Source organism: Centruroides sculpturatus, unplaced genomic scaffold (assembly GCF_000671375.1).
Source record: "Centruroides sculpturatus isolate CEXI.00-Female unplaced genomic scaffold, Cexi_2.0 scaffold977, whole genome shotgun sequence".
Classification (NCBI taxonomy): Eukaryota; Metazoa; Arthropoda; class Arachnida; order Scorpiones; family Buthidae; genus Centruroides; species Centruroides sculpturatus.
The window spans coordinates 270,692-333,438 of record NW_019385249.1 but is presented as its reverse complement, the minus strand read 5'-3'; the positions used below and the strand labels follow the sequence as shown (position 1 = coordinate 333,438).

At 29.9% G+C, this 62,747-nt stretch overlaps 3 protein-coding genes across 3 annotated transcripts in view; 1 reads left to right on the top strand and 2 right to left on the bottom strand.

Annotated features, from left to right (window-relative positions):
- The first annotated feature begins 2,420 nt into the window (after positions 1–2,420).
- LOC111636716 (protein timeless homolog) lies at positions 2,421–8,026 on the top strand. The gene is made up of 4 exons (XM_023382019.1): positions 2,421–2,686; positions 2,768–2,886; positions 4,997–5,160; positions 7,822–8,026. Exons 1-4 carry the CDS (start codon positions 2,621–2,623, stop codon positions 7,893–7,895), a joined length of 423 nt encoding a protein of 140 aa, XP_023237787.1. The 5' UTR covers positions 2,421–2,620; the 3' UTR covers positions 7,896–8,026.
- Positions 8,027–17,633: 9,607 nt separating this feature from the next.
- LOC111636714 (single-strand selective monofunctional uracil DNA glycosylase-like) lies at positions 17,634–31,765 on the bottom strand. The gene is made up of 3 exons (XM_023382018.1): positions 31,157–31,765; positions 24,668–24,787; positions 17,634–22,363 (listed from the first exon to the last, which is right to left on the bottom strand). Exons 1-3 carry the CDS (start codon positions 31,433–31,435, stop codon positions 21,959–21,961), a joined length of 804 nt encoding a protein of 267 aa, XP_023237786.1. The 5' UTR covers positions 31,436–31,765; the 3' UTR covers positions 17,634–21,958.
- A 4,005-nt stretch (positions 31,766–35,770) lies between these two features.
- LOC111636713 (T-complex protein 1 subunit epsilon-like) overlaps positions 35,771–62,747 on the bottom strand; it is a 48,999-nt gene continuing 22,022 nt past the window's right edge. The window contains exons 2-11 of the mRNA XM_023382017.1: positions 62,534–62,594; positions 59,536–59,700; positions 56,660–56,858; positions 54,030–54,222; positions 48,151–48,300; positions 44,906–45,025; positions 43,921–44,106; positions 41,514–41,651; positions 38,300–38,480; positions 35,771–36,232 (exon numbers count right to left, since the gene is read on the bottom strand). Coding sequence (XP_023237785.1) covers positions 36,105–36,232; positions 38,300–38,480; positions 41,514–41,651; positions 43,921–44,106; positions 44,906–45,025; positions 48,151–48,300; positions 54,030–54,222; positions 56,660–56,858; positions 59,536–59,700; positions 62,534–62,594 — 1,521 coding nt within the window. The 3' untranslated portion in view covers positions 35,771–36,104. The remainder of the gene's footprint in view (positions 36,233–38,299; positions 38,481–41,513; positions 41,652–43,920; positions 44,107–44,905; positions 45,026–48,150; positions 48,301–54,029; positions 54,223–56,659; positions 56,859–59,535; positions 59,701–62,533; positions 62,595–62,747) is intronic.

Below are 62,747 nucleotides of genomic sequence, written 5' to 3'. Positions count from 1 at the left end.
AATGACTGAATCTATGAGTAACTGTTCTTTGCATCCCCTGTGATTTCTACGGCAACCTTTTTGTTGTTCTGTAAGAATGTCGTGTTCTTCAACATGTTTGTATATTTTGTTTGTGATACATGATGTCAATAATTTGTATAGTGTTGGAAGACATGTAATTGGTCTGTATTGTGTGGGGTCTTTGGTGTTGTTGTTTATAGGTTTCATGGAGGTGATGCCCTGAGTAAGAAATTTTGGCATGTCTTGTGGATTGATGATGATGTGTGTTTGGCTAGTTCCTGGTGCAGTGATGTAAACTTTTTGTACCAGAAATTGTGAATGTTGTCTACACCACGTGTCTTCCAGTTGTATGTTCTGTTAACAGCGTAGCGAATGTCGCGTATGTTTATTTCAGCACAGGGCATAGTTGGTATGTTGTGCAAGTTTCTGTTCTCCTCCTCGATCCAGCCTGCATCAGCATTGTGTGTAACAGCATTGGACCAAAGAGAAGACCAATAAGTTGTGAGTTCTTCTTCTGTTGGTGTGCCACTGTGCTGTGTATCAGTGTTTGTTTTGGTACTGATTTGTCTGTAGAAAAGTTTTTCATTGTTTGTGAATAATTTATTTTGTTGTTTTCGTAGTGTACATGTTTTGTATCGTTTGAGTCTACGTGCTTTGGCTGCGAGTTTTTGTTTTAGTGTATCGATGTATTCTGTAATGTGTGTGTTGTGATGTTCGTGTTTTGTGTGTGTTTTGATTTTCTTGAAAATGTTTTTGAGTTGTTTCTTTAATTTGGGTGTTATGTTGTTTTTAGTGTATTGTGTCAGCCTGCCTAATTGCTGTCTAATGTCATTTATTTGTGTTTCTATTCTTCTCTGCCAGGCAGGCTTGTGATAGGATTGTGTTTTGTGTGTGTCTGTCTGTGAGTGTATTTTCAGTCCATGGTGTGTTACTACTGTGACTGCCCCAGCATAAACTAATGTATGAATGTCTGAGAGTGTAGAAATTGAATGAATGTAGTTTGGTAGTAAGTGAGTGTTTACATAATGTAATGTTTTTCCTACTGCCCTTGACGTGTTGATTTTCGGTATTCGTGGTCTTTGTGTGGGATCTGTACCTGTATATTTAGTGAGTGTTTCCTGAAATATAAGTGATAGTGTATTAACTAAATCTATATCTATGTTATCAGTGATGGATGAGGAAGTGTCTGTAGTATCATTAATGGTAATTGTTGTATGTGTACTATTATCAATGCTTGTTGCTGGATTATCCTGACAGGTTATGTGATCTTCATTAATAATGTTAAATGTTTCTGTCTGTTGATATATTTGATCAGCAACCTGTTGTTTGATAAGTTCAAGTGTTTTTTGTGGGATAAGGTTGTTGTGTATAATTGTTCTTTTTTGATCAACAACCTTTTGTTCGGTGACAGTGAGGTGAGGATATTGTTGTGTGAATCTATGGTGTAGTTGTTGTCTGTATGCTTTATTATTATTATTATTATTATTAAATCTATTATTTAAAGATAGTGTAATATTGCCAACAGGGTGCAAAAATGTCAAGAGGGGTCAAATAGTTGCAAAGGGTCGTATGTGGGCGATCGACACTGAAATAGACTCTGTGGTTTCAAGAAACCATTTATTTGACACGAAAGAAGCTTACAAGATTTCTGCAATTTTGGAAGTTCAATGTCGTCAGTGGCCTCTGGGTCTTCCTCTCCTTTCCAAGATAGTCCCATTTCGAAGGAGTGTCCCTGGTTCGTGAATGACCAATTCCATTTACAACTCCAGGACGATGGGTCAACTTCCATTGATGGAAAGATGTCAATCCGAGGTCGGGAGATGGAGACGAAGATGGGCACGAGACACACACACAATAATAGATCTGCCATTTGGAACTTTTGGGAGAAGCCGTCACGTCCTTGAATTCTCAGATTTTATCCATTTTCCTCTGATTCCATTTTCTGATTGATCTCTCCTCGTCACCTGGTGACAATTTGAAACCTTTCGGGGGCACGGGAGAGGTCAAAATCGTAGTTTAATTTGATTCCCATCCAGAGATAGTCAACCTTCATTTTTCCGTGGTTCTATTGTTTAAAAGTTTGCGTCGTTTTCATTAAAAAAAAAACTATTTCTAACTTCTATTTTTTTCTCAAAAAAAAAAAATTAATAATAATTTTGTCCTTAAAAATAAATGATTTTAATATGAATTTCAGTGAGGTTCGGACCTGTCCAGAGCCTCGCAATAGAAAATATTGATCTTTTTCCAAAATTAAATTTGTAAACTTAAATTTTTATTAATAACTTTTTAAAGTTTTATAGATTGAGTGTCTAATTTGTTTTTAAATTTTTTTAATTTTGTAGTTTAGAATTTTTAGATTAAATATGTTTATGAAAAGTTATCTGTTTACTTATTATTATTATTCTTGTCAATAAAAATGTTTAAACAAGTAAACTTTGTTTTTTATTACTTTCATTTAAAAATATTCTTAACTATGTTTTAAGATTTATAATCTGTTGTGTTCTGACGAAGAACCAACTTGCTTTGAAAACATTTCAATTTTTTTACTTATGGACTGTGTTTTCTAGGTGATATTGAATCCGTACCCATTGTTCCTATTAATAATAATCATTATACAGCTATGGAAAATAATGAGTTTTTGCAGTTATTAAAGACATTTGGTTTTGTACCTCCTGCATCAGAACAAGTAATTATTATAGCTTTTTCTTTCATTGATGATGATAAAATTGACATTAATCTATTTATATTTATAATTTTCTATGATTAGGAATCATTCTGGCGTATTCCATCAAATTTGGCAACTAGGCAGTTAGAAATTAATTTAGAACTACTTAACAAAGAATTACAAGATGGAGATGATGATAATATTTCATATCAAAACAATGAGTAAGTTTTTATTTTCATTTCTACATACTATCAGTACACACAAAACAAAAACTATTATTTTTATTTAGAAAAATCCAAAGAATAATTTTCAGAATTTTCTAAATTATCAAATTGAATTTCAAATTTAATTCTAATTACTAATCAAGACGAATCTAACCACTTATTTTTAGGACAAATTATACTCTTTAATTAAATCTTGAAATTTTGCAACTAGAGATGATGCGGTTGGAAATCTGAGTTGTAATCATATCAAATTTGATATGATTTCAATATTTTCCTTTCCTGGCTTGTTATGTATATAAATGTTATCAGAAATAGAAAATTTATTAATAGTTAAAATAAATGCACTTTAGATAACTTAATTTGTGAGAATATCAGGATGATAAAAATATTAGTAATGAATAAGATATAATGCCAAAAACAGGGCTGTAAATAATAAATTCCAGAGATAACTCTAATATGATATATACTGGATGAAGGAGATAAAATGATAATGATATGGCTTTTTTAGCTAAAATTAGGATGATAGTAGATGAAAACATTAAAAAATGAAATAATGATGCTAAAAAAGAAATGAATAAATGAATTTATCAAAAGGCAATGATTTGAGTGAAAGAAACAGAATGTGGAAATCAAAGTATTGAGCATTGAGAATCAACTAATAAAATCCAGGATATTTTATAAATTTAATATATGATAGAGAGCTTTTAATAAATTGTCACTTGGAAATAATAAAACTATAATCAAATAATTTTTTTTTTGCTGTAGAAGACTGCAGTTTTGAATGTTAAAATTTATTTCCATTTTCAAGAAATCAAATTTTCATTGATAAAACCAAATAATTTTATACTTTGTGGTAGACTCACCACTTTTGAAATTTTAAGTTCTGAATGTTTATTTTGTTTAATATCTCAGGATGGGGTAATGATCAAGAAACAAAAGTTGGCAATGTAACTAAGGAACATTGATACTATTAAGTTTTGGTGGATGGGGAGATATAGTAGAGAGGTCATGTGTCATATCTTGAGAGGTGTTGAACTTAATGAAGATTTTACTTGTTGTTAGCATTTACAATTTTTTATATCCTCAAAATAAACTTTTTGCCTCTTTATAATAATTATAAATAATATAAGTTATTTTTAACGAAATCTCATAACATCTCTGATCATTAAAATTGTCTACAGTGCAATATGTCTTAGTGTTTTTTGCCAGAAAAGTTATGAAACTTGTTGCTGGATTTTTTGTGACATACAATAATTCATTCTTAAATCACCATTTTCCAAGTATTTCCCTTTTTGTTAAATGTTATTTTGATCAGAGGATTCTTTTTAAAACAGCTGGGAAATTTGTATTCAGAGATATGAAATTTTTGAATCTCAACTCTACTTTCTTCCATCTTTTCCAAGAACTATTTCCTGTATATCTCTCAATTCTGTATTTTCTTCCTCTCCCACTTCCTTACCTTATTGATGTTCATTAATAATTCTAAAGCTATATTCTTTATTGATTTTTTTTCAGGATACCACATTTATTAAAAATGATATTTTCATCTTTTTTAATATGAGTTCATATGTAGTTATCATCATTACTATTATTATTAAATTGTAGTAGTAATTGCATTTGATNCTTATTTTTAATCAGAAAAAGCCAGGTTTAACTGCTTTCCCTATGACTTTTCTTCAAAAAAAAAACTTTTCTAAATCATTTATTTTATCATTAGGTATTATTATAATAATAGACAGATGTCATTGTCTATCAAAATACAATATCTTTTTTATTTCGCTGGCAGTGGCACAACACGTATTCCGCAGCCATCTTGTATTTTCTCGCGCGCGTGGGATTGTGGGACCTTTTGTACGACTGGACTGGTTTCAAGAACTCTCTTGAGTCGATCGAGATTGAAACGGTTGATGGAGGTTGCACCAAGGCGAACGGGGTATAAGACTCTAGTTTAGTAGTGTTACAGAGTATAATACGTATATTTTAATATATATTTTTTTTAAATCAGAAAAAATGAAGCTAGAGAAATAAATTCTCCAGAAAGCAAGCATAATGATGATGATACCCAAGAAGTAGTAATTGCATTTAATATATATTTTTTTTAATTCAGAAAAAATGAAGCTAGAGAAATAAATTCTCCAGAAAGCAAGCATAATGATGATGATACCCAAGAAGAAGCAGAAGATGAAATTAGTCAAGTAGATGAAGTGATGTGGAAAGAAGATTCAAAAAGTCAACTAGCAAATGAATTCAGAAGATACTTGGATTCAGTTGGTAATTAGATTACATAGAGGTTGATGATCTCTGTTTTAAACTATCTATTACATATTATTTAAAGGATAAGAAAAATATCACTATAGTTGAGTCAGAAAAATGAAATACAGTACAATGATTACTAGTTTCTATGAAAGTGCTTAAATTTTTCCATTGGTGGACCGTTCATTTTTGGCCTATTGTGTTGTGTTAAGCCTTTTAAATTTTTTTTATAACTTGAGCTCAGATAATTAATACCATATTTCTTGTTAATAATCAAATTACAGTAGAGCATCGATTATCCGACTCAATTGGGGACTAAAAATCGGATAACTGAAAAAAATACATTATTAGTATAGTGTATTACTATATCCCATGTAATTATTATATTAGTATATTGCTATTAACCAACTTTGCATTGAATTTTCATCGATGTTAAGCCTAACAAATTTTTTTTTTTAAAATAATAATCGTTGCTATCATATTGTTAAAAATTATTTTTAAATTATTTTATTGCTCACAAAACAAACAGCCCCTCATAATTAGAAAATTAAGTCTCGTTTGAATACTGGCTGCCCTTTAATGGTCGAGCCATGTTGCCAGCTAAAACACGCAAAAATTTAACAAAAATAATATTAAAGTAGCCAAGACATAGCGAAATATTGTAGTGCACATCACTAGCGGACATTTGAAATTTGCCAACTAGAACGGTTGGTTAACCAATGTGACGGTTAATCGATGCTCTACTGTATTTCAGAAATTCCTGTAATATCAGCTGTTTGATTTGTAGATTATATCTTAGTAACACTTTTAAGACATAGTTTTTTTTCTATCTATATAGAATATTAATCTGATTAAAGTAAAAACTAAGTTGTTTATTATTTAAATTTTGGTAATATCTGTTGATTTGTGTAGTTTATTTAATAAAAAAGAGCCTGTTTTCATTTTTTGTAACACTTATGGCACTAATTGTATTTATGTTCATGAGTACTAAAGAAGTTTGACAATCCAAGAAAATGATAAAGTAAAAAGAATTAGTCTTTTCTATGGGCAGCTGAGTAAACATTATTTTTATCATAACACTACCATATTAAATAGGTATACTAGGTTCCTCTATTCATAGCCATTTTCTAATAGGTCCAGTTGTGGTTCCAGGACTTATTAGAAAACAGCTAGGGAAAGAGGAACTTTAGTGAACACCTATTTAATATGGTAGTATTACGATAAAAATAATACCAAGAAAGAATCCTGTATTATCTACAGCAGAATTATTTTCAAAAATTGAATCTTGTTTGCTTAGTGAATTTTTTTTTATTTATGAAGGTCAGTTAGAAAGTAATTCTCCTGTTTTGTTTCTCTTTTATTTTACAAGAAAACTAACTGAAATTTACACAGCATGTAGCCACAACTTTTCCACATGATAAAAATCACTGTCCTTCCTCAGCCATTGGAACATGGAATGCTTATTTTATTAGCATAAATATTTTATAATTAAAAAAAATGTTAAATTTATATTCTGGGGAAGTATAAATTAACATTTTAAAAATTTATAATGTTCCAAATATTATGCTTTTAAAGATGGTCTTCCCATATACTAAATGAAATGTTTATAAAATGCATGTTTTTTTTTCTTGCTTTGTTCAGATTTCCAATATTGTAAAATGAAAACAATTCAACATATAGGGAAAAGACCTGTTATGTGTAATTTAAAAAAATTAAGTAATTATTTAAATTATTTTATTTTTAAAATTTAGTTGTCATTTTTCTATCTTTGTAAAAGACACTAACTAGGTTGTAAAGGTGAAACTTAGATATTTCAATTTTTTTCTAGAAATGACTGGAAAAAATTGTTCTAGAACATTCGATTTGGGTATATAAGTAGAGTAACAAAAAGGTATTTCATCACATATTTCATTTGAAATAGATGCATCAACAATGTCTGACAATATGAAACTTTTGAAAGAATGCACTCATGTGCTGTTCCTCTACATTTCAAAAGTGGCCACAAAGTCTTGAAGGCTCATGATCTCTTTTGCAAAGCATTTGTTAAAGTGCTCTTGGGTGAACAAAGGCCAATCAGCAATGATCTATGTTTGGTGTCATCAAAATGGAGCTGTTTCCAACCAACATCATTGTCACAATAGAATTCTACTGTGAACAACTAGATTGTTGAATACCAAAATCAAAGAATTTTGTCCAAAAATTGACAGTTTGATACTGCTACAACGTGCCAGCACAGAGCAAAGATGGCCTTAGAGAAGCTTGCCAGTCTGGGTTGGGAGGTTCTGCCTCGTCCACCTTATAGTCCAGATTTGGTGCCAACTGACTACAGTCTATTTTGTGCCCTGCAGAACCATTTTTCCAATATACTTTCTTTGATGACAATATCTGACACTCAAGACTTTCTTCAAAGAAAACCCCAGTCATTCTATGCTGGTGGGATTGAAAGTTTGCAGCAAATGTGGCAAGATGATATTGCTGGTGATTACCTATCAGGCTGAACTGTAATTGTCAAGTTAATTGTCAATTAAGATTTTTTTCAAATTGTCTAAATTTCACTTTTACAACCTTGTAATACTCGCCCTATATTAAATGGATTAATGTAGAATGCTTGTTCATTTTTGATTTATTGAAGTAAGTAGCACTTGCTTAAATATGTTGAAATGTCCTTTTTTTTAATAGAATCTGATGAAGAACTTGAATTGCCAAGAAAAAAATTTAAAGGAAGAATAATTGAAAGTGATGAAGATGAATAATCACTATGTATTTCTTCTTGGCATACATTTTATATTATTTTTTTTTAATTTAACATATACTGTAATTATTTTTTTAAATTATAAAACAAAAAATTGTAGTCCTTTATAATGGAAAATAAACTATTATTTTATATATAGTTTATGGAATTATTATTATAATGCACATAAAAGAATTTTTCCTAATTCTAAAATTTAAAATCACCAATTTTCTTCGTGTGACCGAAATTTTAAGTTCTTCAATTGAATGATAACTTTCAGTATTTTTCTCACTGGTATATAGAAGTAATAAATGAGAACATATCACAGTATCTAAAATATAGGCCTTTCTAAGATTTTTGGATTTATTGACTATTATTATACACCTGTATCATCAAATTATGATTACAGTAGAACCTCGATTATCCACCCTAATTGGGGACTGGGGTTGGTCGGATAATTGAAAAGTCAGATAACCGAAAAGTATGAAAAAATCCATTATTAGTGTAGTATATTATTATATCGCTATTAACCTACTTTGCGTTGAATTTTCATCAATGTTAAGCCTAACAAAAATTTTTTAAAATAATAATCGTCGCTATTGTATCGTTAAAAATTAGAAAATTAAGCTTCGTTTAAATACTGGCTCCCTTTCATGGTCGAATGAGTGTTGCCAGCTAAAACACGTAAAAATAATATTAAAGTAGCCAAGACATAGCCAAATATTGTAGCGCCACATCAATAGCGGACATTTGAAATTTGCCGACTAGGACGGTCGGTTAACCGAGGGGTCGGATAATCGAGGTTCTACTGTACTTATAATCAGTTTTAGTAGTTAAATATCTAAGTAGCATCTTGGCTAAGCCTGTAGACATTAATTGGGAAAATTTGCTGAAACCATGTTTGGAAAGAAACCAAGAAGTAAACTTGTTTTCTTTGTTTTCAATCAACTCTGTCACTCATTGCATTGCTGCCTACTTACACAGTTATGCAGTTTCAGTAAGGACAAGTCAATCTCAGTTACTGAACCACAGTTTTGATTTTACATAAAGACCAAAACCAAAACAGAACTTAAAAGTAACTTTTTTTGCTTCTTTTTAATTTCAAAACCTTTTTGACACTTTAATGGATGAAATTTCATGTTGGCTTGAGTTAAAATAAAATATTCACTTGTCCCCTACATTAAAAATTTGTGAATTAATTAAAACTTTCTGAATCATCTTGATTAAATTAGCTTGGAATTTTATCATCATATTATAAATTTTTTTCCATATTTTTCAGATTTATTATAAAATAATAATAATAAACTTTAGAGTGTTTGATTGACTTTATCTTTTTGCAAAAAACTGGTGCATTTCTTAAACAATTTTTCAGAAAAAAATTTTGCATATTTGGACTTTAAAGTCAATTTTATGCCATGCTAAAAATAGGTCATTTGTGGCATCAATGATAACTTAAATTTTTATTTCTATTAATCAAAAGTGTTACATCAAGTTTATAATTGTCACAAGAACACTTTAATTTAAGCATGTCATCTTGTCAATTTGCCAGTTTAGTATCATGTGGCAAATTATACAGTGGGCTTTATTTGTATGATTTAATTTCAGTTTTTTAAATTAGGTAGTAATAATTATTGTTTTATTTTGTGCACTAGTGTGCAATAATTTTTGGAAGAATTTTATGTATGTATGAGAGAAATGTTTAGTCCTGAAAAGATAGACTGACAGGGATGAAGAATAATGTTATGATACCATTATTAGTCAACTTACTTTTACAAAAATTAAATAAAAATACAATGAACTGTCATACTGGAGATACAGCTTTAGTTTCATTCAGATCATTCCACCACTGGCTAGAGGTCAACTTTACAAATTTATAAAATAGAAAAAATTTAACCTTTTTTTGAAAAGCTTTTTATGCAGTTACAGGCTAAAATTAATTACGTTTTAATTAAGTATATTTTATGACTATTTTGGTTCACTTTTGCAGTTCATGGATGTCCTTTTGCATTAATCCAGGATTCCAATCAACTATGGTTTGTAGAATCCTGGAGTAAGGCAAAGGGTGTATATTCAGTTTCATAAATTTATACTCTTCTTGAACTGCACTTTCAAAAATAACTACACTTTACTAACCTTTAACATGCAGTCTATTTTATTAATGTAATATAAATAACATTAGATTATGTTAATAAAATAGACTGCATGTTAAAGGTTAGTAAAGTGTAATTATTTTTGAAAGTGGAGTTCAAGAAGAGTATAATAGCAACGCTGGCCAAAAATTATCAAAAATTGGTTATGAAGATTTGTAAGAACAAAGCCAAATTGAACTTCTTAACGGAATGCAAAAATTGCAACGTAGTCCCTATGTCAAAATAGAAAATATGCCTGCCATATGGATGCACTTCGCTTCTCCCAAGATTAAGATTATTATGCTTATGAAAGGCTATTTGCACTACATAGTGCAGAAAATATTATTTGCTGAAAAAACTGGTAGAATTAGAAAACGAGCTGTATGAAATAGATCCAAATTTACTAGGAGAAGTTAATAGCAGAGTAGTAAATTTATTGAATCAAGTGACAGAAAGGATGCATAAAAACTATGAGAAGAAAATGAAGTGGATAAGAGTGCAGCAACAGGGTAGCATAAGACCACAGGCCACCCACTCAATAATATGCTGGGATAACATTAACCACCACTGTGTATCAATGAGGCCTGCAAATTTGGCCCAAAATATGTTGCACAGCCTAAACTCACCTATGAAAAAAGATCATCCCTGATGTAAAACAAGCAATAGAAGGGCTAAGCAAACTCATAAAAAAGACATTCAGATGGAAAACAGCATTCAAAATAAAGAACAAATACGCAAGAGCAACCTGCAGCCCAAAATGGAAAAATATAAGAGAAAGCAGAAAATGGATGAACAAAAATGATATACAGTAGAGCGTCGTTTATCTGAATCAATTGGGGAATGGGGTTGTTCGGATAACTTATTTTTCGGATAACCGATTACATACGAAAAAATATATTAACCTATCCTGTGTTGAAATTTTTCTCCGTTGCATGTTGCTTCGTGTTGAATTTTCGTCGATGTTAAGCCTAACATAAACTTTTTAAAATAATAATCGTGGCTATTGTATCGTTAAAAATTATTTCTTTATTTTGTACAAACAAAATAAATATATTGAAAAATATAAAAACCAAAAAATATATACTTTAGAAGTTGATCTAGTATCAAAAATGTTCCATTCAGCACCACACACAGTCTTCAGAAAAAGTCCCGCTCCGGGCCGATTTTTGCAGCCGGATGACCGAGCGGTCAAGGTGGCAGCCTACCGCTCTGGGGGACCCAGGTTCGAATCCGAACGGGTCGAAAAATCCCCAGGAATCTTTAGGGGGGTGGTCCGTTCGGATATGTCGGGCCCCGTCCTTCACCACTCGGCAGCCCCATTGTGGGCCTGGCTGAACCCATAATGGGCTTGCAAAAAGAGGCCCTCTTAGTGCCCACAGGGCGGAAAGAAAAAAAAAAGTTTTCAGAAAAACACCACACAAAAGTGCCAGTGCTTCCAGCTAAAACACACACACCAACAAAAAAAATATTGGAGTAGCCCAAGATATCGCCAAAGATTGCAGTGCCACAGCACTAGCAAAAATTTAAATTTGCCAACTGGAATTCTTTCAGATAAACGACGCTCTACTGTAGTACTTACAAGAGCAAACAAGTTGAAGGACATGGTATTAATGAAAAGAGTTACATGTAATGAGCTTTTAGTAAGATACATAAAGGAAATGCAATGCAGGATTGCACACCCAAGAGCTCTAGAGCAGTTACAAGCAAGAGTGAACATTTTTCTAATACAACCCTAGCAAAAGAACTAGGAATGAAGAAGATAGTAGTTCCCTCCTCATCAGTCCCAAGACTATTTGGGTTTGCCAAGACACACAAACCGGAAAGAAACATAAGGCCAGTAGTTGATAAATGCTCACCTACGATAATCTTAGAACGGATACCCAAAGGTTTCACTAACACGCACATGCCTCCACATGAATACAGCATAAAACAGCCACTAGAATTGCTCTAGAAAATGAAAAATTTTAAATTAAAAGAAAAAAGTTATATGACAGTACTAGATTTCAAGGCTTTATATCCCTCAATTAAACTTTAGCCATGTTTTTGCCATCTGACAGACTTATTGAACAAAATCGGAAATATGACAAAGATAAGAAAGCAGATACTGAAACTGGCACATCTAGCTACATACTCGTCAGTCTTCAATTTTAACAATATAACATACATTCAACCTAGAGGAGTGGCAATGGGAAGTCTCATATCAGGGGCACGATGTGAGATGGTACAAAAGACATTAGAGAATTCCATCATAAAGAAATACGTAGTGCATATGCTATTATATGCATGATATGTCAACAATGTCTTGATCACATGGAAAGAAAAACCAGACATACAGCAATTTCTCAAAGACATCAACAATAACAAGTATGGCCTAGAGTTTGAGCTAGAACAACAGAACGACCAAAAGATACACTTCCTAGATATATCAATAGAAGTAGAAAAAGAAGTGGAAATCAATACTAAAGTTTACAGAAAGTCGACTTATAATCCATTGCTAATCCATGGACATCCCATGACCCAGCAAATTATAAACTGGCAGCTTTCAGGGCACTTATAAAAAGCAAAGTGCACATTGCAGCAAAGTGCAGGACAGACATAAAGAACAGATCAAAGAGTGTTGGAGTCAATCAGAATAAAATAAAGGCCTTAATAAATAAAACAAGAAAAGACAATAATGAAGATAATGAAAGAGGAAGAGTAGAAGAATATACAGTAATGGAATGAATGGCACCCTTAACCAAAATTTACAAAGAAATAGCAGCAGCTACTAACAAAAAGATAATCTTTAAAAGGAATCCAACAGTATACCAGATGCTATGTATTGTAAGGACGGCACCCTCGGGGAGACACCACAGTGAGGATTGTTCCCGTTTGTAAGGATGCGGTGTACCCGAACCTTAACTCGCATGGAGGTCACCCTTAAAGTGAAAGGTTACAACCCTCGCTTTTCCCGTGATCTGTCAGGATGATATGAGAAAGCCTTCTCCGTATGGGGGTAGTGGTTTGCTGGACACAAAGATGACTCACACAGACCATATTTACCAATTCAATGCATTTATTTGTATGGAAAATCATGCTTACAATGAGTTACACCAACGTCTGATCAAAAGTCCGTCACTGAAGAGGAGCTCGCCGGATAGTTCGTTTTCCGTTGATAATGGTCGGCACAGACCAAAAGGAGGAGGGAGTCCGCTTCTTAAGAGTCGTAAGTAGAGGACTGGAGATTGCAGGGATGGAAAAATTGGCACTGGGAAGTTGAGTCCTAGTCCCTTCCGTCCGCTTCTTGGGAGAACTCTGGGTTATTATGTATCCGTTCTCTGAAACCGTCGTTCTCGATCTCCAGCTTGCAACCTCCTCGTGTCCTTGGGATTTCGGGCTTTTATAACATTTGTCTTCCCGAAATTCTGAGATTTTGGTTGGTCCAAATGTTGGTCCCCTGCGATTCTATTGGTTCCTGGTCTGTTGCCAGGGATGCGATTCTGGAGGGGTCGCCGAATGTCCCCGTCCAGACCGTTCCCCTCCGGAGTCGGGTCAAGCCCTTTCCCAAATGACGGTCCCATAAATTTCACCTAATGTCTGTTTTTCTGTCCCGAAGAGGAGGAAGCTGTCTCAGCCACCGCCCCCTCCACAGGAGTGTCAGCAGGACCTGCTTTGAACTGTCGGTAAGGTGAATGTCCAAAGTTTCCCCGACGGTCGATCCCCCACTCGTTCTCATGATTGACGATCGCGGGTCTGTCAATTAGGCCTGGAATGTGACAATTAAATCATCTCGCACTCCATTCCTTGGTCACACCGGTCCTATTTACGTAATAAGTCACTGATATATTGACTTTAGCTCGACTGCCGGTTTCCGTCCAAGGGGGGTGTGTGGTCCCGGCCTCACAGTATGGACAAGGAACCTATTGACCAGAGCCTTATTCCTGGAGTTTACAGAGTACCCATACAAGACAAGAGGCAGCAAAAAGAACTGTACTACATTGGAGCTACAATGAGGCCATTAAAAGAAAGAATAAAAGAGCACAAAAGGAACATACAGAATGAGCAACCAGTCACTGCTTTAGTGACATATGTTATAGCAGACCCAACAGGTTTCAGTGAAATGGGAAAGAGCAGAAATAATACATAAGGTTCAGGACAGGAGACATATTAAATATGAAGAAATCTGGCCTATTCACAAGAGCAGTCTAGCAGGACAGGCTATAAACTTCAGAGAATCATATAAAGTCTCCACAGCATGAAGAGCAGGTGCATTATGAACATACCAGCAAAAGAAAAAAGCACAGACAGATAAAAGATTGGCATTAATCATTGTCACTTGTTTATTTATCTATTTCTTTATTATTATTAATTTTTATTTTTACTTTTATTTTTGTGTGTATAATTAGTGTATGCATACATTTTCAGTCTGTAGATTTTATTTTTTATCTATTTTCGGACTTGTGCAATAGGCGTTGAGAAAACTTTTAAAGTTAAAAATTGTAATTGGTTTCGTTCATCATAAATTGAAAAATTGTTCGATCTGATGAAGGTCAATTAATTGACCAAAAACGTTAATATGTTAATAAAATAGACTGTATGTTAAAGGTTAGTAAAGTGTAGCCATAAATTTATTTTCTAGATAAGTTGACTTAGTAAAAAATTAATTTTATTTTTATTTGTACAAAATTTAAGCAAAACAATTAATCCAGACTCTATTTTTTGCTTATTATGCAAATATAATTATTCTAATTTTTACTTCCATTTCATTGGTTTACAATTTGTTTATTTTGCCTTTTTCTGAAACAGTGCCTTCTTTTATTTGTTAGTCTTTACCACACAACTAGGTGCACAGGTAGACACTGAGCTTTTTTCAAATCACTCTTTATTCTGCAATATCTTAGACCCCAATATGCATTATGGACATACGTCCCTCATCTGTCGGTTTTATCTTAGACATTTAGCATAGTGGTGTAAACTATTATACACACTTTTAAAACATACATATATACACTGTTAAAATCATCATGATTTTCTACTGCGTGTTTGAGTGCTGTGAAGGAACTGGTAATGCTGGCAAATGTTGAGTGCTATTTAGTGCACTAAGTCATGATGATTTTAACGGCGTATATATGTATGTTTAAAGTGTATAATAGTTTGCACCACTATGCTAAATGTCTGTAAGATAAAGCAGATAGATTAGGGGCATATGTCCGAAACATGTATCGGCATCTAAGATATTGCAGAATAAAGTGAGATGTAAAAAAAGTCTAGTGTCTGTGCACCTAGTTGTGTGGTAAAGACTAACAAATTTATTTGTCATCTCAAGCAAAACTTTGGCCTAAATTGCTGGATTTTTCTCAGCCTATATAATAGATAATTTTAGGACAAACTCAGATATTTAATTAATTAAAAAAGTGATTGTTAACCTTTACAGGAAAATGCAGTTTAGCCATTATAAACTAAATTTAACAAGCAATTATTTATTGTGATATTGTCACAATGCTGGGCTGCAATTTTTAATATATTTTAAATTAAATAAATTAAATTTAAAATATATGCTCTCACCTCAAATCAGTATTGTAGTGGCTTGCCCCTGTATATCACTTTTCCATTAGCAATTGAGTTGTGCCAGTCATGTATCTAACTCCTTTTAAAGGAAAAGTTTTAAATTGAAATAACTTGACTTCCAATTTGCATTGGAAGTTCGTATATAGTTAATCGGGCCCTCCTGTCCCTAAGCTTTCTATATCTGGTCTTGACTTTCATGTATCTAACTCTGTTCTCAAGATTAAGGAAGGAAGGACAGACAGATGACAGTGGCCATTTATAAGTCTACAATTTTTTTCAAATTGTAGCCCAATTAAATTCATTTAGAAAATTCAAGAAGAAAACAACAACATAGAACAATGCCTGTTCCAGATGATATCACAAAAATAATCTGCCAGTTCAGGTAGTATATTTTATATACTTGAAATTTATATAGACCATTCTTGTAACCCTCTATGTAAACATGCCATTATCCTGTCATAACAAAATTTTATCCAGTCACAGCATTTTCATAACAGTATCATATACAGGGTGTCTGAAAAGTTAGTGCAATGGAAAAGGTTGAAGTTTTATATACAATATTGCTGTTTCTTCTACAGCAAATGCCAGGAATGTCTCCACAAGGCCTCAAAATCTGGGGAGTATAGTCCATACATGGATATGAGCCAATTGGACCATAGCTAAGTGAACAATGGTTAATTTGGCAATAGAAAGTTAACAATTTTTTCACACTTAGCAAGCATACAATTTGACTGTTTTATTTTTATAAATATTGGTAAAATATATATAATTATGATAGAGAAAATATATTAAGAATATTTATATGGTATTGCATGTAATTACAATATGAAGTAGTAAATTTAACATTAAAATTTTGTTACATTAAAACAAAAAAGTGTATGAAATTAACAAACATATTTACATGTTACATAATTACAAATTATTAAATGAACTTAAAAACTAGTTTTTCTTTATTTTAATATTGTGCAATTATACCTTTTTATTTTTAAATCATTTTCAGATCACATTTTTAACCATTCTTTCTTAAATGATTCTACAAATTTTGATATGATACAAACGAAACTTAACTAGCTGATTCATTTTTTACATGGGAAATTTCAATATAATTTTTATTCAATTTTATATTCTACACAATAAAAATAAACAATTATAAGCAAGATTTTTCAAATTTTATATTTAGATCTTTCTGTTAACTTGTTTCTCAAAAGATTATTATTTAAATTTATCAGGTTTTAGATCTATAGAAAAGAATGGTGATCTTAATAAAAACAATAAATTTTTGCTTTGTCTATTATTTTGTCACCCAATTGGTGATAGCCTGGTCAATCATGTCTCCTGGAGACCTAGCAGGCCAGATTTCACAAGATTATGCAATCAGAAAAGAAGTCTTCCAAAGACTAGAACATCTGTGAGCAAGCAGTAATGCCATCTACTACAAAGTGTAAATACAGGACATACAATTTACAGGCCTTGTATGCAATGCCATAGACATAATTTTACTGTGCAGTCAGAAATTTGTAATGACATTAACTTCTCAGACACCCTGAATTAACCAGAGAACTGTTAAGTTAGTGAGAATGATAGTTTAATTGTACAAAATAACAGAATTCATGAAAAACGTTTTACTGCAATACAATAAATTTTACATATACAGTATTTTAACATTTGAAAAATTTTTTAAAACTACATAAGGGGAGTAAAATGATATTGTTACATGATAAAGATTAAATTTATAGCAAATAATATTTTGACACTAAAAATGTATTTACTACCAAATATATATACATATAATTTTAATTTTATTTCTCATCAGTAAATCACAGTCTTATTGCATTTTCTTAAAATGCTTAATGAACAAATGAATCAATAAGAGCAGTCTCTGAACTTAAACTTTGATAGTCCGAATTGACTTCTGCTAAATACCCATATAACTTGTCATCATTAGCATTGTAAGTTAGTTTTGAAAATTTTAAAAATATTATATATTATTTAAATGTATGATATAGCACATATCTTAGTAGTAATTAATAATTATTATATAAACACTTTATAAATTTGTATTTTTTTTTTTTTTTTAATTTTTGATTAATTCTATAAAGATAATTTGTACAAAGTACATTATCTTGCTTTATTATAAAAATTTCATTATTATAAAGAATTTAATTATAACTTTTATCTCAAAAATCAGACACGACTTCTGCTTTTAAAGTCAAACATGTAACTAGACAGCTATGAACTTGTTAACAAAATATCAGCATATCAAGGCTATATTGTCTGCCACAATTTTTCCCTTTGTAGACATAGTTTTCTCATGAAGAAGTCAGCATCATGAATGGAAACAATACTCTGACATATACTACCAATGATAAATTTAGAATCTTGACTGGATTTGAATCCAGATCCACAACAACAATGGCTGACATTGCACAACATTGAATTTTTCTAAAAACAAACATGCTTCACAAAGTTGTTAATTGTTTCTTTTTATGTACACAAATCATTAATTTTTATTTCAAGTTTAAATTGTTCACTTTTGCTGATCATTTTCAAATAATTATAAATTGTTTCAACATAACTGAACACTATTACTAAACAAGCTCTCTCCAGATATTAATTAAATCTGATAATACCCAATTCAGTAGGTCTGATAAGTTTCAATACTGATAAAAACAACTTGTTTTGTTTTCTCTTGGTCACTACTAACAAGAAAAAGGAATAAAATGCCTTTTTTTGCATTTGATAGATTTTTTTCCTACTAAATATTGGAGATATTACTGCTCTCTAAGGTGTTCATCAAACTATAAGAAAAATAATATGATTACCACTTTAAGTGGCTTTTGTTCCTGACATTAGTATTAAAAATCTTATTGCCACAACCAACAAGTAAAACTTTTTATACAGTAGAACTTGGTTCCAAAATTTTAATATTCATTACATAATCAGCAAAATCCTTCTTCTTTAAATCCCTAAATTGTCATTAATGTGTTAAAATTTTATACTTCATCAATTGTTCTAGAGATGATTATTATAAACCAATAGAGGAAAAAATCAAAATACGAAATCAAATATTGTATATAATATGCATATAATAATTAATAACATAAGTACAGTAAACTGCTGATTTACAAGCTTTACAGAGGGTTTGTGAACTAGTATTTTGAATTCCATGGTAAATCCACAAATTACTTGAAAATATGCCAGCAATACAGGCACTCTACTCTGTCTGTTTCAATGTCATAAGTAAACTATAGTAAAGTACACAGTATAATATGAAAAATATAGCTCATTACCAATCACAAAGACTACTTGTTTAAAAACTACACAATAGCATAAATAAAAATTATGTAATATAATTAATTACTGTAATTGCAACCATGAAAATTTTAAAAAGTACAGTACATTAGCCTAAAAAATCAACAATACTTTACTAAATTTAACTAGACATTCACTATCACAAATATTATTATGACTTGTGTGTCCTGCTGTCACTGACCACAATAAATTGCCCTGCTAAATCAGGACTTGATTGTAATGAACTCTTAGGTTCTGATGCAAATTATAATAGGTCCATCTGATTATCTCTAAAAGATATTCAGCTTCATATTTTTTTTAAGACAATCCCTAAAAGATGAAGATCAAACATTAAGGTACAGTAATACCACATTGCTCTTGATTGAGTTATCTAACATGTTAACAAGGTTTACATAAAATTTAAGATGTTGCTAATCACAAATCTTTTTCAATATTTATATATTGATAATATTCAAGTGCAGAAAATATAGTGTCTGCTAATGTCTGCTCAATACCATAAATCAATACACACAAATATTCTTTTTGCCAATGAAGTAAAAATGTAAAAAATGACAACTTACAAAAGTCAGTTTATAACCACTATCAATTTTGTAAACAATTTAAAAATTTTAATACTCCCATGGTATTTAAAGAAAACACACTACAAATCAATCGTGTAATTGGATTTACTTCAGTAATTTAGTATGCAATAAAATATTTGCAGTACTATTAAAAAAGCACTAAAAGAAATACTAATGTGTAGGTATAAAATTTATATATAATAACTATTTGAGGGATCATATCCATTGTATGGAATCTTGGAAACAGATCATGATCAAAAGTGATATTAACAAAATAGGTTACTCATTGTTGCTTCTCTTGGCCCCAACTTCATTAATACAGGTTCTATGGCAAAAGCCATTGGCTTAAATGAAAGCTGTTGCCTTGGAACAATGTCCATAGACTATTTAAATCTATCAACAGAGGGACTAGTTGTATTTTTAAACTTACAGAAATGGCACAAAATAATTCTCTTAAAAGACAATGTTGACCAATAAAATGTCCAATAAAAATGAAATGAGAATTAAGACATTTGTAGTTGACAACAACAAAAAGGTTAAAGTTGTTACTTTCCTGAAATCATTTGGTTCACATGCATGTTCATGATTTACAGCTTTTGTATAATTCAGCTTTGATAGGAGGACAAGCTTCCATAATGAATACTCCTAATACAAGCTGCAGAGATGAGATTTCTGAAATCAGTTAAAAGATCCATAAGGCTAGACTATGCAAAATGAAGGTATTAGAAAAGAATTAAACATATTCTCTAAATGAAAAGATACAGAAATATTGGAAGATGGAAGACCAAAATATTCATTAATCATAAATATAATAATAAAAATATTCTATTATGAGACCGTGGTTGATCATTGATGATGATAATGGAGTGATTCATGAAGCCAGAGTAGGCTAATAGTCTAATCCATTGGTTCTTAAAGTATATCCACAGGTGGTTGTGGAAGCATGAACTATATAGATGGTCCATCTTTCCTAAGATACAAATGGAGGGGATAAAACCTCTGAACACTGGTAGTTGGTTGTGGATTCACACCCGACTAACGGACTGGCCACATGATGTTTTTAGTTTTGTTTTTTTGTGTGTAACATCTAAATAGGAGCCAGTTTCTGAGCCAGCCTGACATCTATCCAGCCAAGAGGCACTACCTTGACGGTTCACCCATGTGTTGCGTTGTCTTATCTCATCAATCCAATCTAAAAATACAAATATATACTGTTTAGCCAGTAGAAAGAATGTTTTAGTTGTATGCTTTCCAGATAATTTTTAAGAAAAATTGTGAAAATTTCTTCTGAAAGTAGCAAATTATCATCTGAAAAGTAAACCCAATATTTACAATAACTGGCATAAACAAAAATACATACTTATTAACTATTATTTATACTTATATAACCTACATTGTTTTTTTCTTTGACAACCAATGTGTTGACCAGTATCATTAAATAGGCATAGATGGTCCATCACATCTAATTTGGTTTAAGTGGTCCATAGACCATATTATTTTGAGTACTACTAGACTAATCCATAAATAATAGCATTTACCCTCTGTGCATTACAATTATCTAGTATTGATAGTTAAATTTAAATAAAACAAGACAACTATCTTTTGTTGTTACTTTACTGATCAAAAGAAAAAAAAATCAACAAAATCACTGTAACATTGTCACAATGCCAACCTGCAATTTTTAGTCATATTTTAATTTATTTAAAATATATGCTCTTGATTTGAGTAGTATCTTACCCCTGTACATCATTCTTTTCCTGTTAACAATGAAGTAATGCCAGTCATATGTTTAACTCCATTTTGGAGAAAATGTTTGAATTAAAATATAACTTTCCAGGCTGTAGCTGATTTTGAACTTGGTGCATAAAGTATGTTACATTGTGTTTTTGGGCTGCAATTTGAAAATTGCAGCCCAAAAACACAATGTAACATACTTTACCAGATAATAAAATTAAACATAATAGTATCTTGTATATGTCATTCTTGTCTTGTGATTGTTGATGAATTTTTATATATGAAAATATGTAATAATTGCATTCATAAATGATTTTCTGTCATATTCTGAATGTAATCCTTTGAATTAACTTGGAGAATCCATGCTTTTTTTGTTTAGTCTCTTCCTATCATTTTCTAAATTTATTAAGCACAGTTCACTTTATATACATTTATATTTTACATGGTAAGCTACAAAAAACAAATAGATAAAAGTTTAATAAATAATTTTTAAATTCATGAGATAAATAGATTTTAAAAAACTATCTATTTGAACATAGAGGCAATCATCACTATAGATTGTACTTTAATCTTAGAGACATTGTATTTGACAATAAAATGTTTAAATATTTATTTTCTAAATTAAAAATAAATTTAACACTACACACACAGTTCATATTTTGACATTATAAATTTTACTTATTTGAAAAATTTCACTATCTTACATATTTTTGGGATTAAAATTAAAAAGACAATATATAAATAGGTTAAAATAATTATAAAATTGATTGATTAATAAAGTATGTATAATAAATAGATAATGATTATGGCAAAAAATAATGTAATACATCAAGATCTTGTAGTTGTTTTTTAACTATTTCATTCCAACCTTTATTTGCAGCAGGATTGATGGGACTTGGATGCATTATATTACAAATGGTTATCTCACTTATTCTCCTGAGAGCAATTTTTGCTCTCTCTTCAGCATATTTGCCTACAGCAATTAATATTTTTACATTCAGTAAATTCACCACTTTACGCAATGCTTCATCGCATATTGCATTCAAGTCATTACGAGTGCTGACGTTCAACTGAGGTGGGGTGATATTTTTACCAGTTTTGGATAAGAAAGAAAGTGGGCAATAATTATGAACAAAACTGTACTTGAAGAAAGTGTCTGGAGTGCCAGAAATATCTTTGAAAAATTCCCAGAATCTTTTTCCACTGACCTGGTAAATAAAATATTTTAATTATAATTATAAAATAATTATTTCAAAAATTGTTGTTAAAATTAATGTATATAAATTGATAAAATATTACATTAATATAGAAATATCTGGTAATCATTTGAGATCTGTGTCATCTGTTTATTTGCTCACATGTGGATAAAATATTTTGAAAATTTATAATTTTGGATTTATTTTTAGAGACTAACTTTGAGGTTTTTTCCAGTTATTTTGAAGAATGCCACAATTTTTCATCAGAAAAAAAAATCTGAAATGTCTTCAAAACAAGCATTTTAACTCTTGGTACAAAACCTTGATATTCTTGATAACAAACTTCATACATACAGAAATTAGAGGATATTTTATGAATTTTAGTAGAAAACTTATATGAAACTTATTTTAGTTTAATTATTTACACTTTAATTACAAATTAGTTTATAAAATTAAGCTCTTTCAATCAGAGCTGTAGCTGATTTTGAACTTGGTGCATAAAAGTTATAGGTTACTCTTTCATTAAACAGTAATATACTAATATACTGTTCAAATACTATAACATGTAATTATAAATCATAATTTTTACGTTTATTTATTTATTTCTGAAAATAAAAAGTTAAATCTAATTAAAATAGAGTTAGATCTAATAAAAAGTATTTTATTAGATTTAACTCTATTGGCACTTTTGTGAACTCAGCACCTGATGCAAGGGCATTGTCTGCACCACTATTACTGGGGTGCTGTCTTTCATAAAAATTTTATGGGATAAAATGTTATAATGTTAGCTGTAGCTCTTGTAAAGTGAAAATCAGACACTAATTTCAGACATGTTTTACATGATTACTCTATGTACTATAGAATGATTACTCTATGTATGTCTATAGAATACTATTTTTTCTGAGAAATTTTTCAGAATTTCTATTGCTTGATTTTGTTAAAAATAATATAAAAATAATATTATTATAATATCATATAATTTTTAACAAAATTATTCTATAATTCTATTATTTAATTATTAAATAATAGAATTAAATCAAGATGTTAAATGTCATATTCCAATATATTACCATTATTTTTCAAGTAAGAGCTATCAAATGATTTTATGGAAAGCTGGTGGACAATTCTAATTGTTCATAAAATGTAGGAATTGAGATGATTATTTTTGTAATCATAAAATTTAATTTATGCCATTTATACATTTATGATTATCAGTAACAAATATAAAACAGCTTTTAAGTTGCAAGTAATGGGCAGAGAAGGTATTTGATAATTTTGATTTAATTAATAAGTTTTTTGATTACAGCTTGCTGCTTAAACAATTAAAATATATTAAGATGTTTATTTGCTCTTTTTTAAACTATTTTATTTTCTACAAAATACCAAAAAATTACAAAAGAAAAAAACTATTACAAATGACAACAACAAAAATTTTCAGAACAGTAAAAATTTTTATTAGCATGTAGTCTCACAGAAAAGTATGGTATATCATATGATGGGCTATGAAAGCTACCAAATCATAGATCAAACAGTCAGAATTTTGTCAGAACTGAAGAAAAATGCAACAATTCTAATAGTGCAGTAGTTCAGAAACTACTAATTGAACAAATATAGATCACAAAGATGTTACATACAAGACCCAGGGCATGCTATGTGAGCATGGAAAATGAGTTGCAAGATAAAACTGTCTGTGGTTGTTATATGTAGTTGTATTTTACAGATTTACCTCATACCCTGTTATTACCACAGGGTAGGGGTAAATCAGTCAACTATTATCTTAAAAATTAGTAAAATATTGCAAATAATATACTGAAAATTATTTTAAATGCAATTATGAACTTTTATTTGCAAAAAACTATTTAATCCAAAGTACCAGTATATATGTTATATAGAAATATTTTTAACAAATCATAAAATCAGCCTTTTTTATAATTATTTTATACTTCTTGACCTTACAATTTTGCATTATCTTAATCTATCTATCTACATTTTATGGAATGTAAAAATATACTGTATTTCATAAAAATATAGGGTTTACATCAGATCACAAACATGTTGCTACATCCACTCTTTCATTAACTTAACTGAATATAACTGTAATTTCAAGTTCATTCTTTATCAAAATAATCAGTTTATTGTTACTTAATAAAACAATATTTTTCTTCACAACACTTATAATTTTATCAATTGCACTTTTCAAAAGCTGAAACTTATATCTATGTTCAACCAAGTCAACCTAGGCACTTTTCCAGCAATGAAATAGATGCTTTACAGACATTTTTGACAACATTCACTATTCAAAAATAAATAACTTACTTCACTTCTTTTACAATCAAAACCTTGAATAATTCTCTGTGGATGTTCATGTGCTGGTTTTCCAACTGTTCCACTTATTTTCAGCCAATTTTTCACACAAGATATTTCTCCAAATGGTATCTGTAATAAAATTTAGAAGGAACATTAATTTCTGTTGTTTTTGTTTTAATTTAGTAAAAAGTGGAATTATATTAATTCCATTTTACTGAAAACTGAAATGTCTGAAAAGAAATTTCTTCTAAAGCAGATGCTTTTAAATAAATCAAGCTTTTTTAAAAAATAAAATTTACAAATTAATATATATTTATATATATATATATATATAATTTTGCTATAATATAATTTAAACTACTGAAAACATATTTTAAACAAATACAAATCAAATTTCACATGTTTATTAAATACAGCCAAACCTCAGGTTACAAACAAAATTTCGAACACCATATATTTGCTCTGGGGTTTACATATGATAATTTGGTTTCCGAACAAGCTACTCAGCATGAACCAGCCACTGATGGTCAACTTCCTATACTTCCTATGTTAAAGAAAGTCAATGGCCCAACCAATCATTGACAGGACTATCAATTCAGTAGTGGCATCTAAATTCACCTCACATCATTAGATGTCGCAACACAAACCATCTTTGATGATGTTATTCAAATTAGATTTCAATGTGCATGCAGGTAAGATACTACTACTAGTTTTCGGCATATATCACAATTTAATTTAAATTAAATTAATAAATAAAAACTATGTTGACATTCATGTAATAAAAATGACATCCCATAATTCATATTTAAAGTACTTAACTCAAATTAAATAACAAAAATTTATTAATATATTATATAATATTAGTACTAGGTGGCCAGTTAATTAAAATTAAAAATAATAAAATAATAATTAAAATTCTGGTTTTTACACTGAAACTGAAACTAAAATTAAAAATAAAATCAAAATTAATTTAAATCAAAGCAATTGTAACATAATATTTCAGAAAGTGTGGATAAAGTACTTGTCTGTCTTGGTTGATTTGGTTATATTTCATCCAGGAAGAGTCAAATCTCTATTTATAGCACTTTTTGTACAGTGTTAGGGTGCAACTATGCAGATGTGAGTGAGCGAGAGTATGTGGCAAGATGCAATAAATATCAAACCCTGTCAGATATGTGCAAGAACTAGAAATTCGCTCATGCCAGCGAGCTTTCTCACTTCTCACTTGTGCATGTTTTCTTTGTGAGAACTATATTGCTCACAACCTCTCGCTCGCTACTAAATTTGTGTCTGCATATCACACTCTTAGTTTTGGTTTCGGTTGGCAGCAACAAAGCATTTTGTTTTTAAGAGATATATATAAAATGAATATAGATATAGATAATATTTTATTGCATTTGTAGACATTTTTATGCATAAAATGCTGCTAAAAAAAACTTTGTTTTGTGGGATTGGAAATGGATTAATCCATTTTACATTGTTTCTTATGGAAAAATTTGTTTCAGATTGAGAACAAATCGGTTTCCAAACAACTTTTAAGAACAAATTCAGTTCATAACTGAGATTTGACTGTATATCATTATCAGGAGGAAATATTGTTTTTGGATGTTATTTGAGGGATAGCATATGATGTAAAAATTAATCAACGTAACTACAGCATTCAGTTTATCATGAATACTAACTAGAGTTATTCTAGCATTATGTCAAATTTCATTCCATACTATAATCTCTGGCATTTGTTCTGAATGCCAATGTCCACTACATGACTGTCTTAAAGACTCCTCAGAAGTTGGAATGTTCTTATAGCAAAAAAGAAACAACCTTCCTTACTTCTTTCCAGCAATAATTTTTATTACAACACCAACGATTTTGCCCTCATTTAGGGGCATGCTTCAGACTTTAAACTACAGTAGAGCGTCGATTATCCGAATCAATTGGGGACTGGGGTTGTTCGGAAGATCGATGTTTCGGATAACCGATTATGTACGAAAAAATATATTAATTTATCCTAAGTTGAAATTTTTCTCCGTTGCGTGTCACTTCACGTTGAATTTTCGTCCATGTTAAGCCTAACGAAGACTATTGTATCGTTAAAAATTATTTTTTTTATTTTGTATGAACAAAATAAATATATTGAAAAATATAAAAAATTATACTTCAGAAGTTAATTTAGTATCAAAAACGTAAAATATTTGAGTAGCCCAAGACATAGCTAAAGATTGCAGTGCCACAGCACTGGCAAAAATTTAAATTTGCCGACTGGAATTCTTTCGGATAATTGACGCTCTACTGTATATCAAATAGAATACAGTACTCAGTTTTCTGTTTGATATAGTTTAAAAATAAAAATTGCTGTTGCAAAGATGTAAGGAAGGTTGTGTCTTGTTTGCTATGATTGGCTTTTTCCAAACCCTTGTTCTGCAATCATTACTTCCTAAATTAAGTCTGAATTCTTCATTAACTCTTGTATTACCAACTTTTTTATTGTTACACTGAATACTATTGGGTCAAGACTGACCCCAATATTTTCTAAAAATATATTTTATGTGATTTTTGATTAAATTTCGACTTCCATTGAAAGCATGAAAAAAATGTGTTACTTATTTATTTATTATTATACATAAATAGAAATATATCTATACATAGATATATATATAATCTTTCTTCTTCCTTATCATAATGACTCTTTGATGTACTATTTCCGGAAATGTCTTGTCAAGAAGATACTTTTTGACAGTTTCATTATTGTATTTTTGAACACATTCAATACAAATCAGATGTTCAGATATAGTTTAAAAATAAAAATTAATGTTGCAAAGATGTAAGGAAGGTTGTGTCTTGTTTGCTATGATTGGCTTTTTCCACATAGTCAAATAATGCACAGGCCAAGTTTTCATCCCTTCTCTGGTAGTGCAGCAGGTTTTGGTATTTTTTCCAACTTCCTCACCAGTGATTTTTCCTATTTCCAAGAGATATAACCTTCCCATAAACCTTTTTCCCACTCCAATTTGGGTTCATATGTATCCAAAATATAAGAGTATTTATATCTGTAACAAAGTATTTAGAGTTGATGTTGAAAACGACAACCAGTTTTCATGGTTTCCCTATTTGACCCAGTAAAAGATGTTCCATTTGTCTTATCAGAGATGTTTATTGAAGTCATTCATTTGGTGCAAAATTGGAGAACTCTAATCTTATGGATAGTCAAATTCACAATCTGTTATTTTAAAAAATGAGCGATAGGTATGAAAGTGATAAAAAAGAAAAAAAAAGATACCTTGTACAATAATTATGAAGATTACTCAGATGATGACAATAATGAGATTGCTGTAACAAAAGTGGAAAAGCAGTATAATTCCAGCAGTTTGTGAAATGATGATTCGTCTGAGAGCAATCAGAACATTTCAGGAACAATAAGGAAAAATCATTAATGTATATTTATCAATTCCAAACAAAAGTCACCACATATAATGTAAGAAAGAAACACTGAATCTTATCAAAATAAAAAAATTAACTTTGGAATCACAGTTAAATGCTGTAGAATTCTATTCACAAATGTCTTCTAACTGTAACACTGTGTTGAGTAATAACTGTCCACAAAAAACCTTTGTCAGTGTTATGTTCATTACGGATATTCACTAACGTTTTCGACCTCCACCAAGGTCTTCTTCAGGTGCTGACTAAGCATTGTCGGTGCGAGGTGGAGGTTGAAAACGTTAGTGAATATCCGTAACGAACACAACACTGACAAAGGTTTTTTGTGGACAGTTAGAATTCTATTCATTTCTTCAAAATATCTAGTCCTGTGCCAATTCAATCTCAACTCTCTGGTGTGAACATGATGGACATAAGAGGTCATTGAGCAGATACTTTTTGTGTCAACATCTATCCACAGTAGTAATTGATATTTATCAATGACATTCTGTAGCATCTCTAATTTATTATGCAGCAGCTGTTCTTCTCAATAGAGTATATCTAATGAACAACTGTCATTCTTTAACTCTTTAAACACAAAATCAGCTGATTAAGAAGTTGTTCTACTAGTTTTGCTATACAAGTTCCTCTTGTAGCCTGAGGGGTAAAAACAATTTAGACATTAGCAACAGAGATGGAGTGTGTTTTCAGAGCTTAAAGAGTTAACATACATACAATTCATCTTTGTTTTATCAACACATAATTAAAAAGACTCACTATTTTGATGGGGAAAAAAAAATTCCTAGTGGAAGCATAAGAGTAAAATTGATCAGGTAAATTCTAGATCTAAAAGAATAACAACAACCAAGACCCCCGAAGGTCGACTTGAGCAACATCAAATAAGAATGACTTTATCAAGGGCTGCAGAAACAGCATCAAATCATCAAGCTCAACTTGAAGCTCTTCTCAATTCTTCAATCTCTACTTTCTCATAAAAAATATTCCATCATGCTTGACGGGAGAATTTCTAGTAACATAATAACAGTATTGACTGTATGTAAAAAATTTCAAAATTCAAATTATACATAAAACCAAGCCCAAATTATATCATCAAATGATAATACTGGATTACAAATGATAAGGCTAGATACATTATAGATACAACTTTGTTGTATCTATAATGTATCTAGCCTTATCATTTGATTATTAATAAATAATTTGAGTGTGATTTTCTACATAATTATATATATACAGTAGAACCTCGATTATCCGGATTGTTCAAAATAAACAAAAATTTTACGAATTTGCTGATTTGCACTTGGCGAATTACGACACTGTTTATGTACGTGATGGAATGCATAACATTTTTTGTTTCAACAACGTCTTACCCGGAACAGTGGCCGTAAACTCTTAAATATATTTTGCGTCGTAATAAAAATATAACTTGACATACTCATTTATAAAAAAATTTTATTTTCAAATTACATCATTTCTATGACCAAGGGTGGCGTAAGGCATGGGCAACGTGGGCCACCACCTATGCCTCGCGCCTCGAAGGTTTATGCATTACTTTTTTAAGCCAAGAACGCGACGAAAAAATTTTACTTTTACTCGTCATAAAACGATAAATAGTTTGTCAAATTTTTATTCATAAAAATGCAGTTTCAACTGCTTTTTATTTTATAAAATCCGTCTTCTTGAGCCACCAGAGGGCCTTTTAAACAATAGCTAGTTTGTTAGCGCTGGTCAGTAGTAGTCCAAATTCAATAACACATTTGTTTCTTGAAAATTTGATCACGATTTAAATATAGTATTTATTTTTAATATTACCGATATGTCATCGAAAAGAAAGTGTGTTGTATTATCATTAAAAGACAAATTAAAGTATTTGTTTCGATTATCCGGATTTTTCCTTATCCGGACTACCTTCATCCCCAATTAGTCCGGATAATCGAGGTTATACTGTATTTATACATCATGCTGGAGTAAAAGCCAGCTGAGTACCATAGAGGGCTGTCAGCACATATTTGTCCCCAGTTTGTGTGGTGAATGACCAGAATGATTATATCTTCTAAATTAATTGGCTTGAAGTGAAAATAAGACAGAGGTCAGGTTTGTATATTGACAATTCATCTGCAAGGTAAGCAGGAATTGCATATTCAAGTTCTGCTCCTGATTGATTTTTTCTTCCAGAATGTTCTAAATTAATTAAATTCTAATTATTAAATTTAATAATTAAATGATGACAACTTAATCTTTTCTATCTTAGCTCCAAATGACAATATTTTCATATTTAATTATTCAAGTTCTAACCTAATAATGACATTTAATTATCATCATTATCCAAATTTTTCCATATTTTCTTTTTTTGTATTTATTTATTCTTAATTCACACAGTCAAAATGCAGCTCTGAATGATGTAGTTGATACTTTATGAGAGCTGTAGACTATGCCCACGGGTAAAAAAGTCAAAGGAACCAATGGTCTACATGTTACCCTTTGTAAGATATAGCCTACCTAAATACTAACTGGGCTATTTGTTAAACACACGTTAGGCTTAACAGAGGTGCATCAGGACTGACTGCACCCCAGAAATAATCAGTGCAACAGCATTTCCTGCATTTTACAAGCATTTACAGTCTCTAGTGAAAATGAAAAACATTGGAATTTTAGCATTGTTTTGAAAAACAGTTCTGGATTTTTTCACTTTTAAATTTTACACTATTTTCAAGGGTCTTTGAAATTTCAGATAGGCCAATTTCAGAGGGCTATATATCTTACAAAGGATCACACATAGACCATCAGTTCCTTTGACATTTTTTATTACAGGTACGATCTACAGCTCCAATAAGGTTCCATGATAAATAAACTAATAATTTTAACGTAAGAAGGTAATTACACAAATGCATTATCTTTTTCGATTCAAAAACTCTTTGAGGCATAAAGAAAAAGTAATCATTTTTTTATTAATATAGTATTTAAATATCAATTGAAATCGGATTCTATTTAATGAACTTATTTTCCAGAGCAAATTGAATTTCTTTATATATATATTTCTATGGACGAAAGAAAGATATTTCTTACTCCATTTTGAGCCATTCCAAATGGTCCCGGATTCATCCCGAGTAAAAGAATTCGCTTGGGTCCACAACAATACTTGCTAAGATACATGCGATGCGTTTGCTGCGCGTAGTCCAACGGATTATATATATACTGGACGGACTCACAGAACTGAAGAGACAGTAATTGCCGACATTGTTCCGATTCAATTTCGTGTAATTCGTCCGGAAAAGACTTTCCTTCGATTTTTATTCTCTTTGACAGTAGGGAATATTCGTCCCGTCGAATTATCTCCGACATCATCGATTACCGATATTTTCGTACGCAAACGATTTACTAAAGATTAACAGAGTTTCTTAAAGATTATTCATTTTCCAAGGCCCATTATCTTTCGAATAAAGGTCCTGCGGTGGTCTTACGTCGAGATGTGCTGTACGTACTAATAATCGAAAACACCCTGCTTAATACTTGCAGAACGCAGCCGATACCATTACTGCCAGATACTATACAAAAAACCACCGAAACTTGGTGCTGAAATAGCCAAAAGTCGCCCAAATTCACGTAGAAATTTTCATTTCTGCGCCCAATCTGGCAGCCTCGATCGAAACAAAATTTCTACATGTTTCCAGTTTTAAAAAAGTAAAAAAAAAAAAAATCACAGACGTGTTTGGAAATGCATAGATTCTCGAAGCAACATTAAATTTAAAATAAAGAATATACGTGAACAAATTTAAAAATCGACAAGGATCTTAGGGACTTCGTAGCTACTCTGTAACCCGCGTTTCTTTATGCAGTGAAGGCCGCGTTTCTTTATGCAGCGCTCGAGAAGCGCTTTACAGCGAACCCTCTGAAACCCGTTTCTAAATGCAGCGCTGCAATGTAGCGAACCGTTTCTAAACGTTTGCTGCAAGAGGTTGCTGCAGCGAAGATAAAGCAGCTTTTACGTCCGCTACACGTGTAAAGCAAAATGGACGCTTGGGTGTATAATACGATATTATGCTGTAAAAATAAAAAAGTCGAAGCGACTGTTGATAAAAATATTATGGAAAGATTAAGAAGGATTAAATTTTATGAAATGACTCTGAAAGTTATCTAAAGAATAAGAAAATACTATATTTTAAATATAATTATATATCTTTTATCTCTTTACTTTGTTCACATTTATGGAAAGATAAATGCTNGCTATCGAATATTATCAGGTAGTCGTCAACATACTTAAACGCAATTTAACTCCATTCATATTCGTTATGAAATTATCTGCTTCTATCAGCTTCTATCATTTCTAATTCTCCCAATTTCGGTCCTATTTTTGAAACGAAACTTATTCCATCTTTTTGTCTAAAACGAAGTAGATGAAACCACTGAAAACTGATACTTGATCGTGGACTCGTTCCTCTCCAACAGGCTTGCCACATAAAGTTTTCTGGGTTTTCTTCATGTTTGTAACATCTAAATAAGAACCACTTCCGACTTTTAGAGTTTAAAATATCGTGGCCACGTGATTTAAAATAATTATAGCAAGGATTTTTACGCTAGTGGACTAACTACACTAGCGTAAAAACGGGCTTAAAAACCTTCGCTGTAAAAACTTTTAATTACGTGACGTATTTGCATTTGTTTCTGGATTGCAGTGGAGTTCCGGCTAGCGAAGTTTTTACGGCGACGGTACTGCCCCAAGTGTCGAAAATTAATATTTCTTCGCACGTGAATTAATGGAAACGGAAGACAGTTGTATACATGACGTATCGATATAAAGACAATGATTATATTCTACGAGTTTTTTCTGTACTATAATTACAAATATAGTAAAAATAATATCTTTACTTTCATATATTAACTTTTATTATCGTATTATTAATTAAGATAATATACAGCACTTATTAAGCTTAGCTTTTTTCATTATATACTCCTCTAAATTGAAGGATTTTCCTTTGGCCATCCGTATCGCGTGATTCATCCTTTATTATAATCGGGATACTTCTTGTCGTAGATACACGAATACTTTCGGATGTTTTCGATAAATCTTTCCAGATCTATTCTAGAGTAGCCACGAGGGAACGTACACAAAAGCTCGTTTTTCGCCATTTTCGCACCGCGTCACAATGGCCTAGATTTAACTGACTTCTGATTGGTGGATGGTACCTTTTACGGCCGTATTCGCGTCTAAAGTTGAACACTGCTCAACTCGCTTTTACGACCTGCTCAAGCGTAAGATATCAGGGCCACGTGATTAACAGCTTTTACGGCGAGGGGTTTTTACGCTAGTGGAGTCTTGGCTTAAGCCTGGACTCCACATTACCGGAATCCGCGACGTAATCGTAAAACTGAAAGACAAACTGACGAAACTTTAAGTTTTGTAACGTTCAGTTGGACAGAAACAAGACCGAAAGCAGAGTTAAAAATTATTTAACTTTTCCGTTTTCGTTCCACGCTTGTCGTACTGCAACCAATAAAACGTAAGGATTTGTGACGCGTAGTCACGTGCATCAGTCACGTGCTGTTTGATCATCGTAATGGCGGAAAGTATAGCGAAAACGATGAGGAAACAAATAGATTTAGAATTCTTCATCGAAGTAGTTAGAAAATACAGATGTCTGTATTTTCTAACTAAAAAAATGTAAATAATTCAAAGATTATTTACAATTTCATTGTTAATAAATGCAGAGAAAGCATGGCAAAATCCGTAGCGTCGTCCGTGTTTGACTACAATTACAGAACTGACCAACAGATGGCGCATTTCTAGTGGAGTCAAGTTAAAACGAAAACTCTAATGTTTCAGTTCTGTTTCTGAGTTTCTGTTTTCAGGTAATGTGGAGTCCAGGCTTTAGATATATTCTCCTGCCAACTTAGTTGCGACCTTCGATGCAACTAGGTTGGGGCGAACAAATGCGTTCTATTTATAAAACAAGAGTGGTATTCTCTCAGATAGGAGTGGACTATTTTCGGAAGAAAAAAAAGAACTTTTAAATGGCGTGTCATTTTCTTACAAGAAAAATTGATCTTTTCTTTTAAGACAAGCGGTAATTTAGGGATGGATTTTCTTCTCTTCGACATAAAAACAATGGATTGTTTTTCTAATCACATCACAGTCAAAGCTCTCTGAAATCGTTGTTTCCGGAATGTCCTCCTTTCAACGATGATGTAAAATTTGGTTCATCTTTGTTGCCTGCTTTAAGGCGAATCTTTTTTTTTGTTGTTGACAATCCAGTAATCTGACTTCCACGCTTTGTGCAACAGGAATGATAAAATCTCAATTTTCAACTTCCTTGTAGCAAAATTTTTTAGTTTCGCTGCAAAAGGGTTTGTTACGAGATGTAACCTCTATGTAAAACAAGAAATCAAGCAAAATATGAAACTACTTACTACTACTGTACTAAAAACAAATTATCGCTTCAGTACAGCTTCCTTTCAATCTAACTTGTAAGACGAGTTGAAGTTCATATCTTTTTCTACTTTTTTAATTTTTTCATTACGGATTCTAATTACGTAAAAATTATATTATACTAATTTAATTATAAGGATCCATTATATCGTCTATATTTTTGTGGTTTAACAATCAGAGAAACTTTTAAGGATTATTTATTCCTGTATGTTTTATACTAATAACTGAATACCGCTTGCATTCCTTCGTTGTCTGAAATAAGCGTAACATTACCACAATTCTCGATAAAGGTTCTGATTTATAAATTCTCATCATTAGCTCGATCCGAATTCGCTAGAATTTTTCTGAGAGACAAAGACGGATTTTTGATTGCATCAAGCTCAAAGTTGAAAACTCTTCGCATCTCGAAAGAAAATGATTAGGGGCTGTCTTGCTTGATAACCTACGATTTCAGCAAGCGTGAATGTACAGTATCTTAATTTATGCAGGATTACTTACCCGATTTGTGACCTTAGTCATGCATAAAATGTAACTGTAAAATGTAATTTTAAATTAACGTAATCAGTATCTGAGAAGTACACAACCCATATACTGTAGTAACTGTTGAGTTTTATCTCACATCTGCATTTGAAGGTCTTGTTGTCTATTACTGATAGCAAGAGCCGTAAATAAAAATGGAAACTCCACAATAAAGGTGTCTTGTGTTCTGCAGTTTGCAGAGTATGAATCACTTGCCATTGCACGGCATGAGCCATTTATAGTTGTGAAATTGTGACTGCTCGGGCAGAGTGACAACAGATATGCTTTAGTGAAAACATGAAGTTTGAGTATCCAGGTCAATTCCTGGTTGTTTGGTCTTCCCAGATGCAAAACACAATATTGCTACCCTTATTAATTGAGATTTTGCATGTAATAAATGGTCTGCAGCTGTCCAATCTTTTCCAGGAATGACCTGAGTGTATTGGTTAGATGCATGTGATGTGACATGGTGCACACAATGAAAAATTGTAATGGGCAAACATAAAACTTAGACAGTTTTCCATGTTTTAATGAATATTACAATGTTCTTGGATAATAATTAAAATTGCAAAAATTTTAAATTATTGTAATTTTGTTTTAGAAAGATCCTGTACATTTTTAAAATTATAGTTCATTAATTTCTAATCATCATATTTAAAGATCTGAATATTTTAATCCATTTCACTAATAAGGCAATATTTTCTGAGTTTTTAATAAATGACTTCAAGAAAAATAACTTGTGTTTTGATTCTGTGATACACTTTATTAACTGATTCATTTATATTGCCATTTTCTATTGAAATCCAAGTTAAAAATGGATTATTAACAAATGCTGTTTCACTCACTGAATTATTTAAGCAACAGATTTATATAACTGAAAGGAACAAGTACATTATATAAATCATATAAAAACAAGTTTCTTTTTTATATATTTTTTTAAACCAAAATATATAAATTAATTTGCACATTTAACCTGTTATAAGCTTTGTCTTTTAAAAAAGAAACATTAATTCCAATATAGTGATTTTAAAATAAACAAAGAATAGCAAAATGCCTAGAGATTTACAAAAATTAGAATGGCGAATTATCAGGTGAACGAATGTCATCTATTTTGAGAATCATCTTCACTAGTTGGGTAGCCAAACTGATTTGTTGTTTTTTACTTGTCAAAGTCTCAATGACATGCTGCTCTTTCATGTCTGTAAAGAAATATATGTATTAACAAGATATCAAGAAAATATAAACATTTTAATTTGTTTAAAGAACAAATATATTTTTTTAAAATATGCAACTTTAATGATTAACAATAATTTAATAATCACTATTCATTATTACATGATAATTAATTATATGAACTCCCATATAACATGGTAAAAAAAAAGTGCAACTAGTACTCATACAAAATTCTAATTTTGTCATCTAGAGAGAGAGATTTTTTCAACTTCTCGGGTATATTTTTGATTGTTTCAATACACATGGCTAAAACAGCAAATGCTTCTTATAATTTATAATAATAGTGTATATATTTTTAAAAATTTATTACCTGTATTTTGTTTTTTCTTCATTAAAAGAAAGTTTCTTTAAAACAAGTTAATTAATACTCGGCACACAATAAAATCATATTTGAAAATAACACACATCTCATTAGCAATATGCAAATTTGTGCTGAAACTCAGACAAGTTTAAACTTGTATAAAATCGTCAGATAATACATATCTTGTATAATGTGGAATATATCCTGTGCAACACACCAACAGAATGCTGAAAATCTATCGGGCTAGTTTAAGGCTAATTACTAAATAAATTACGTAACCAATTTGGCTCTAGAGGTAAGCGTTAGGCGCCATCTCTTATTAACATTAATAATTATAAATAAATTAATTAATTTAAATAATTTAGAACCGCTGGGAGAAAAAATCGGCCCAGAGTGGGACTCGAACCCACAACTATTTAAATTAATTTATTTATTTATAATTATTAATGTTAATAAGAGATGGCGCCTAACGCTTACCTCTAGAGCCAATTGGTTACGTAATTTATTTAGTAATTAGCCTTAAACTAGCCCAATAGATTTTCAGCATTCTGTTGGTGTGTAGCTATATTGTATATCGGGTTTAGCGATGTTTGTATATATCCTGTGCATTGTACAGGAGTACACTATATATGATGAAAAAATTATAAATATTTCATTTACATGATTTTGTTTAAATCAACCTCTAGTTGTTTTGAGCAATGAAAACAAGCAATTAGAAAATTGACAAATACTGTAATTTACTAGATATGTTCACTAAAAAATAGTTAACTTTTCTTTCTTATGTAATATGTTTGGATAAAAAATTGTACAACTTTCTTAAAATAAATATTTAGATACAAAAAACTGAAAATTGTATGATATTTTTCTAACTTCTATCTAGAATGAGAATAAAAGAAAGAGGATAGAGAATGTTCAAGCAAACAGAATTACAATGGGACTGCAGATGTCCAGCTACAAATTTTTTAATAAGCAAAAATACAATCTTTACTTTTCAATTATAATCACAATAGTGAATTTATCACAAAAATTACTTGCATAATCATAATATGTTATAAATTAACTGAAGTTTATTTTAATGTAATTTTCAAAAGGAAAATTATTATATAAGAAATTAATTTTAAAATTTCATTACATATTAACTCTCACAAGAATATTGATACATTCTATTTTTATAGAATGATCATAATCTTTATTTTTACTTCCAATATATTAATTGAAACAACATTTATCTGTATATATGAAAATTTATTAATATTCTAAAAACCTATTATTTCAAATTTAAATTAAAAATAACACTTAATTTCATTGTATTCTTTGCTTACTAATAAACACATTTAGCTGTTAAATAATAAAGAGGCATCTAAATGAAACACTTATTTTTCATTGAGTACAAATATTTTTTTCTTTTAATTTTAGAAGTCCATACTTTTGGATATTATATTTAACAATATAAGCACTCATAAAAATTTATTTTTTTCCATTATCATGTGTATAACAGTAGCAAAGCAAATTTATAAATTCTCAGTATTCTATAATAAATTAGAAGTTCTATTTAATAATAACATGCTATCTTATTCCACAATATTCTAATGTTAGCATAAAGCTCATTATGTTTAATATTACAATTTGATAAAATATGCTTTAGATTGTTTTAAATGTGTTGAATTTAAAACAAGATAATTATTAAAAAAGAAAATATGATCAATGATTTTTGTTTTTGCTATTTACTTACCATTTGTTCCCTTATTCAGACAGTCTATTCCTAACCAAGGATTATTTTCCTTTATTTGTCTAGCTTGAACTTCAGTTAATGTCTGAATTGGGGCTTGCCCACTATTTTCTGCTAAGGCCAAAGGTATACTTTCTAATGCATCAGCAAATGCTCTAAATGCATACTGTTCCAAAGTTGATATCTAAAAGTAAAAATTCATGTTTAAATTTTAAAATAATTCAAATACAACATTTAATATTAATGTTAATGTAGTCATATTTTTAATTAATAAATATCTTATTTATAATTTAGTTTTAAAATTTTGAAATGTTAATTTTGGCCATCCCATGGAGTGTTTTCAATGCAGCTTGACTATCAGAGACAATATGAATAATCTTATTAAGAAAATATAACTCAAAATTGTACAAGCAGACAATAATAATAAATATCTTCAACAGCTGCATTTATAATCATGTTTCAAATGTGAATAATAAATAAAATTCCATCATAAAAAAGATTGAATCACAACAAAATTAATCCACTAAAATCCTCTTGAAAGTCACTACATAATATCAAACAACCAAATGGAACACACTTAACTTTTTTCAAGTTTCTTGAAACAAAAATAATTATAAATCATTTAAAGGAGTCAACTTTTAAATGCAATAAAGCACTTTTTGGGATCTTCTGTCCCATCATCAGATCCAAATGTTTAACTGCTTTACAATCCTAGTGATGGAACAGAATGATCTTAAGAAATTTTTTACCACATTAAAAAGTTGACCCCTTTAAATGATTTCATAGTTCTTTCAACTTTAAGTTTAAGCATAGTCATCTGATTCAGTCTTGTGGTTTTCCAGTTTCTTTTTACAATATTAAACAGCATAAGCATTTCACTACAATTCATAAAAAAGATGTCCTTCAACATAAAAAAAAAAAAAAAACGATCTACAAATGACACCTAAAGCATAGTTAATTACATGTGTATCTGAGAAAAGCTTCTCCCATCTTAGTCTGAAGAAAAACATGAAGAGAAATAAGAATCAAAAGCACTCCAACTGTAAGGGATCACTGATGAGGCTCTGGTGACAGCAAGATTAGCAGTACAAGTAGAATCCCGCTAGTCCGAACTAATTGGACTGAGCCTTGTTCAGATTAGCCGAATAATTCGTGTTTTTCATGAACTATAGAGGGCGCTGTATTTTTACAAAATGGCTACTCTATCTGGGTCGTTTGTTAGTCGTCAATGTAAAATGAATTATATATTACTACAGATAGTAATATATAATTCATTTTACTATAATGAAATATCAATATAATGAAATATGCTACTTGTAGCAGTTCATTGAGAAATTTTATAGAAGGAGAACAAGTATTACTAGCAGGACACGTCATTTTATGTGGTATTATCGAGAAAAACGAGCAAGATCGTTCTGTACATTTTTGTGCTCTTTGTCTGCAAACATCAGCATTGACTTCTATCCCACACAAAATTACTGGAATTTTAAAGTTTATCGACATATCATATAAAATTGAATAGAATTACATTTTATTGAAGATAATCCTATAGTATAGGTTAAAAACGAATACAAATACTAAATTACTTTATACTTAGACTCTATGCAATCTTTTTCAGTTTGATTTTTTAATACTATCGAATTACAATAATCTAAACATATTTATAAAAACATGATAGCATACATGACAAAATATAATCTTCAGGAGTAAAATGTTTCGAACATACTACCATATACTTCGTAACTTTTTTGCCAATTCTTAGCAGTCGAATCCACTCTTTCCGTCGGTTACATTTCTGAGATTCTCCGAATTCTGATTTACGAAAAATCATCTGTTTTTCATATGAGAATACATGAAAACTTATATTGGGATCGCGTATGGCTTTGGAATTACAATTTGGAACACAACAGAAAGCTTTACTTTTACTTTTACTATTCATCTCTACTGTTGACAATATACGAAGAACATTCAAACGACCCAGATAGAGTAGTTCTGTTTTTAAACACCAGAGGGCGAGCATCCGGTGAAAAACGCGAATTGAAATAATGCAGAAACAAGCAGTAAAACAGGTCCGGTTTATATAGATCCAACACCATCAATGACTTTTGGTTCTGTTTTTGTGTGTAAGTACAGTATAGATCTGTTGTTTTAATAGGCCATGTCAAACACTGATTTATTAATTTTGTACAGCATTAATACAGTACTACAATAAAATACAATTTTTTTTTGTTGTGAAATTTTAAATCTTTGTCTTACCATTTAAATTCAACTGAAAAATATAAAAAACATATATTTTGTGAGCTAAAAAATTTTCTCTCCACCGACTGAAACATGTTCGGATTAGGCGGACGTTTGGACTAGCGGGAACTCTACTGTATGCTGTAGCTTTGCCTAACATTTCTTGTAACAGTCACCGAGTGTATAATGATAATATAGTCAATCATAGTATAAATACAAAGCAGAGTATCATGTGCAGACTATGTTTTGCCAATCATTAGTTTTGTACAACCAGAAGATGTATTATCAAGTACTATCTTAGATGGCTGATCCACACAAGGCAAGTATCACAACAAGCTATTTGACAGAAGGAAAGTGAACAAGAGATGAAATTCAATAAAAAAATATATCTTGTGTATTGCTTCTAGCCCATAAATATTTTTATTTTCAGTTTAGATTATTAATGGTGTAAATATAAAATTGTAATCTCATAATCCTTTTGGCTTGTCATAAACATACAGCCTTTTTTGCTTATTTTTTAATGCCAAAATGCATTTTGGCACTAAAAAATATCTCATTATTTAAAAACAAAGTTGGATAAAATGAATATTAGCAAAAAGTAAGTTGTATGTTAAATGAAAGTTAGTTTAAATATAATTTTAATTACTTTTTTTACTTGTTTACTTTTAAATAGCTTTTAGAAACCAAGAATAAAAGAGTGAAATGAAAAGTTCAACTAGTTATAAATTTTAACTGAATTTTAATTGTGTTAAATTATACATAATGTTGAAGGTAGTTTTAAAGAAAATTACCAGCAAGAAAATGTTATAATTGTACAAGATGTAAAATTCAGTTTTTAGGTGTTTTTAATATATTTGTAAAATGCCAACTGAGGAGGAATGAAAGTCCAAAATGCATTTTGGCTCTAAAAAATAAGGGAAAAAAAGGCTGTATATATATGATAATCCCAAAGAATTGTGAAATTATTAAAAGCACATACTTTATCTGCCTCTTGACTAACAGCTAAGGCACAAGCTATTTCAGCAGCCCCTCCACCATAAACAATATGGTTATCCTTCACTAAATTTCTTATTACACAAAGTGCATCATGAAGGCTTCTCTTTGCTTCTTCTACAATCTGGAAAATATTATAAATATTTACATTATTCAATTTGTATTATAGTAAATTAAAACTTGAGAATATCCAAAGTTTTTTCACATAAGATATATTAAATATAAATTATAGTTCTGTTGTATGATTAACATGTTAATCACATGCATACCATATATTTTGTTAATTATATTAGTATTAATCTTTACTATTTAAAAATCTCAAACAGTGATTTATCACTATTCTGAACTTAATTAAATACAGATTTTCATGAAAATTAGAGCAATGGTTGAAATTGATTATATAAAGTATATTTTTTATTCAAAATACATTTTCCATAAGAATCAAATCAGTTTTCTAGTTACATTTTCAAAAAAATATATAAAATGCCAAGCAAAATAATACCATGCAGATTCCCCATTTGATATTATTATTAGTCTTCTACATCCCTCTCAGAACCATTTCCAAATAAACCTGAATGAAAAATAATTATTTTCATAAAATACAATATAAACAGAAATACTGAGCTAGAAATTGTAGATGACATTTTCATTTATTTCTCTAGTACAAATTCATATTGTACCAGAGAAATAATTGAAATATATTAATTTGCACTAAGTAAATGTGTCTAATTTACTGATCAATTTAACAAAACTAACAAGTACAAATACTTTAGAAACAAATAGAAATTGTTATTTACTAAATTTTAAATCAATTTTGTCAAAACTGAACAAAGTGTCGGTATATTGAATGAAAGCATACAGTAATTCAGTTTATGATTATACTTAACAATAAAGTATTTAACAAATAATAAATTTATTATTTCGTAAGTAAAAATAATTCACCATAAGGCATGTGATGCTTTTGTATACTAAAAGACTGAATATACTAATTAATTAGTACAGAAATTTAACTATAGAAAAGTTGGCAGTTTTTGCTTGTTAATAATCTGGGCTTTTGATGTTTATGTAAAAATCAATTAGCAAATGTTAAAAAAATACTTTATAATAAATTATATTTAATATTTTAACTAAAATAATTTTTAATAAATATAGACTAAACACATTGTTGAAAATAAATTTAATGCTAACAAATGCAATTCTCTAATGCTATCTTAAAAGATTTTTATTGACATTTTAACATTTCAAAAATTTTGTTTTATAAGAATAAGACTAGCAGATGAGTCCGGCATTGCTGGGGAAAAAGTATTGATAGCGAAGATTAAGATTATTAGATTATAGCCGATCTTACCCATTTTATCTAGTGCAAGAATGTTCCCCCTCTTCTGAGACTAATTAGAAAATTTTTAGATATCTGCTTACCACACTGGGATAACAATAATTAAGACTCACTGCAACCACTAACCAGTGCATAGTACCACTAAGTGAGGCCAGATGGCCGAGAGGTCAAGGTGGTAGCCTACCGCTCTGGGGGACTCGGGATCGAATCTGGACAGGTCAATGAATCCCCAGGAATTTTTTGGGGGTCTGTTCGGATATGTTGGGCCCTGTCCCTCATCACCCAGTCACCCCATTGTGGGCCCGACCGAACCCATAATGGGCCTGCTATAAGAGGCCCTCTTAGTACCCACAGGGTGGAAAGAGTAAAAAAAAAAAAAAGTACCACTAAGTGATGAATAAATGTTTTATAACTCTTTTTGGGTTCTTCTTCAGGTTTACTAGATTCGAAAAACAATCTTCTAGAATCATTCATAAATATAAATTCAAACATAAAATCAAACATTAAGACAAAGAGTTTGAATAAAGCAAACTTATGCACATGCGCTCTTCATGTTGACTTTATATATGAAATATACACGCGTGTCACCTATCGTAGCATAAATGTACTATGCCAGAAACCTTTGTGGGAGTGTATTAAACAACTTCCCAAAGTTTCATGGCAATCAGATAAATGGTGTAGTAATGCATGAAGGACAGACAGACATACATTCATTTTTATATATATAGATGACTGAAGTTATCATCCTTTGATACCTTTAACAAAATTTATTTACAGGAAAAAATTCAGCCATTATAAAATTTGCTAATTTTTTTTTTATAACATTATAAAGTTTTCTATTAACTTTCAAAAAGGAATTTCACATATGTAAATTTTTAAAATAGTTTATATTTGCTCTAACTTTCATATAAGAAACTATTTAGAGAAATGAACCAAAAACAGAGAAAATTGACAACTTTTTAATTGGAGTATTTTTCCCTTTGATTTCTTAATCATAATGAAACACTTCAATTCATTTCAATTTTATACATATATTTTTTTCTTTCTGTACACTTACCATTTTATTCCCACCACGAATAAAAATAGTCACAGCACGAGAATTTTGACATTCTTCAATCACCAACATTCGATCTTTTGTAGTTCCAAAAGTCAATTCTCTGACTCTTCCTGCTTTTCCTAACTTATCAGGAGTCAACTCACTAAAACGAGGAACAATTCTTCCTCCTGTTGCAATTGCTATTAACTAAAAACAAAGAAATTTTATTAATTTATGAATCTTGTTTAATCAAAAGATTCATTCACATATAGTTGTGCTAATAAATGATAGTGTTAATATTTAATATTTTTGACATTATCAGCTATTATGTTTTATCTAATCATATCATTATATTAAAATGAAAATTATCATAATGCAATATAATTTATCAATTTGCCATAATTTCCTCCTCCTCTTTTAGCAATATTAGTCCATTTCTGTGGGGTGATTGCTTGTTTTTTATTTGGCATTATTTTATGATCAGATACTCTTCTGCTCCCAATCTTTCCCTTTACCTTTTTAAGTCAGACTTGGACCATCCAGCACCACCAGGCTCTGCCATAATATGATATAATAATAAGAATTATTTATTTGCTATCTTTACCTTTGTTCATTAAATTTTCTTTTTTTATTTAAAAAAGTTAAATATGTACTTCATTTATGAAAATTGAAGATATATTTAATCCACAAGTATTAGTTCATTTAATGCTTAATTTACATAGAGTATTTAATTTACCAATATAAAGTGGAGTTAATCACTCTTTTAAGGAAGGGAAAAGCCTTAAAAGGAGATTTACTGCTTTGTGTATAATTTCATTCCTGTGGTATTTAAAAAAAAAGCACTACAAGAATAAAATCACAGAGCCTTTTGTAAAGACTTTCTAATTTATTTGTCTGTGTCTTGTCTTCTAAGTATGAAGATTTTAAAAATTTTCCATTCCAATTTACTATTATTCATTAAAAACAAACTTAACACTTTATAATTTCTTATTTTTTTGTGACAAACCTCAATTTCAGGTCCTCCAACCCAACGGACAGCAGGCAGTTCTTTCTGAAGTAGCAGATGATTAGCTTCATCATCAAATCCCCACTGACATATAGCCAAATTAGCACCTGTATTTTTAACCTGAAAGAGAAGATATTTATTTTAATAAAAGAAATGGATTATTAAATAATATATTTTAGAGTCACAATAAAAATAATTATTGCTAATAATTAATTTATGAAATTTCTAGGAAGCATAACTTTATTCCATAAGAAAGAAGTGATTCTAAAATTGGTGAATAAAAACAGTAATAGCAATAACAAGTGTATTCAGTCTTTATAGCTGAAATAACATATATAAGTTATATTCAAAGTTTATTTTTCTTCATAAAAAACTACTTTTATAAGTATTTATCTATGATATTTTGAGGAATTATAGGGCAAACAAAGATTATTTCATGTTTTCTAGCTTAAAACATGCATGCTGTCAAAAAATTTTTGTTTCAATTATAGTGAGAAACTAACTTTATTCACTTTATACACATAAAGATTACATTATGTAAGTTCATACTAATTTTCATGACATGAATTTAATTTCTCTATTATTCTAACCACATAATTACAGAAACACAATTTTCATTACAACATTTTGTAGAACATATATCATACTTTTCAGATTAAAGCCAAGACAATTATATTATGAAGGCTATGATACATGATGTATAGTATCTAAGTCATTATCAGTGAACTATCTGCACTTTGCTAGTGAAGTCCAAAATACAAATTCTGTTATTTCTTGATTTTCTTATGACATTCATCAGCCTACATTATTATTTCCTTAACTTAATTCATATGGATACTGATCCTCCCATTAGGTAACAAAATAACATTTATGGTGGATTAGATACTATACACAAACATTCCTAAAGTATATATTTAAATAATCATATTCATACAAATATCTATATGAATGGCCAGATGGCTGTAGCTGAGGCAGTTAAGATGTTAATCTACTGCTGTGGGAAACCTGGGATCAAAACTGGAAAGCAGCTCCTAGAATTTTTCATGGAAAGTCTGTCCTGGATATGTTGGATCCTACCCCTCATCTTCCTGTTAGCTCCCACATAGACCTGGCCAGTCATGATGGGTATGTTTAAAAAGCCCTCTTGGAGCCAACACAAAAAAAAAAAAAATCTTTGTAAAAATAAGATATTAGAGATGACATGATTCCTGTTCAATTCTAACAGTAATTATTGAAAGCAACCAATGATAGCATTTTACATTAGAAATGTAAAAAAACATTTTTATAAATTATTCTATTCAATCACAGTTTGATGCATGTCAATTAATGATTTTGAAAATGTCTAAATTCCAAAAAGAAAAATTTTCTAAAATTCTTTTATTATGAACCATAAACACAAGAAATAAACAGCAGTTTATTAAATGCACTTTATAAAATGGAATCATAAAAAACAATAAATGATAAATGTAAAAAAAATTGCATGCATATATATTAAAATAATTTTTCACACTGAAAATATCTTTAAAATGCCTATGTTAATATCTTAATTTATAAGCAAAATCAGTATGCTTACATATCAATTACTTATAAATTATCTGCAATTGAAAATGAAACTTTGAATTATACAACCCCTTGACATAATTTTCCAATCAGCTGGAATATAACTTAGCACAACAGCTATAAACAACAAAATTGAAAAGTAAATATAGTAAATATAAATTCGACTTTACAAAGATAAAACTTTGCATTTTGTCCTTTCTTTTTGCCGTTCACACCATCAGCAGTCCTTCAATAATTCACAAAACTTCAGAGACAACCTTTCTCTTGAGGCTACTGCCTCCGCAAAAGAATGTAAAACAGATAGAGGGGAGGCAGTAGCCTCAAAAGAAAGATTGTCTCCGAAGTTTTGTGAATTATATATATACAGTAGAGCGTCGATTTTCCGAATCAATTGAGGACTGGGGTTGTCCGGATAACTGATTTACGTACGAAAAAATAGTTTAACGTATCCGATGTCGAAAATTTTCTCCGTTGCCTGTCGCTTCGCGTTGAATTTTCGTCGATGTTAAGCCTAACGAAGACTATTGTATTGTTAAAAATTATTTTTTTTATTTTGTACAAACAAATAAATATATTGAAAAATATAAAAATGATAAAAAATTATACTTCAAAAGTTAATTTAGTATAAAAATGTAAAATATTTGAGTAGCCCAAGACATAGCCAAAGATTGAAGCGCCACAGCACTGACGAAAATTTAAGTTTGCCGACTGGAATTCTTTCGGATGATTGACTTTCGGAAAATCGACACTCTACTGTATATATATTTTTTTACTTAAAATTGAAAAGATATATGCCATAAATAAAATTTATTTTTAAGATAAGTTAAGTACAAACACTAAAGAAATTATTTCCATAAGAATAAAGTTTTTTGTACAAGAAATAAAAATTTAACAGGAAGTTTTTGTCTCCACCTTGAAGACAAAATATAAGATTGTGCCATTCGAAACATAATTTTTCAACCTTATTCAATAAATAATACTTACAATTTTGAAGGACAATCTTTTTTATGTATAACAGCTATTATACATTTTGGGATTGACTGTATAAAGTTTTAGCAGTAATCTTATCAATTTCTTGCCAATTTGCTTTAATTACTGCATTCAATTCCTCCTTACTTTAACATCTTGAAGTGACAAGTTTTTTTAATTTTCACCAACAGCTTTTGATAGAATTTATATCTGGACTATTGGCAGGCAGGCCACTTTAAACACCTGATTTGTTTTACTTGTAGCAAATCTTTTACTGCTCTTGTGTGATGGCAACTAGCATTGCCATCTTGACCATTATATGCCTGCTGCATAATGATGCAACTAACTCTCCTAATGATACTGGATATCAGATTTCAAACTGGCTAAAAAAAGTATGATGGAAAGTGATGAACGATCCTGTACATAGTTTGGACTTAGAACCCTCTGATTTTTACCTTTTTGGACCTCTTAGGAAACACTTCTCAGATGAAGTCATAGATTTGTTCAAATCATTAAGTAGAGTATTTTTTTAGGAAGGAATTTTTGCCATTGTCTCTCACTGAGAAAAGTGTTCAGAAAAAAATTGCAACTATGTAGAAAAATAGCTTAAACTATGTACTTTCAAATGGTTAATTTAATTTTTTAAATTGCTATAAAAGATTGTATCTTACTTTTGTAATATATAAATATTAAAATAATAAAAGATTTTTAATCACCTGATCAACCATTTCTTCAAATTTCTCTTGTTCATATTTTCTCAATAAACGATAATCTTCAACAGAAGTGACATCCAACTTATGTTTGGTTTTGGGTTTTGGAGGTTCAAAGGGACAAGTCAAAATTGCAAGTTTTACATCTTTCAATTCCTATCATAAAATAAAATTATTCAAAATATAAAACCAATAATATTATTTAGGTTACCAACATTCCATAATTACACTAGAAATAGAAAATGTAGACAGAATTTGATATAACAATCTTTTGACTCAATTATATCACAAGCAACATAAAACCAACAATATAGCTATCAATGCTAAAACTTTAAAGTGAAATAGATACAATCATTGCATTGTCTATCATGTTAAAATCAGAATTTTATATATATACAGGGGTAGCTCTACAAAATCACCACTTGGCAGTAAAAATATAATCCTGGAAATAGCAAGCAGAAATAAAAATCCTAGTCTGCTTACTTTTTTGACATTAAGCATGAAATTGAATTACAAATCACACTTCAATGAAACTAACACCTATATGCAATTGTAAATTGCATATAGGTGTAAATTGCAAATAACTGTAAAGTTTTAAGTTTTTGGCCACCGTTTAGAGGTCCTCTAAACAGTGTATGGCTGTAGGCTATCTCAAAGAAAAAGTTTTTGAGATAGAGAGACAAATATTGCATTAGATTCAAGTTTGGTGATCTTGCAGGCTAATATTCCACTATTTGTTTGAAAAGCACCCTCTAGTGGTAATTTTTTAAACTAGCCTCTTTTGCTCTAGAAAAAAATTCTCATCATCTCATTAAGGCATTCCCAAACTTTCATAAATTTCTGATGAATAGTTTTTGCTGTAGCCTGCTGGAAAATGTCAAGTTTAATTTGGGACACACTGTACATTAACATGTATCAATGCAAATGAACAGCAATAACAAAATGAATAACCTGCACAACAACTTTCCAGACACTTTGTACTATATATGGTATCAAGCTGCAGTTAAAATATTTGAGTGATTAACTCTGCAATGAAGTAAAAAAATTATTTTTTTGGTCGCGGAAAAATCAATTTGACTAGATATATTAGGTAAACTGAAACGTTGAAACTAGTACATTTAAAATATTTTTTGTTACATCATAAATTTCTATTTTCTGTATATTAAAAAACATTGAGAAATTTTTTTAACAATCTAAAGCAGGGATGTCCAACCTGTGGCCCACTGCACCCTAAATTTTTTAGGTACATTTTTATTTATTTTGGTAAAATATGTTGTAGAAATTATTCTCGTTTCACTGGATACACTTTTATGTCATAATGATGTAATTGCTGCTACTAAAAAATTGTTTTATCTAGAAAACTGTTATGCATGTGGGGTAGTACATACTGTTGTGAACAATTCTTTTCATGCATGAAAAACATCAAAACTGCTGAAAGAAATAGGTTGAGTGATTCCCATTTAACTAACATTCTTACAATTAAGACTAGTATCATAAAAGCAGATGTTGACAATATTATAAAAGAAAGGCAATGTCAAAAATTGCATTAAATTTATTTTTATTTTGTGCAAGTATAATTTCTTTTTTTACTGTCAATAAATAATATAATATTTTTTGTAATTACAGTATAGCCGAATATCTATCAATCAAAACATTGGTTAACTAAAAGTGTTCCAGTCAGAAAATTCAAATTTCTGCTAGTGCTGTGGTGCTGCAATATTTAGCTATGTCTTGGGCTACTCCAATATTATTTTTGTTTGTCATGTGTGTGTTTTAGCTGGCAGCACTGGCATAACCATATTGTATTGTTAAAAATTATTTCTTTATGCTGCACAAACAAAATAAATATAGTGAAAAATATAAAAACAAAAAAAATTTATATTTCAGAAGTTAATCTAGTACCAAAAATGTTACAATTCATACATGTCAAGAGAGTACTTAAGGACACACCAGTACTTGAACGAGGCTTTTTTTCCCATTGTGAGCTATATTCTAGGACAGTGATTCTCAAACTTTTTCGATCCACCGCCCCCTTTGTTCCATAAAGTTATACCCAACGCCCCCTAACCCATTTTCTCTTGTGTGAGAAAAGGATTGGAAATATTCTTAGGAAAACTTTTCTATGAATCTCACACTTTGTGCCCTTACTGTACATTGTTCTCATCATCTGGAAACCATTAAACGCAATGTTTCCTCTTATCAGCCCCAATTTTGCCTTTGGTCACCGTTCAATACCCTGCCTCTATCATAGATCTATTCATCGCGCCAGAAGGGGGCGTTATTGCTTACTTTGAGAAACGCTGAGCTAAAATAAAAGTCAATGTGTTAGAAATATTCAAGTTGTGACCTTCAATAAAAAATAAAAAATATATAAAATGTCAACATTTTATATATATTCCGTTGAATTTTTATATATAGAATTTGTCTGCCGTCGCCCCTCTATATTTCCTTAACGCCCCCCAATTTTCTTTGAGCCTTCTACTGCCCCACTGAAAGCCTCCAGCGCCCACAAGGGGGCGTTATCGCCCACTTTGAGAAACGCTGTTCTAGGACCTTGCATCATGAGTGATGTGTTTTGCTTCAGCTTGTCAGAGAATAATATAGCCCAAGTGGCTGACATCTCCAGATAAACCCAAGAAAAAGAAAGAGTTTTGCTTGTTTTGTGTAGTGTTTTTCTGAGGACTGTGTGACTGTGTGATGGGACATGTGTCATGCTGAATCAAAGTGTTTTTGATACTAGATTAACTTCTGAAATATAATTTTTTTTGTTTTTATATTTTTCAATATATTTATTTTGTTTGTGCAAAATAAAAAAATAATTTTTAATGATACAATAGCCACAATTATTATTTAAAAAAATTTTCATTTGGCTTAACGGAGACAAAAATCCAATGCAAAGCAACATGCAACAGAGAAAAATTTTAACAGGGGATAGGTTAATATATTTTTTCATACATGATCAGTTATCCAAACAACCCCAGTCCCAAATTATTTTGGATAATCGTTGCTCTACTGTATATTTGTTATTAAATCGCATTTTGAACTTTAAAAAAAAATATATAAATTGGTCCAGTGATTATACGTAAATTTCTAATTTGGCCCATTAGAATTTTAGTTCAGTAGAGGCTTTTTCTTCTACCGTATTAAAATTCTAATGGGTGTTGGACAACCCTGATCTAAAGAGTGACCAGTATGGCTATATCTGAATTTATTAATAGCTCTGGAAGAGAAGTTGAACAGAGGTTAGGTAGCATAACTCGCAATCGGGACATTCCAATTTTCAACGCGTGTGTTGTGTGTTGAAGTCAACAATTTGACGTCATCAACGACATTCCAACTCGAGTACGAAGTGCTTTAGTTCCCATAATTCCATTCTCAGCAAGATGGATTCCATTCAAATGTCTTACCAATTACCCACAATTCATTGGAAAGTAGCAGTGAACATATCTGTTGAGTGCCGAGTGTGTTGAGTCAGCGCTGACAACAGCGCTACCTGAACGTTGAAAAAAGGAACGAATTTTAACGAACGTTGAGATCAGAGCTGAGTCGGCATTGAAAATTTGAATGTCCCGAGTGCATCTGCATGGTAAGCATAAGTTGCAGATTCAAATCACACTCCAGCTGCTTTTCTTATAGAATATTCTAATTATTAAAAATTTATTGAGAGATGATTGCTTAAGTGCCTACCTCTAATAACTAATTAGATAGTAAATAGACTGATTGATGATGTGGCAGATTGTTAGTTAATATGAATATATTGGGTTATTGTTTACTATATACATATTTATACTATATAAATTACTGAACAATTTGTATATATGTACAGTACATACATGTGTCTATACTCTGTAATTACTGTACACATACAGGTATATAAATCTAAGAAGTATTTGGTTAAATTATATTGCATTAAAAATTCTCATAAATCATTAAATTTCTCCTAAAATTAACATTTTACAGAAAATACTGTTGTTTCAAATGTATTAATATATAAATATTTTCTGTAAATGATAAATCAAAATTCAAGAATAACTAAAATGCATTGTATAATTTTTATTAAATAACAAGAAATATTTTGTAGAATCCTTTATAAATTCTGTGATAAATTTATGTTTTATAAAATCAGATAAAATACAACTGCAAAATACTCTTTTTTATATAATTTTGAAACACCCTTGTTTTTTTTATGTATATATCTGATATTTCAGAAATAAATGCAATTAATTGTGAAACAACTTTTTACTCTCTTATTTATATTAATAAAATTGATAAACACACAAAATGCCAAATGAATATTAATTAATAAATATATACGTACTGTCTTTATGGCATTAGTATACATAATTCTCATGCACGCAAATACTTTCGATATTGTATAAATGTTGTCTTCAGGTGAAATAGAATGTATTTTAAGAACACAACTTAATGGATACATTGATGAGTTTTAAATAGTTCTTAATTAAATTTTGCACTTATGTGATGATTTTTGAACAAAATTTATAAAATTTTGAAATTCAAATGAAATCAATGTGATGTATAAAAGATAGAAAGGAAACATTAAAGAAATATTATAAAAACACATTTCTTTTATAATATTTCTTTAATATTTCCTTTATAACATGCTGAAAAGACAGTACATATATATTTGTTAACTAACTTATTTATATTTTATAAACAAGTACATAAATTAATGAACAAAATTAATTCTGATTTCTGTTATACATCAATAATAGTTACTCAGAATTTTCTATTAATAATTACTACAGTTATATTTGCATTGATTTTTGTTATTTTTTCCTTTATAACTTTATAAAAAATTCATTTATGAATTACAAATAAAAATAAAAAAATCTATGAAATAAATAACTTATTTACAATATATTAATAATGAAACAAAGTTGAAAAAACTACAACTTTACAAACATCTTAAAAACTTCTAAAAAAATTTAGTTTGTCTGTATTTATTTGTAGCTAGTTATTTCATTAACACAAACTGTAAATAAAAATTCATTGTTTTGGCTATACTCTGTAATTATTGTAAAATTTTTGCAATGTTAAAAAAAAATTTAATTAGTAGACTAATAGAGTACAGTGGTGCCTTGTATAACATACGCTGCGAATAACGAACTTTCTGTTTGACCGTTACGTGACTCGAGCAANTCAAGTAAAGTGCCACTAGGTCTACCAAATTTTGAAGACTTCACAGCTAGACTTTCCACTATGATGTATTTTCTTCCAAGTTTATCTTTAAACTCCATTGAAAGAGGGAGTTTTCATAATTCTACAATTCTCATAATTTGTACATTAGCTTGTACATTATTCCATTCTGGATAATAAAATTTTGTCTTTAAACCTTACATATTCTATGGTAAAATAGTAATTGAATAATCTGAAGTTTTCTCAATTAAGAACTAGTGATGGGAGCAATTAATCAGAATTGGAAAAAAAAAATTTATACTTACATTTTAGAACCAAGTGTAGTCATTGCTGTTTCAATCAAAGGTTCTAAATTATTTAAGTCAACAGTAAAACTGTCACTGATTTTTTCTAAGTGATCCATAGCAAATCTTGCAGCCATTTCAAAACCATCTGCTATTCTAATTGGATGAATGCCCCTATCCAATAACTGCTCAGCCTGCTCTAACAAGGCACCTGCAAGCTGGAACGGATTAAGTACGTTGTACGAGGCACCACTGTACTTTTTAAATTTAAAAAATTTACTAATTTTTGAATTATTCCTTGAAAGTAATAACTGTCATAAAAATATATCCTAAATATGTTTAGTAATAAATTATACAATGTTACTGATTTTAATGTTTAGTTTTTTTTTTTTCAATTTTTTAGTCTTTATCAATAACTTATGAATGCTTTTATAAAAAAGTTACCTTAGGCATTTGTGGATGGCTGAAATCTTTATCTACAATAACTCCATGAACCAAAGTTGTATCATCTAATTTCCCACCTTCTTTTCCTTCTACTTTAATTAATTCAAAATCTACATCTCTACGCTCCAAATCTGCAACAGCCATGACTGCTTTTACTGCAATTTCAGCAAATTGACGAAGACAACGATTTACACTTAAAATAGAAAAAGGTTAACATTTAACAAAAAATATTAAGATTATTTATTAACTTAATTATTTGTTTTATGAGTTCATGTTTATGGCATAAATATATATATTATATGGGAGTGTCCAAAAGATCTATTATTATTACACAAATTAGTTATGTGCCAGATCGTTAAAAATGTATATCCACGGATACGGATACAGATACGGATCTCAACTTTCGTACTCAGTCGGCACCGATGCTTGTGACCTTGGACCGATAGTTGACATTTTTCGTTAGTAACGCAACATATTTTGACTTGCACTGAGCGTGGGATAGCATAGATTATGTTTGTATCTTTGGAGAGTGTTGAGTTAAATTAAAATAAAAACAATGTCGACAAAAAAGTTTAGTAGTATAATACGGAAATATTTTACGATAGTAAATGAATTTTGCATGATAAAATTTTTGAAATATGAATGTGCCAAATATGTGATTTTAAGAAATAAAAAATGATTTGAATTGAAGTTATTAGTATTTTATTGCTACCTATCTTTAAAATTTCATATAAGTAATGAAATTCATTAAGATAAAAGATTCGTTAAAGATCCGCTAAAAAGTAACGGATACGGGTACGGATCTTTTTTTTCCCTCGGATATCCACGGATACGGATACCTGGCACATCACTAATACAAATTCACAAGACAAAAAATGAAGCAGTCTATTGAAATGAAGTTTGTAGTAAAAGAAAGAATAGCTCAAAAAGATTTTTAATGTAAATGCTTATAATATTGTTAGCAGCTTGCAAATTAAAAATAATGACAATATACGAAAAAGTACAATGTTGTGGTTAGCTGAAACAAAATTGCTGTAACTATGCAAAGAAAATATTGCAGGAAGTGCAGAAAAACCATCACCAAATGTCTCTTCAATTCATTCTTGGATGCAAAAGTTTTAAGAAAATTGTTCAGCACTCGAAATGCTATAGTTACCCATTGACATTAGATGAATCTTTAAGTGCTGAATTTCTTTAAATTTTTATATCCAAACATAAATTGAAGGGATACTTGGTGATATCTTTCTGAAAATCACACAATACTTTCTTGGCACAGAGTGATTTTGTTTTAACCTTTGTAGAGAGGGTTAGGCAGATATGGTGCTATCACGATGTAGTGGAGAATAAACATGGAAAATTTTTAAAGAATTTTTCCACATGTTTTTCTCATTTCCATTTCAGAAAAAAAAAATTTTAAACAGTTATATCTAGTAAAGAAAAAAATCTTTCTTTATTGTCACACAATTCCTTTATATGTGAATTTTTTTTTTGTGATAATTTTTGGCTAAAATTTTTTTGCGGGTATCAATGTCATTCTCCAGTACCACGTGATCGCCCTCGATGGGTATATTTGTCAATCACTGCAGAGTGGTTAACTAACCACAATACACACTATACCTTTTCCTGTTACCATTTTTAATTCTGCAAGCCATTAGCATTGTTATAAATATTTATACTAATGAAAAACTTTCTGAGCTATTCTTTTTTTCTACTGCAAACTGCATTTCAATAAAATGCTATATTTTTGTCTTGTGAATTTGTATAATAAAGATCTTTTGTGGACACCCTATATTATATTCCAAATTGAACCTATTTATCTACGAACCTAAATAATTTTACATTTTGAAAAATCATATCAGTTTTATGTATCAACATAACTTAGATAACTATATATTTTAAAAATGAAATACTTGATAAAATAATTTAATAAATTATTGAGTTATTCAGAAACTCAGAAACTTCATAGTGATTTTTGATAGCCAACAGTTGAGACACTGATTGAAGCAAAAATTATTAGAATTGTATATGAATATTATGAAAAATGACCTTAAGACGTGTCAATTACAAAAAAGCCCATTAAGATTATTCAAATATCATTTAATTTGTTTTGTTTTGAAAATGAATGTGAACAATATGCACTTTCTAAGTTTTTTTTTCTTCTATCGTAAAGGCAAAAATGCTGTACAAACAGCAAAGAAAAATATGTGATGTTTATGATGGGAGTGTTGTAGCAGAATCAACTGTTTGAAAGTGGTTTGCTAAATTTAAAGCGAGTAATTTCAGCCTTAAAGATGCTCCCACAATTAAATATTTTAAAATTGTTATGAATCAAGTAAAGTGCCACTAGGTCTACCAAATTTTGAAGACTTCACAGCTAGACTTTCCACTATGATGTATTTTCTTCCAAGTTTATCTTTAAACTCCATTGAAAGAGGGAGTTTTCATAATTCTACAATTCTCATAATTTGTACATTAGCTTGTACATTATTCCATTCTGGATAATAAAATTTTGTCTTTAAACCTTACATATTCTATGGTAAAATAGTAATTGAATAATCTGAAGTTTTCTCAATTAAGAACTAGTGATGGGAGCAATTAATCAGAATTGGAAAAAAAAAATTTATACTTACATTTTAGAACCAAGTGTAGTCATTGCTGTTTCAATCAAAGGTTCTAAATTATTTAAGTCAACAGTAAAACTGTCACTGATTTTTTCTAAGTGATCCATAGCAAATCTTGCAGCCATTTCAAAACCATCTGCTATTCTAATTGGATGAATGCCCCTATCCAATAACTGCTCAGCCTGCTCTAACAAGGCACCTGCAAGTACTGAATTAAACACACAGATTTATATATAACGATTTTTAAAATAAACATTTATAAAAAATATTTTATTTCAATCAGAAAAATTATTCAAGAAAACTGTACTTTTTGAATAATTTATTCATTAATAAAAAAAAATTTGTGATGTATATTCAAATATATATGCATCTGAAGAAGTGCAAATTATGTCCAATTGCACAAACTAGGCTCAGAGGAAATTTTCATTAAAAAATAATAATATTACAGCAATAGCCATAAAAATGTTAGCCAAAATGCTACACCATTTTATTGTAAGTCTAGACATTAATTGGAGAAATTTGTCAAAATGCCATAATCTCACGTTTTAACTTGTCACCACTGGATAAATTGATATTCTTTTTCTGTCCCACACTTGTTTAGATGTCTGATAAGTCAACTCCCCTCCTGAAAAAATAAGTTCACACTACACAGTAAGCTGTGTGGTGTGAACTCATTTTTTCAGGAGGGGAGTCGACTTATTTATTAATATATACATATTAATAAAAATACCTTAGTATTTTATGTATTTTTGTAAGTTTCAAGTTATGAAAGTTCAGCTAAAAATTAAGATTCCGTGCATTGGTTTACTGGTGACTCATAGTAAACTATCTATATGATATTTTCGTGGGTCTTATTACATAGAATCAGCATGTCAATGTGAACTTTTTGGTGTTGTCTAGAAACTCCAAAATGCTTAACTGAATGGTTAATTAAGCTACCAAGAAATGCTTTCCCAATACAGGTAGCCCTCAGTTTACGCTGATTCACAATAACGCCACTATGCAATTTACCATTTTGCGGTGTAATTCCCCGATTTTCCCTATGCCAGACTGATTTTCATTTCAGTGTTGACGTATTTATNCTCGTTATGATAAAATTAAATTTACATTTTATCATTTTTATTGAAACTTATTATTATTATTCATTTTCATCGGAAAAACATTTCAAAGTGTCGTTTCAATTCTATTTATTTATTGGAGTGCTTGTGGATACACAATATTTTTTGTTTTTCCGTCCTGTGCGTACACGAATAAATCAGAAAGTTTCCAGACGCGTGAGCTGGCCACATACAGTTGTCCATGCGAGAAGTAAGGATTCTCGCATGGACAACATGTGTGGTTAAAAACCAAAGCTGTATTTTTTCCATCTTATTTACCAATAGAGCAGCCCAGATTGGGAATGCATAGGATACATTATATGCAATACAGCCTCAATTATCCGAATCAATTCGAGACTGGGGTGGTTCGGAAAATCGATATTTCAAAAAACCGATTGTCTACGAAAAAATATACGAATTAATTTATCCTATGTTGAAATTTTTCTCCGTTGCGTGTTGCTTCTCGTTGAATTTTCGTCGATGTTGAGCCTAACGAAAATTTTTTTAAGCCTAACGAAGACTATTGTATCGTTAAAAATTATTTTTTTATTTTGTACAAACAAAATAAATATATTGAAAAATATAAAGACAATAAAAAATTATACTTCAGAAGTTAATTTAGTATCAAAAACGTAAAATATTTGAGTAGCCCAAGACAGCTAAAGATTACAGCGCCACAGCACTGGCAAAAATTTAAATTTGTCGACTGGAATTCCTTCAGATAACCGACGCTCTACTGTATTATAGGCCCAGTGTGGACCAGCCTAACTTGATGCTGGAACCATACTTATAATTTTAATTTTAAATTTAATTGTCAACATATTTCATTTGTAATTTCAAAATTTGTTAGCATTGGGCCGTTAAATTAATTACCTTTATAAATTTCAATATTAATTCCTGATATCAAGGGGAATGAATACTGGCTAATATCAATATCAATAAAGATATTAGCCAGTATTCATTTTCTCAACTTCTATATTGGAAAATATCATATCAATAATCAATTATTTATTATTATTAAATTATACAAATTAAAATTTTAAAGAGTTTATAAAATTACTATATCAAAACCACATTCGAGTTAAACAGTTTGATAAATTTGAGTTATATGTCAAATATTGTTTCTTCTAGACAATGACTCATCACACAACAAATGATCTTAAACTAGAACATACAGCCTATTTTCTATTACTAAACACAATGAATATTCCATGTAAACCAATGGATATGGGAATTACTGCTTTCAAATCACTAATGGAAAAAATTTCATGCAGCATTCACTAGATAAAATAAAGAAAAAAAAATCCAATTATTCTTCAATGATAAATTTGTACAATGCTTTCAGAATAAATAATAGTATCTGAGAAATGCCCAAAAACACAAATAAGGCAGTTGCCTTCACACAACACACACAGTTAGATTAAATGCTATTTTAATTATTATTAAACAGTATTTGAATTTAAAATAATAAATTTCAAGTCCCCTACAAAATTACATATAAAAAATTTCAGTCCTAACTGTAACTTTAGACATGTCTAACTATTATAATACTTGTTACAAATTCTGAATAAATGTGCTTTTCTAACTAATTTACTAATTATTTATTAATGAGCAATTTTTAATTCTGAACTACAGTAAGTGAAAATCACTATTGCCAGGAATATATTTTCTAAAAGAATCAAAAATTTTAAATTTAATTTTATTGTTTGTAATCTTCTTCCAAATTTTAAACTAGTTAATTAAAATTTAAATATCTTCTAATACATTTAAAGAAAATATAATACATACCAACTACACCTGTAGTGCCATCTCCTATTTCATCATCCTGTGATTGAGATAGCTGTACCATGAGTTTAGCTATCTGATGTTCAACGTCCATCATTTTCAAAATTGTAGCGCCATCATTAGTAACTGTTACGTCACCATCACATGAAACCATCATTTTATCAAGACCTAAAAAAATGTTCATGTTGTAAAAAATACTTTAAACGACTGACTATAAAATTATTTGACGTAATCACAAATTTTCATTATTTTTGTAATTATTTTTAATCAATAAATACTTCATTCAAGACAGGCTTTTCTCTGCTACAGGGGGAAATACATAAATTAAAGAAGTAAATAATTAAAACAAATATTCAATTTCCATAAAAATTTAAATATTTTAGTACAAATTTTTGACTTATTATGAAAACTTATATCAGTAGAATTTGTAAAAACTTGATTAATAAACTATCATCACAAAAACCATTAATGGTAAAAAAAATAATGTTAGCAAATGTTTTTCTCCATATTAAATGGATATATTCAGGCACTTAACATTCTAAATCCAACAAGAGATGGAATTTTTTTTACAATTTCTGTCAGTTTTTGGTTTTTGTGATGATAGTTTATTCCAGTTAACCAGTTTTTACAAGTTGTTATTTTTAAACTTGATTAATAACAAATCTTTCTCTCATTGATTGCAAAACTAACATTCTTTTAAAATGTAATAGATATTAAAGTTATTATTTTTACACAACCTATTCCATTGAGATTTATCAAATTGTAAATATTTATAAAATTAGTCTCTTTAGTTGAATATTACTGTAATATTTAGATTAATTATAGCTTATTCTGTGGGGGATAGAAAGGATATCACTATACTAAGGATAAAATACTGTTGATCATTCAATATTGATGCTGTAAAAAAATATTCATTGAAATTCCATGATTTAAATTCCAATTATCATTATCCTCAAAGATTTATAAAGCAATTCCATATAATTTTAGTATATTGTGAATATTACTTAGCCAGGTTTTGGCAAAAGATCTCTTCTGTTATACCAGTAACATTGATATTCCAAAATTGTTACAATAATCTGGTTATCTACCTCTACTATTCTCATATACAGTATTTTCCCAGAATAACTGGCATGCTGCATAAAAACCAGGGAGACCAGAATGCCAGTTAAACTGTGACTAAAATATAAAATTAATCAAATCTAACAAAACTAGTTGTTAAATGAACATTACAGAAAACATTCTTCTGCATACAATAAAATAACAAAATTGTAATTTGACTGACTTGAAATCAGGAAGTGATTTTTATTTACAAGACAAAAAAGAATTAACAACTTATTGACAGCAGTAGTAGTGGCAAGTCAATGTGGGCTACACTAACCATCTACCCTGACCTTGAAAATAACACCTTCCTCTCAAATTTCACACAAAACCCATGTTAATCTGTGTAAGCTGAGATAATTTACAGTTTCTTAAATTTAATATGTTTATTTCTCCATTTTTGAATCAACAATAAAATGCACATAAAAAAAAAACACTTTCAAAATTCCATCAGTCTTGTGGTCAAAGTAAGTTTTGACAAGTTTACAAGTGGAACTCATACAACACTTGTGTATCATGGATATAGTGATCTCACTGTAGTATAGTGTTATAGCACTATATACAGTAGAGCGTCATTTATCCGAATCAATTGGGGACTGGGGTTGTTCGGATAACTTATTTTTCGGATAACCAATTATGTACGAAAAAATATATTAATTTATCCTGTGTTGAAATTTTTCTCCGTTGCATGTCGCTTTGCGTTGAATTTTCGTCAATGTTAAGCCTAACGAAGACTATTGTATCGTTAAAAATTATTTTTTTATTTTGTACAAACAAAATAAATATATTGAAAAATATAAAGACAATAAAAAATTATACTTCAGAAGTTAATTTAGTATCAAAAACGTAAAATATTTGAGTAGCCCAAGACAGCTAAAGATTACAGCGCCACAGCACTGGCAAAAATTTAAATTTGTCGACTGGAATTCCTTCAGATAACCGACGCTCTACTGTATTATAGGCCCAGTGTGGACCAGCCTAACTTGATGCTGGAACCATACTTATAATTTTAATTTTAAATTTAATTGTCAACATATTTCATTTGTAATTTCAAAATTTGTTAGCATTGGGCCGTTAAATTAATTACCTTTATAAATTTCAATATTAATTCCTGATATCAAGGGGAATGAATACTGGCTAATATCAATATCAATAAAGATATTAGCCAGTATTCATTTTCTCAACTTCTATATTGGAAAATATCATATCAATAATCAATTATTTATTATTATTAAACACCACTATTTTACATCAGAAGGCACTTAAATAGCAAAAAATTATTAATTAAAAATTTAATAATTTTTATTAATAACTGATTTATAAATAGAAATAGAAAAACTCACAATTTGGGTGCAAAAAAAGGAAAAGTGTCAAAAAGTGCTCAGTGGTAAAACAAGAGGAAACAAGGAACTAATACATCCTTTAACTCAGTGTTTCTCAACCTCTAACGAATCATCGCCCCCTTCACTACAAAATTCCAATGCCGAGAGACAAGGCTAATGCCAAATTCGTACTGCATCGAATAGACTAGTGACTATATAATGTTATTTGTTTAATTTTTGTACGATATAACAAATAAAATATCTAATTATTCTTAATTCAATGTTTTACTATATCGCCCAGAAAATTGTTTTTTCACCCCCCAAAATATAAATTGTTACTAATCGCCCCCCTGAACATGGAAAAACGTCCACATGGAAGTGATATCATCCCCGTTGAGAAACACTGCTCCAACTGATTGTAAAGTAAATAAAAAAACTATCCTGTGATACTTTGGAACAGTCTCTCATACAAATTATGGATAGAGGGTGCACATTAACTTCTCAACATGTTAATTTATTATATGAAAATGTTAATCATTATTAGCTATTTCATGAAATGGTAAGAAAAGTGAAATATTTACCTTTAGGACCAAGGGAAGTTCTAAGTGTTCCTGCAACACTTCGACCAGCCAAAATATGGGACTACAATGTAAAAACAAAGTATTAAAAAAATAAAAACATTCAAAACAATTATTTGTTACAAATGCTTAAAATTTGTTAATTGATTCTATATGCAAAATATTAGTTATTTTCTCTATATTTTTGAAAATCTATGTAAAACTATTGAAACTTTAA

Bases quoted from the DNA above. Each gene is read 5' to 3' on its own strand.
- LOC111636714 (XM_023382018.1), bottom strand. From the start codon at position 31,435: ATGATGTCGGAGATAATTCGACGGGACGAATATTCCCTACTGTCAAAG. The intron at 24,788-31,156 runs GTAAGAAATATC...ATTTTATTACAG, and splicing joins TTGGAATGGCTCAAAATGGA to ATACCATTTGGAGAAATATC. The intron at 22,364-24,667 runs GTAAGTTATTTA...TTTATTTACCAG, and splicing joins TTGATTGTAAAAGAAGTGAA to GTCAGTGGAAAAAGATTCTG.
- LOC111636716 (XM_023382019.1), top strand. From the start codon at position 2,621: ATGGAAAATAATGAGTTTTTGCAGTTATTAAAGACATTTGGTTTTGTA. The intron at 2,687-2,767 runs GTAATTATTATA...TTCTATGATTAG, and splicing joins TACCTCCTGCATCAGAACAA to GAATCATTCTGGCGTATTCC. The intron at 2,887-4,996 runs GTAAGTTTTTAT...TTTTTAATTCAG, and splicing joins ATTTCATATCAAAACAATGA to AAAAAATGAAGCTAGAGAAA.